General features: G+C 38.5%; 6 protein-coding genes, 1 long non-coding RNA gene and 3 pseudogenes across 15 annotated transcripts; 5 read left to right on the top strand and 5 right to left on the bottom strand.

Moving 5' to 3' along the window:
* Positions 1 to 18,539: 18,539 nt before the first annotated feature.
* On the bottom strand, positions 18,540 to 25,239 carry LOC145789131 (cytochrome P450 71D11-like). Of its 2 annotated transcripts, XM_082884490.1 has the most exons (3): positions 23,804 to 25,239; positions 21,914 to 22,740; positions 18,540 to 19,166 (listed from the first exon to the last, which is right to left on the bottom strand). In XM_082884490.1, exons 2-3 carry the CDS (start codon positions 22,595 to 22,597, stop codon positions 18,546 to 18,548), a joined length of 1,305 nt encoding a protein of 434 aa, XP_082740616.1. In that variant the 5' UTR covers positions 22,598 to 22,740; positions 23,804 to 25,239; the 3' UTR covers positions 18,540 to 18,545. The 2 variants fall into 2 exon arrangements, with proteins under 2 accessions (XP_082740616.1, XP_082740615.1); XM_082884489.1 differs by having other exon boundaries at positions 21,914 to 25,108.
* Positions 24,011 to 25,085, bottom strand: LOC114319009 (serine acetyltransferase 1, chloroplastic pseudogene; annotated as a pseudogene). Its single transcript, XR_014338930.1, has one exon. The product of XR_014338930.1 is annotated as a serine acetyltransferase 1, chloroplastic pseudogene (transcript).
* Positions 25,240 to 37,589: 12,350 nt separating the features above from the next.
* On the bottom strand, positions 37,590 to 39,405 carry LOC114305279 (small ribosomal subunit protein uS10c pseudogene; annotated as a pseudogene). The gene is made up of 3 exons (XR_014339246.1): positions 39,094 to 39,405; positions 38,951 to 39,010; positions 37,590 to 38,169 (listed from the first exon to the last, which is right to left on the bottom strand). The product of XR_014339246.1 is annotated as a small ribosomal subunit protein uS10c pseudogene (transcript).
* A 1,914-nt stretch (positions 39,406 to 41,319) lies between these two features.
* LOC114318977 (pectinesterase QRT1-like) lies at positions 41,320 to 53,169 on the top strand (annotated as a pseudogene).
* On the bottom strand, positions 42,372 to 44,062 carry LOC145796774 (uncharacterized). Its single transcript, XR_014337286.1, has 5 exons — positions 43,990 to 44,062; positions 43,607 to 43,888; positions 43,458 to 43,525; positions 43,285 to 43,365; positions 42,372 to 42,719 (listed from the first exon to the last, which is right to left on the bottom strand). It is a non-coding gene; the product is annotated as an uncharacterized LOC145796774 (long non-coding RNA).
* On the bottom strand, positions 44,748 to 46,297 carry LOC114259571 (NADPH--cytochrome P450 reductase 1-like). The gene is made up of 6 exons (XM_082881921.1): positions 46,220 to 46,297; positions 46,051 to 46,127; positions 45,895 to 45,952; positions 45,720 to 45,800; positions 45,569 to 45,605; positions 44,748 to 44,866 (listed from the first exon to the last, which is right to left on the bottom strand). Exons 1-6 carry the CDS (start codon positions 46,220 to 46,222, stop codon positions 44,790 to 44,792), a joined length of 333 nt encoding a protein of 110 aa, XP_082738047.1. The 5' UTR covers positions 46,223 to 46,297; the 3' UTR covers positions 44,748 to 44,789.
* An 821-nt stretch (positions 53,170 to 53,990) lies between the features above and the next one.
* On the top strand, positions 53,991 to 56,113 carry LOC114302663 (disease resistance protein RPV1-like). The gene is made up of 2 exons (XM_082884483.1): positions 53,991 to 54,606; positions 55,020 to 56,113. The coding sequence occupies exons 1-2, from the start codon at positions 54,113 to 54,115 to the stop codon at positions 55,633 to 55,635; spliced, it is 1,110 nt and encodes a 369-aa protein (XP_082740609.1). The 5' UTR covers positions 53,991 to 54,112; the 3' UTR covers positions 55,636 to 56,113.
* LOC114318976 (disease resistance protein RUN1-like) lies at positions 55,636 to 59,989 on the top strand. Its single transcript, XM_082884484.1, has 3 exons — positions 55,636 to 56,112; positions 59,445 to 59,752; positions 59,852 to 59,989. The coding sequence occupies exons 1-3, from the start codon at positions 55,636 to 55,638 to the stop codon at positions 59,859 to 59,861; spliced, it is 795 nt and encodes a 264-aa protein (XP_082740610.1). The 3' UTR covers positions 59,862 to 59,989.
* LOC145797404 (uncharacterized) lies at positions 56,284 to 59,327 on the top strand. The gene has a single exon (XM_082884481.1). It carries the CDS (start codon positions 57,002 to 57,004, stop codon positions 57,938 to 57,940), a length of 939 nt encoding a protein of 312 aa, XP_082740607.1. The 5' UTR covers positions 56,284 to 57,001; the 3' UTR covers positions 57,941 to 59,327.
* Positions 59,876 to 63,796, top strand: LOC114319004 (uncharacterized). Of its 6 annotated transcripts, none has more exons than XR_014338928.1 (5): positions 59,876 to 60,931; positions 61,032 to 61,830; positions 62,602 to 62,700; positions 62,837 to 62,917; positions 63,456 to 63,796. XR_014338928.1 is itself a non-coding variant. In XM_082884482.1 (3 exons), the coding sequence occupies exons 1-2, from the start codon at positions 59,876 to 59,878 to the stop codon at positions 61,809 to 61,811; spliced, it is 1,836 nt and encodes a 611-aa protein (XP_082740608.1). In that variant the 3' UTR covers positions 61,812 to 61,830; positions 62,602 to 63,790. The 6 variants fall into 6 exon arrangements, 1 of the variants encoding a protein (XP_082740608.1); XR_014338927.1 differs by having other exon boundaries at positions 63,142 to 63,790; XR_014338925.1 differs by having other exon boundaries at positions 62,602 to 62,917.
* Positions 63,797 to 70,693: the final 6,897 nt, after the last annotated feature.

Here is a 70,693-nt window from a genome sequence, read left to right as displayed (position 1 = left end):
AGCCCAAAACAATTATTTCTAAACAGAAAATAAATGCACAAATGGATATTCAATCAACATTTCATTCCGGTGAGTGATAGATAATCCAACTACACCCTTTAACCCTTTACATTCCCAATCTCAACAATTTCATTTCATTTCCTCATCTCTTACAATTAATTATCCCAATTAATCAATCAATGTAATTAGGTCATTTTCCATAATTAACATTACAACCCTTAGGTCCCATTTTCATCAATGATTCAACATTTATTCCATTTCTCTATGCCAAACATGCATAGGTTTATTATGAGTAAAACCCCAACTTTTGTAAAATAACACAAAAGCCCCAAATTTTCACCAAATTACCAAACCAACCCCAATATCTCAAAATACTAAAATTTAAAGACAAAATCCATAGAGAGGAGTAGGATATCCCTACCTCAAATCCGGAGCCCCAAAGAAGAAGATGACAAAACCCAACTTGCTTCAAAACCTGAAATTTTCAGATTAAAATGTAGCCCTCGACGATCAACAACTTTTTTGTAAAGGCCAAAGATAAGCAAATCACTCCTACTAGATCAAAACCTAGAGAGAAGGTTGAGTTCTAGAGTGAGAGGCTCAATAATGGTGTTTTTGGAAAAGTAAGAGAGAGAAGAGAAAGTGAAAAAGTGATTTGAAAGATCAAAACACGGAACTTAAACCCAGTCGACCCGCTCGAGCGTCAAACACCCCGCTCGAGCGTCACTCACAGACTCCCACTCGAGCGCCAACAATCCCGCTTGAGCGGCGGATACACACTCCCAGAACTTTTACAAAACTAGGTCTTCGCTCGAGCTTCCAACTCCCCGCTCGAGCGGAACTCACACAACCCTGCTCGAGCGGCCAATACCACGCTCGAGCGTCCAACACTGCACAGAAAATACTGGATGGGTGCAATTCCCGCTCGATCGCCAAAACCCCCGCTCGAGCGGACAGGTCAAAATCTGGGCAACTAGTTTTGGTTTCTAAACTCAACCAACCTGTAACAAACCTGCCCAACACATCCTATAACTCAAATACGAAGCAAAAAGGATGTAAACAAGATAATAATCAACTACCAACATCCACGGACACATGTCCGGATCACTACACAACAAGGGTAAATCCGGGATCACTATAATCCTAATCCCACTGGGAGTCCCAGATTAGTAGTAATCCTAAGTCCATTAGGGCCAAGCTCCTATTGGGACTAGGATTGTATTGGCTATAAAAGAGAGGCACTTACATGGGTCTAAGGTATGCTTTTGATACTCAAGCTTCTAAGTTTAGTACTTGATTTATCTTTGAGAGATATACTAACTTGATCGTCGGAGTGCCCCCGGGTGGTCGAAACCACCGCGGGATTCTTATATTTCTGTTGCAGGTCAGTCAGGTGCCATCTATTCTGCCAGTACTCTCCAGCTGGTTACTAAGCGGACAGTGTGGTCGGAAAATCACCCACACAGTTGTGTTGATCAAGATTTTGAGTACCATGAAAATGAAGAGCAGGAAGGCCAAGAAGAGAGATGGTGATGAAAACTGAAGCTCCATTATCAGAGGAATGTGAGGTTAGCGTCTTACTAGGAAACATGCATTTTATACTCAGAAAAACAGTGGCGTCACCAGTAATTTCATTTAGTTGAGTCATTCAATAAGGTATCATCATTATTAGACTTAGTTTTGCGAAATCTGTCACTGTAATATTATAATATATTTCCATTAACATCGACATAAATAATTCAAATTTATCAAATTACGTGTAAAAACAAACACATAAAAACATAGTATTATATAGGTTAAAACAGTCTGAGGTGTACACGCCAAACAATATCTTAAGCAGGCTCAATAAAAGCCAAGATTAGCCCATTGGGGGTTGGGTTTTTGGTTATTTTAAGCTGGAGTTAAAAAGTCTTGTTTGGGATAAATTTTTTGACTTTTTGGCTTTTGTGAGAGAAAAAATAAAATAATTATGGTTTGAACGTGATATTTTATCTTATTAGGCTGGAAAGCCTATTTTATCTTTTTATGGCTATTTTAGCCAAAAAGTCTCCGTTTAGCTTATGCCAAACGAGGATAATGTTGTCTACTAGCGCTCTAAAATATGCCGCATCACCTGGCCAATAGCGGCCGTGGCTTAGGACAAGCTAATCAAAATTGTACACGGCTAAGTCTATATATAAAAAGAATCGGGATGTTTAAGTTTCTTTAGGGTTAAATTGTCAAAAAAAATCATTAGAAACATGAAGTGGATACAAAATTAAGAGGCAGATGAATTAACCACTGGACTCATTTTGTAACTCTTTCAACAAAACTGTATAATTTTACTTTGGTAATTTTTATTTCTTCAAATTTTAGTGACACCACTCACATAAATGTAGCCTCATGCTTGAAACTACTCAATACACCCAGAATGATCACATTTGGAAATTTTAATATTTATCTGAATCTTTTTTCTCTATACCTTGGTTTTATCCTAGATTTAGTTTGTCACAAGATATCAGTGTAGCCGCCATTCATGACCTGTATGTATGATATGTGTGCGGGGGTGATTTCCGCACTATGAAGAAGGGTTGAACTTCGTGGATGAACAATGTGCTCTGGGAATTAAAGATCTGCACAGAGTAACAAACGGTGAGGCTGCCCGACCGAGGTTTGGTCGGAAACCCCTCCGATGGTAAAGTCAGGGACTCAGGGAGAGGAAGAAGAGAGAAGAGAGAATACAAAGAGTGTATATGTGTTAAGCGTGTGGATTTCGGATCCTTTCAGAGTGAATAGTATTCATCTTTTATAGGAGAAGGTTGTTTGTCGTTCAAGTCCTTCTCTCTCCGCCATCTGTCCAATGTGTCTTATTCGTGGTCATCTCCTATTGGAGGAGGACGACCACTCCGCCTAACACTCGGGTGCAGGTTTGTTTTGTTTGTCTCATTAGCGGATATCTCTCATTGGAGAAGGACGACCACTCGGCCTGCCATTCAGATGCAGGTCTGCCATATATGCACCTTGTCCCTCTGCACATCCATGTCTCCACGTTCTGTTCATACAGAGGGAGGGGAGCAGAGTTGTTTGTCTCTTGTAAGCCCAAGAAAGATCTTCAGTGAATTGGCCTTCTCTAAGTTGGTCTGCTCTAAAACGGTTGTCCAACCAGGAGGTCCAACATGTTTCTTAACCCACTTCAGAGTGGTTGGCTGTCCGTCCAAGAGGTTCAACAGGTTACTCAACCTACTTTGGAGTGGTTGGCTGTCCGTCCAGGAGGTTATGTTACAAAACCTACTTCGGAGTGGCTGGCTGTCCGTCCAGGAGGTCCACCGTGTTGCTCGGCCCACTTTGGAGTGACATTCGTACATTGGGCCGAGCTCCTATGATTGTCTTGCTTCGGAGCAAGTGTTGGCCATAGGGCCGAGGTCCAACCTAGCTCAATCTCGGAGTGAGCATCGCATTGCGCCTAGCACCAAGACTTGATTAATTTTTTCCCACTTCATTTGCCCCCTGGATTGCGCTTACGTTTGGTGAGGCGGAAGCCAATTCTGTCACAAACTTCGAGGTTTGGTTGATCACAACTTAATTTGAGCTTCGTGAGTTGGATTAAAAAATTATTGTTCGGTCAACGTTTGCGTCTGCCCAATGTTTCGTAGCTCAATTGTGCCCCCAAACTAAATGTGTGTCTTCACTAGCCTTGTAATTGTCTGGCCTGGTGCTCTTTCAGTCGGCTGAGTGTCGTTACTCGACTTGAAAAAAATACATATACACAAAAATTTATTTTATTTTATTACTATTTTTTATTATTTTTTTTTAAAAAAACATATATATACACAAATTTTGTTTTTTTTAATTATTTTTTAATTATTTATTTTTTTAAAAAATATATATATACACAAGAATTTTTTATTTTATTATTTTTTTTAATTTTTTTTTTGAAAATGTATATACATAAATTTATTTTTTATTCTTTGTTTTATATATATTATAGCACATTGCACATGACCATTAGCTTATATAAACAATTACCTTGAAAGTACAGTGGGCCCTTTGCTTTGCTTGACTTTTAGTGCATATTTTGGTGCATTGCTTAACTTCCATATGCATTATCTAAGCAGATTTATTGGTTGGCTGAACGTGCAATAGCTGTATACATTGCTCCGAGTATGGACGTAATTAGCAAAACTGTTCGGCAGACTTCTTCATGTGTTGGTCGGTCGTGTCCTTGATTGCTGCTCGGCTGAAATATTTTGGCTGGTTTGCTCGTGTTGTAGCTCGGTCGGACTGCGTCTTGTTCGGCCCAACGCAGCTTCTTCGATTCATTTCAGTTCATAGGTTCTGCTCACACCCAGCTTGGCTTACCTTATGCACGTTACAACTTGGTCGGTTATCGTCGATGCTTAGTCGACCCTTTTCCGACACTTGGTGGGCCGAACAACTCTTATTTATTTTACGCAAGACCTACCCAGCTCGGTCTTATTATTTCGATCTTCCAATTCTCATTTTGCGTCGTTCGGCCTCCTCTTTATCACTTGTAAATTGTTTTCCAATCTATGCAGAGTTGTTCAGTCGTCCATGTTCGGTCTTCTTGACTTGTCTTTGATGTTGTACTGGTGCTCGGTTGGCCGAACTAAATATTAAAAAGAAATTGATGCAACTCAGTCTTGTAGCTCGGCCCTGACCCCATTCGTATTATCTTTTGTCAATCAACATGTGGCCTTGTCGGACTGGCCTTTAGATTAGATGCTTTATATACTTTCCCTCACTAAAAATTTAAATTTCAGGAACCAACTCATTACTTAAAATATAAAAAAAATTCAGAGCTATCTTCTTGGCCTCCCATTTTCTCTCTCTAGAAACCCAGTTTGTTGGCACTTCAAGCATTGCCTACTGATTTTCCTTTACATCTTCTGTTAGTAGAGAAATGGGGACTTGCCGTCGCGAGTCTATTTGTGGCGTGTTCTTTGCTGGGTCTACTATAACTTATTGGCACATGCATGGACCAGCTTAGTGATCACTAGTTTGTGCTAAGTTTAATCTTTTCAGCGCAGCACTCGGTTAGCCACCATCTTGGTCTTACCGTTGAATTTCAGGCTCGGCATTGGCGGACGTACATACTCGACTGTCGAGCTGCTACGTGTTTATGTCTTGTTGGTGGATTGGGCTGTTGCTCGGCTATGGGTTTGTCGTTGCTCGGCCTTAGAGGAACAACCCACCAAATTCGCAGCTCGGTCGCTAGCTTGATTCGGTTGTCTTCGTTGTTGTTAGATCGGTCGGCGCATCTATGACTTAGTTTGCGTATCTTCTTCATACTAGAAAACTAGACTTCCTGAATTTGTTTGCTCGCTGATTTGGTAGTTGCTTAGTAAGGCTTCGGACACTCACTTTCCTTGCATGGCTCACCTGAAAAGTTTGGAGCTGGGCTGACTTCACACTCGGTTGTCACTGTTTTAAGTGTTCTTTAGCTCGGTCTAAAGTGCTTCAGTTGACTCGTCCGTGAGCATCGCAGCTCGGTTGTCTGTGATCTTGGCCTTGTCACCAAACCTTAAGCTCAACCCTGCCTAATGTACTCACTCCGACTGTCGAGCCATCACGCATCCTTATTTGATTAGTTTAGGAGCTGCCAACGTGACGTAAAAGCAAGCCCAATTCAAAGTTTTTCTTGAAAACAAGCAAACCCACCTTATTTCACACTTTCCCACTCTAGAAATTTGAATTTCCAGACCCATTTCTTCCATTCCTTGCTGCCTCACTTTTTGGCTCCAGGAACAATAGAGCCCATTTTTGGAAAAAAAAAGTCTGACTTTGGTTTTGTCCTTACGTTTTTCTTTTTCTTGGAACTCTACCGCAATTTTAAAATCTAATAATCTGATAACTTGACGTCCAATCCTTTTTCTATAAATTCCAAACTTCTCTTCAGAACATTGAGAGCTTGCACCAATGATGTGGTCTCCTCACTTTCTCACTCTAGAGAATTAAATTTTCAGAGTTCGGGAACAAACCTAATGTTCCCTTCTTCGATCTTCATCTTTCGGCGACCCATCGGCATTCGTTGTTTGTAGCAAAAAAAATTATCCTCGCCGTTCTGTTACTTACAACCTGTTTATTTTGCCTCTTGTTCATTGGCTTTGATCTTGTAAGTTTTTGGACTCTCTCCTTTTAATAGGCCTTTCTTATTGATTTTTGGTTGTTGACACTGTTTTGTACGTCCTCCACTGTGATTTATTTATCTATTTATTTATTCTTCTTTTTTTTTTTTGCTCTTTTTTTTTAAATTGAAATTTTTTTTATTATAATTATATTTTTTTTCTCTTTTTTTTTTTTTTTTTTTTGCAACTCACAATTTTTCTCTTGGTTGCCACAGTGGGATTGCTTCATCGGAGACGCTCGCCATCAAGTTTCTCTTGATTTTGACACCGTAAGTCATAGAATCCATGTATTTATTTTCCACCTTCACCATTACTTTTTTGGCTAAGTGTAACATTAAGAGTTGTCTAGCATACCATTGCTTGGTCGGCCATTGTACCTCCAACCTTGCAAGTCATCCTTAGTGTAGTTGTTTGGTGGAACGTCGCACCTCCCATGGGTAAGTTTCGGAACCTAGTGGACACCTCGGCAGGAATGGATGAGTTCCGCCGAAGATATAACATTCCCAATGATGTCACATTGACATTGGCAGCGGTAGATGCTGATCGGTCGTGTATGAGCACCACAATGCTCTTCTCAATTGCCTCCATCGTAGAGGGGGGTGTTAGGTTTCCGTTGAACCCTTTGTTGTGTCGATTCTTTTCTTATTTTGAACTTACACCAATGCAAATATCAATGAACACATTTAGAGTGGTAAACGGTGTCTCGGTCTTGAACAATCTCTTAGACTTGGACTTGGGTATTTGGGATATCCTTCATTACTACTCCTTGTGTCGTAACAAAGGCGGTAAAATCTATTATGTCAAAGTTCGGTCGTTGGACCTCCAACTCGTTACTGAACTTCCTGATAATGACAAGCATTGCTCTGATTTCCTTCAAGTCGGAGGTAATTGGGAGTTTGCGGCTGAGGAGGTGGGCCGATCGAAGCGGGTTCCACGAGAGAACGACCACCCAGGTCATTCTTTATTTTAGCTTCCTTTTATCCATTCGCTTATCGCCTGTGATTTTTTTTTAAAGTGTTATTGTTCGTACTTGCAGGTTCAAAGAAGCTAAAAAGGAGGCCAGAGAAAGAGTATCCAAAGGATATCAAAGTTGCACTAAGGTACGAAGATCGGTCGGCCTCACATTTGCTTAACTATGTGCGAACTTACAAACATGTCATCCAACGGAAACCCAAAGTAAACAACTTCGCGAGGGACTCACTTTAGATTGAAACCGAAAAACAAGTTGGCTATACCACCGGAGCTTCCTCTTCCGCTGTTGTTTGTTCATCAAGTGGATCACTCAGTAGAGGCTACTCTCCGTCGCCAGACTTAGCAAGCGAAATGGCTCGTCGCCAAAAGCTCAATCTTGATGCCTTAGTCTTTGGATCTGATGATGAGGACCTTCTAGCTGTTTCAACGGTCAACACACGAGTTTCTTCTCCACCGATTGAGAGGTCTAAGGGTGAAAAAAAGCATGTTGTTATTCCTCCTCCTCCCATTGCTACTCTTGCTCTTCCTGCTGATAGGGCCTCAAAGAGGAAGAGGTCCAAAGGTAAAGAAGTTGCTGGGGGTTCTAATGAGCAGGGCTCAGTTGAAGAATGGGTGCCTCCCTTAGAGCATAATGGCCGAGCAATCACTACATCGGACAGCACAATCTACTCAAGCGACTTGGCCTTTGACTTATCAAAGACATTGCTGTTACCTTTGGATATGGTGGAGCAAAACATTTCAAGCGACGTGTTGATCAAGGGTTCGGTGCAGATGTTAACCGCAGTAAGTCTTCTTTTATGTCTTTGTCATTTACTTAAATTTGGTTGTTGAGAATATGACATTTTGGTTTGGTGCAGTGCATTCAGAGGATGCACATCATGGATGAAAGGCGACATTGTGAGGAGCAAGAGAAGGTTAAGACGATCAACATGTTGGCTGATGCTGATATGTCCTTGAAGGCGGCCGGAAAGGATATAAAGGAGATGGAAGATGCAAAGAAGAAGGCCGAAGCACTAATGTTCATGGCCGAGCGGAGGGCTGCAGATGCCGATGCTGCTTTGATGTCTTTAAAGGCTAATTATCAAAGGATGGTAGATGAGGCCGAACAGAAGGGGCTATGACGAGGCCGAAAAGACCTATTCAGAGGAGATTTTGAAGCAGAGGGACAAGATCTTTACTAAGGGTTGGACTGGGGCTCTGCATGCTGCTAAGGTGGAAGAGGCTTCTCCTCTTTATGATATTGATGATATCCCAGTCCCTTCGAAGACCGCTGCAAGGGTTAGGATGAGAAGGCCTCGGGGGGATGGAGTTACGGATGTTGATCCTTCTGGCCTTTCGCCTTTCTTGCCGAGCTCTTCCTTAGTTAGGCAGACTGTCAATCCTATAGAGGAGGAGCACCGTGAGGATGGACACTACAAGGAGGAACAACGCGAGGAGTAAGTTGTTAGGTTGCCTTAAGTTTTTACTTTTACTTCTGCTTTAGTAGTTTTTTTGTAATGAAACTTGGAAGTTAATGAAGTATCTTCAACTTTTGCTTTAGTGCTCGGTTGGACAGGCTATGATATAAACCGAGCTCCCTTTTGTAATGAAGTATCTTCTAAATTTGCCAAGTGTTGAACTTGCAACTTGTACTTTTTTATTTGTCTTGAAGTTCGGTCGGCTGGACCTTTTTTTTTGTAAGGCCGAACTTTTTTTTTTTTGTAATTGAAGTTTCACTTCGATGCACTCGTTCTTATATTTTCGCAAGTGTTGAACTGCTTATCTTCAATTTTTGCTTGTATGTAATGTTTGCCCCTGGCCGAGCAGAGGCTCTGTGGCCTAGCAGCCCATCTGTTCGGTCTGATCAGGCTTTGAGCCTTAGAAAAAATTGAGTGAGTTTTTTATGCCCCCAGCCGAGCATGAGCTCTGTGGCTCAGAAGGTTGTCTGTTCGGTCAGACCATGCTTTGTGCCTTGGTAGAGAAAAAATTGTGAAAGTTTTTTATCATGTTGTTCGGCCGCCACCTGACTTGGTCAGGTTTTGGCGTGATTTAACCCCTCGTAGAGTGTAATTCTGCCCTTCTACGAGCGCGAATTGTGAATATGGACCGTGCGTTAAGTAACGATACTTGGCACAAATTCCACCAAGTTATACCACTTGACACCCCGCTCCAACCAAAGGGTTGAGCATCCGGGATTGGCTTAAGTTAAGACCCGTAGCCAATGTGCTCCATCGAGCATAAATGTACGACACAAGTAAATAAGAACAAACTGTAAAATAAATTTTCATTCATTGATACTTGTAGCTTTTGATTACATCAAGGCATGTTCTGAGAAATACATTACTGTAAGTACTTCATCTTAAGAATCACATCACTGGAAGTACTTCTTTAGGTTGGCGACATTCCATGGTCTAGGGATTGCCTTCCCTGATAAGTCAGCCAGGTGGTATGCGCCATTGCCAAGTGCTGAAGTAACCCTGTAGGGCCCCTCCCAGTTAGCACCAAGTTTTCCTTCTCTAGGAAATTTCTTGTGATCCATTACCTTCCTGAGTACCAAGTCACCTGGTAGGAATTGCCTTGGACGCACATGCTTGTTGAAGCTCTTAGTGAGTTGCTGCTGGTAAGCCGCCAATCAGATGAGGGCAGCTTCCGTACGTTCTTCGGCCATGTCCAGAGCTTGGGCGATGGCTTCATCATTGTCTATTGGCTTAAATATCTCAGAACGGATGGTAGGAAGGCCAACCTCCAAAGGGATGACTGCTTCCATCCCATAGATAAGAGAGTAAGGTGTCTCACCGGTTGACCGACAAGGAGTAGTTCGGTAAGCCCAGAGGACATTCAATATCTCTTCCACTCATTTGCCCTTGGCTTTTTCAAGACGCTTTTTTATCCTGTCAATGATCGTCTTATTGGACGCTTTAACTTGGCCATTGCCCTGTGGGTAGGCCGGAGTAGAGTTTCGGAACTCTATCTTCAAGTCAGCGCAAAATCTCCTGAAGATCTTGCCATCAAATTGTGTACCGTTGTCAGAGAGAAAGACTCTGGGAATGCCAAATCGAGTCATAACATTGCGCCAAACAAACCTCTTAGTGTCTGCTTCTTTGATATTGCACAAGGCCTCTACCTCCACCCACTTGGTGAAGTAGTCAGTTGCAGCGATGAAGAACCTTTTATTCCCAGTTCCTCTAGCTAATGGTCCAACAATGTCTAAGCCCCACTGGGCGAATGGCCAAGGACTGGTGAAGGGGGTTAGAGCTTTGGCTGGCTGGTGAATGAGAGGAGCAAACTTTTGGCACTTGTCGCACTTGCGGACATACTGTTGGGCCTCCTTCTGCATGCGCGGCCACCAATACCCGTGTGTTAGGGCTCGGTGTGCCAAGGACCGACCACCAGTGTGACTCCCACAGATTCCATCATGGATCTCATAAAGCACATCTTCCACCAGACTTGGATGAACACAGAGCAGATAAGGCCCCATGTAGGACTTCTTGTAAAGCTTGCCAGATGGGGAGACCCAAAACCGAGCAGCTCTATGCCTTGTCTTGTGCGCTTCTTTTTTGTCTTCAGGAGGGGTGCCATTCTTCAAGAAGGCCAAGAGTGGGTCCATCCAACTCGGGCCCAAGTCAGTGCAGAGGACCATTTCAGCTAGTTGAATACTTGGTTGGGGTACATATTCCACCCATATTTTGCGGCCGTCTCTGGAGTCGACCAAGGAACCCAGGCAAGCTAAAGCGTCAGCATGACCATTTCCTTCTCGGCCAATCTTCTCGACTCTGATGGCTTAGAACTTTCGGATCAAATTTTTGGCCTGTTCCGCATAAGTGGCCATCCGCTCATCGCGAGCCTCGTAAACTCCAGAGAGTTGGTTGACCGCTAATTGGGAATCACTAAAGACGAGTAGCTCATCCGCGTTGAAGTGTTCGACACTTCGCAGACGCTAGTAAAGCTTCATACTCTGCTTCATTGTTAGAAGCTTTCCAGCCCAATCGAATGGCTTGCTCCCACATGAATCCTTCAGGAGAAATAAGGACAACTCCTGCCCCTGACCCTTTTTGGTTAGAAGAACCGTCCACAAACAGCTTCCATACATCTCCAACAAAAAGTTTCCATGCTTCGGCTGGGGATTGCCCTTTATGCTGGGCAGTCATAGTGACCAAAGCTGAGCTCCCTTCGGAGGGGACAGCTGGTCCCAGGGTGAATTCTGCAACAAAGTCTGCCAGGACTTGAGCTTTGATTGTTGTTCGAAGTTGGAACTTGATATCAAACTCTCCAAGCTCCACCGCCCACTTTGCTGTTCGGCCTGAGAAATCTGCTCGACTATACACCGACTTGAGGGGGGATTCAGTGAGGACGTTGATGGTATGTCCTTGAAAGTAGTGAACAAGCTTCCTAGAGGCAATTAATAGGGCATATGCCAATTTCTCCAATGGCAAGTATCTAGTTTCGGCATCTAAGAGGGTCTTGCTAACATAATACACTGGTTTTTGCTCCTTTCCATCCTCTCTGACCAGCACTGCACTAACAGCATGATCAGAAATAGCCAAGTAAAGGAAAAGCTCTTCGTTGGCGACGGGTGTAGATAGAAGGGAAGGAGAGGACAAATACTTCTTCAAATCTTCTAGTGCTTCGGAGCACTGGCTTCCCCATTCAAAATTGGTTTTCTTTCTTAGAAGTTGGAAGAAGGGCTTCATCCGATCAGAGGACCGACTAATGAAACGGTTAAGTGCTGCAGCCATGCCAGCAAGTTTCTGGAGTTCCTTAGCCTTTGTAGGAGCTTTGAGGTCCTGGAGGGCTTTGATTTGGTCGGGGTTGGCTTCAATGCCCCGCCTAGTCACCATGTACCCCAAAAACTTCCCTGATCCTACTCCAAAGGCACATTTTGAGGCGTTCAGTCAAAGCTTGTGAGTCTTTAGAATTCTAAACACTTGCTCAAGGTCCCTTAGATGGTGTTCGGCCAACTTGCTTTTGACGACCATGTCATCAATGTATGCTTCCATGGTTTTACCGAGCTGGTCCTTGAACATTTTGGTGACCATTCGCTGGTAGGTCGCACCGGCGTTCTTCAAGCCGAAGGGCATCACTTTGTAGCAATAAGTGCCTCTAGGGCTGATGAAAGCCGTTTTCTCCTGGTCAGGACTGAACATGGGGATCTGGTGGTAGCCACTGTAGGCGTCTAGAAAGCTCATGCGCTCATGTCCAGCCGTTGCGTCAACAAGTTAATCTATTCGTAAAAGGGGGAAGCTATCCTTAGGGCAAGCTTTGTTAAGGCTAGTGAAATCAACGCAAACTCTCCATTTTCCATTCTTCTTCTTCACCACGACGGTGTTGGACAGCCACTTTGGGTACTGCACTTCTCAAATGACTCTAGCAGCTAAAAGTTTGTCAACCTCTTCGATCACTGCATCGGTATGTTGTGTGGATGGCCGTCTACTCTTCTGGACAACCGGCCGCGCTCCTCATTGGACGTTGAGTCGATGACAAGCATAATTGGGGTCCAACCCAGGAGTGTCATAGACCGGCCAGGCGAACACTTCGATATTTTTACGGAGGAGAGCCAGTAATTGCTCTTTCTCTCCAACAGTGAGGGAAGTGTGGAGCAGGAAGGACTTGTCTGGGTTTCCTTCTTTTACCAAGACCGTCTCTAGGTCTTCTACCATCTTCTCGGTCGGCACTCCGCCGACGTCTTCCAAAACTGGCTGGTCAGGTACTTCCACCATCTGCACTTGGTCGCAGACTTGTTTGGTTTTCATGGCGGCAATAAAGCAGTGTTTGGCAGCCACTTGGTCTCCGCGGATCTCCTCTACTCCATACTTGGTTGGAAAGCGAACGAGTTGGTGATAGGTGGAAGGGACTGCCTCCATCTGGTGAATCCAAGGTCGGCCAAGGATGGCATTGTACGGAGATGGGATGTTTACCACCAAGAAGTCAACAGAGACCACCTTGGACTTAGCTATGACAGGCAGAGTTATTCGGCCGAGCAGCCATTCTGTTTGCGAGTTAAAGCCAACTAAAGGGGAGGTGGCAGGTGTCAGGTGTTGCTCACTGAGGCCAAGTTTCTTGAAAAACTCATAATACATGATGTCTGCTGCACTTCCTTGGTCAATCAAGACTCGCTTCACATCGAACTTGTTCGCCACACCAATTGTAACGATAAGGGCATCGATGTGGGGGTGCTGGATTCTCTCTAGGTCCTTCTCAGTGAACACGACATTAAATCGAGAAGGTTTGGCTTCCGTCTCGGACTTTTTAGGAGGAGGTCCTACCGACATTACCTGTTGAATGTGGGTAGCTCGTTGGATTTCTCCTCGAATGGTATTTTCTCTTTCGGGGTCAGTCATTCCATGGATAACGTTGATGACCAACCTCGGGGCATGGTTCTCTTCAGGAGGGGCTTGGTCTAGTCCTTGCTTTTCCCTTGTCTTATCAACGTCTATCCATTGTTGGAGGTGTCCTGTCGTAACTAACTCCTCCAAGTGTTGTTTGAGAGCTCTGCAATTTTGCGTCTTGTGTCCCTTCTCTCGATGATAGGTGCAACGCAGTGTCTGATTGCGCCGAGCAGGGTCTCCAAGCATCTTAGTTGGCCAGACAAAGAAGGTTTCCCCTTTAAGTTTCTCGACGAGCCTGTATATTGGCTCTTTGAAGACGGTGGTGATGCCTTCATAAGACTTGGCCCTTTCCTCCTCGTTTTCTGCTGTGGAGCCGTTCCTTTGGCCATAGTTCTTGTGCTGCTCATCCCTCCTTGGCTGCTCAGTCTTAGGAGGTCGAGGCGGTCTGACTTCTTCTTCAGCAACCGCAACATGTACTGAAGCAGTGTCATCTTTCACACGAGCTTGTTGCTCTATACGAGCCCTCAAATCCTTCATTGTGGGGGCAGGTCGTTTCGTCAACGACTGTCTTAGCTTGTGTGAAGGGGGTAAGCCTTGCTTGAAGTATAGCACAGCCAATTGTTCACTGCAAACATTTTCCTCCAAGTCACCATACTCCTCCCAATACCGTCGCGCGTACTGGCGTAGGGTCTCTTTCCTGTCCTTTCGGATATTGAACAAAGTATCTAACTGCTTTGGGACTCTGTTGTTGGAGACAAATCGGGCTAAGAAAGCCTCAGAGAGCTGCGTCCAGTCATAAATCGATCCATTAGGGAGTTTGTCAAACCATCGGAGGCCAAGTTCTCCAAGGCTAGACGGGAAGACTTTGCACATGAGTGCGTCATTGCGGTTCCAGAGGGACATCATCTGGCGGTAATGGCTGATGTGGGTCAAAGGGTCCGTCTTGCTATCATAGAGAATGAATTTCGGCGGGCTATACTTCCATGGAGGTTCTACAGCTTCTATCTCTGGAGAGAAGGGGGTGGACACCAATCGGTCTAGAGCGCGACGCTCTTGTTGGTGTATGGACCGATCCAACTGGTCTCTTTCCCTATTGAGCCGGCGTTCCTCCTCCCTAGCTCGTCGATGTTCTTCTTCCCTGTATAGCCGTCGCGCCTCTTCTCTGTTATCATTCAGCCAACTTCTCAAATCGTGTGGTCGCTCGTCGCGACGATAATGAGAGGTTTTAGATAGGCGGCTAACGGTCTTTTGCCTTTTATGAGAATTCTCTCGTGGGTTGTTTTTTTGTAGGTTATTTGTCCTACTGCTAGCCCCTTCACTAAATACCGGAATCGGCCAGCTACGCTCTCTACCAGTTGGGCCACGGCTGCTGTGCTCTTTGCGAGGCGGAGGGGGAGAAGGGGTACGTCTCCTCTGCGATGGTCCACCAACAGATTTTCTTGGCTCCGCTGGGGCCGCCATGAACTTCATCAATTGGGTGCGATGCTCAGTGATCTCTAAACCCATTGAGTCGATGATGCGGTCATGGTGGTCTTTCTCAACAAAAAGACGTTGAGACGTCTCAACGGCAATGACACAGCGTCGCTCTGCCGCATTGGGTGTCTGATCGTCGTGGTCCATAAGGTCATCGTGTGCTGGAGGGAATGCCAGACCCTTATCTTTGGTTCTCTCCGTTATTGGAGTCCTCTCTGCTAGCCTAGAGTGGGGTGTATCTTCGATTCCCATCGCCGGAGTTCGTCACGAAGCAAACAGTGGTTTTCCCACAAACGGCGCCAATTGTGCGAGGGTGATTCCCGCACTATGAAGAAGGATTGAACTTCATGGATGAACAATGTGCTCTGGGAATTAAAGATCTGCACAGAGTAACAAACGGTGAGGCTGCCCGACTGGGGTTTGGTCGAAAACCCCTCTGATGGTAAAGTCAGGGACTCAGAGAGAGGAAGAAGAGAGAAGAGAGAATACAAAGAGTGTATATGTGTTAAGTGTGTGGATTTCGGATCCTTTCAGAGTGAATAGTATTCACCTTTTATAGGAGAAGGTTGTTTGTCGTTCAAGTCCTTCTCTCTCCGCCATCTGTCCAATGTGTCTTATTCGTTGTCGTCTCCTATTGGAGGAGGACGACCACTCCGCCTGACACTCATGTGCAGGTCTGTTTTGTTTGTCTCATTAGCGGATATCTCTCATTGGAGGAGGATGACCACTCCGCCTGCCATTCAGATGCAGGTCTGCCATATATGCACTTTGTCCCTCTGCACCTCCATGTCTCTGCGTTCTGTTCATACAGAGGGAGGGGAGCAGAGTTGTTTGTCTCTTGTGAGCCCAAGAAAGATCTTCAGTGAATTGGCCTTCTCTAAGTTGGTCTGCTCTAAAACGGTTGTCCAACCAAGAGGTCTAACATGTTGCTTAACCCACTTTAGAGTGGTTGGTTGTCCGTCCAAGAGGTTCAACATATTACTCAACCAACTTCGGAATGGTTGGCTGTCCGTCCAGGAGGTTATGTTACTCAACCTACTTCAGAGTGATTGGTTGTCCGTCCAGGAGGTCCACCGTGTTGCTCGGCCCACTTTGGAGTGACATTCGTACATTGGGTCGAGCTCCTATGATTATCTTGCTTCGGAGCAAATGTTGGCCATAGGGCCGAAGTCCAACCTAGCTCAACCTCGGAGTGAGTATCGCATTGGACCTAGCACCAAGACTTGATTAATTTTTTCCCACTTCAATATGAACAACTAGAAAAAGTTTCTCATAGCTATCAATTGATTTACAGACCATTTGTCTCCTCTACTGAGCATGCGTTGCATATTATGAAAAATTCTACATGTGCACATAAAGCTTTGCACATAGAATACATAAATGTGAAACAATATTAGCAATTATTGACGTAAATATTTAATTCTCAACTATAAATATGAACATTTTGGCCTTATTTGGTTTGTATTTGAGAAACATGTTTTGAGATAAAAAGTACGAAATTTGTTTGGTTTGGATTTTTTTCAAAAGATGTTTTGAAAATTTATTTTGAGAGAGAATTTTGAAAAAAGTGATTGATTTGATGTGTATGAGAGAGAGATTTGTTTGGAAATTTTGTAAACCAAACAAGTTTTGGAAAAAAATTTTGAAAAAATTTATTTGGTTTGATTACTTTTGAAAACTTATTTGTAGAAAAATTTTTCCAAAATTTTTTGAGAAACACAAATCAAAAAAGGCCTTTATCTCATATTTATGTTTGATTATGTGACAATTTTTCTATGTGAGTAGCACAACTGATATATTTATCTCCTGCTTTTCTCCAAAGTACTCAGGATATGACTAATTTGATTCTATAATGCTTATCTTATATATATATATATATATATATATATTTGTCTTGTTTGTTTGGTCTAAGTTGATGATGATAAGAAGCAATCCTTGTTTTTTAATATATTATTATTTAGTCTAATAAAGTGGCTACATAAAAGTCCAACTTTGAATTGAAATTCCTGTACGTTGTCCCAAAACATCTATTTGTCTCTCTCTTCCCAAAACATCTATATAGTGGGCGTGTTTCCAAAAATTAGTTTTTTTTTTCTAAAATTTATAAAAAGATAAAATAAATTAAAATAGTTAATAAAATAAAATGTCACATTGAACTCGTAATTATTTCACTTTCTTTCTCACAAATATCACATTCAACTATAAAAAAATTCAATCATCTTTCTAAATATAAATACTTTAACATACTAAAATAGTTAATTTTTCAATTGAGGCCAGTATTTTTCAAATTAAAAACAATTGTTGTCACATAGTGAGTGGGAGCTAAGGTTTCCATCATTGGGAAAATTATTAGATACTTTTGGAATATCATTTGGTATTGTCTATATAACTTTTTTTTAGCATGTCAGGTTTTTTGGTTATTTTAGCCACAAAAAGATAAAATAGACTTTTTAGCATAATAAGACAAAATATCACATCAAACTCATAATCATTTCATTTTTTCTCTCACAAAAGTCAAAAAAATCAAAAAAACTTATCCCAAACGAAACTTTTTAACCCTAGGTTAAAAAAGTTAAAAAGTTAATCCACATCCCAAACGAATAGTAATCTCGATCAATGAGAAATTATAACACAAACTAAGTGAATCATCACCAAACTTAGGGAGAAATAAACATCACAAATGAACCAAACTAGAAAGAAATAACACCACAAATGATATCAAACTACTTTTTGTAAGAGTTAAACCCTCAATTTAACACTACAAAATGATACTATACAACCACTAGGCCAAAGGCCTTGGAAACAACATAGATACTAGATAGTGATATCAAATATCGGTAATAATGTAAGTATCATTGTTACATTTAATTTTTTTCTTTTTAAGAAGATGAATATACTCCCTCTGTCCTATAGTAATAGTCTCTCTTGGAGATCTAATAATAGTTCCTTTTGGGGATTCTAACTTTTTAGTGAGACATGTACTTATTGCTTTTAAGTCAAATCAAAATATATTAATTTACAACATTGCCCCTTTTATACTGATTATTAAATATATTTATAATTATTTTTAAAGGGTAGTTTTGGAATTTTCTAAGAATTTTATGTTTTGACTTTTCAAAATAGACAAATATTTTGGGACATCGAGAAAAGGAAAGATAGACAAATAATGTGGGATGGAAAGAGTAATTAATTTCATTTATCTTCTCTTTTCTTGTCGTTAATGCCTCTCTGAGTTTATTAGAACAATTACCCTTGCATTTGAGATGATACGAGTCTTGTATACCAATTAATAGAAAAAAGTGAAAAAGATAAAAATGAAAAGAGAACCTTAATTGCTAATCACACTAAACAATATTAAACTTGATAATTAAAAGCAAAATAAATTCTCAATATACATATATATATATTCACTTTGATTTTTTTGTTTTCATGCACTATATAATCACACTATATATATCCTTCACGAAAAAAAGGATAATTAGAGTTCTGAAATTGACTGAAACATAAATAAATTAAGAAGTAGGTACCAAGTACATCTATTCTTCAACATGCAGAAACTGGTCACAAAATACTCAAGAAAATGAATCCCACAAATGTCTGAACTCCACGATAGGACCCATCACTTTAGTGTCCAGTGACGGATTTATGTGCAATCTTTTTCCTCCATGTTTCAATTTGGTATTGGTTTATAAGGGACAGCAATTAAGTTGAGGTCTTCCTTTCTTCTAACTGTCACAGCAAAGGCTTCAGTCATGTGTAGTTCCTCTTGGTTCATTCCACTAGGGAGCTTCCAATCAAAATGATACAAAAACTGTGCAAGTGGCATTTCAACACTGGCCAGCCCAAATGCCATCCCTGGGCATATCCTTCTTCCAGCACCAAATGGTATAAATTCGAAGTTATTCCCTTTGAAATCAATTGAACTATCAAAAAATCTCTCTGGCCTAAAGCACTCAGGATCACTCCAGTAGTTTGGATCTCTTCCAATTGCCCACGCATTGATGATGACTTTGGTTTTCACCGGAATTTCATACCCGTTGATCTCACATCTCTCTCCACATTCTCTTGGAAGTAGCAAAGGAAGTGCAGGGTGTAATCGAAGCGTCTCTTTGATCACCAACTTCAAGTAGTTCAATTCTTGAATGCCCGTTTCATCAACCTTTCCTTTGCCATTGAAAACCTGTCTCACCTCGGCTTGTGCCTTTCTCATGATTCTTGGGTTTTTCATCATTTCTGACATGGCCCAATCTACAGTAGTTGCTGATGTCTCACTCCCAGCACTGAAAATGTCCTAATAATATAGAATTGACAAACTTCAGTTAACAATTAAAATCCTGTTTTCTTGTCTTTACAGTCGACAAAATAAATTTAATCAAGAAAAAAAATCAGATTCTTCTCCAATAATAACAACTAAAATCCTGAGTTTTTAATTTCTTCACTTTAAACTCTGGTCTTATAAAATGATTCCAATCCCAACCATTCATCCATTAAAGTCTAAATGTACTAATGGAAAGGGGAAGGGGAAGGCGAAGTGGAAGGGGAAGGAGAAGGGGAAGGTGAGTGTGGCGGGTGACGCTAGAGGAAGGGGAGGACACTATGTGGTTAGGTCAATCGTAGAAATGAGATGGTGGTAAAGGGTGATTGTGATTTGGTGTAGTTAAAGTGAAGTTGGCATTGATGTTTGAAAGAACGAATGAGAAGATGTCATGTGTTGCACAATTTTTGCTCCCTTTAAATGGAGATGGATGGATAGTTGAGATTGAGAAAGCTTTAAAAGACTCGTATTTAAATTGAAGAAGTTAAAAATCCGAGGTTTTAGTTATTTCTGCTCTCTTTTGTGTAATTTTCCCTTTAAATGAAAATAATAATCCTACATAAAGGACATCGGCCTTTTCAAAGGCTTAGTTTTGGCAGATGAAACCTCCTAGATGCAAACAATTTCTCGAGGCCAGTCCATATGGGGCTATATCCCGACTTTAATTTGGACCCTTGAAAGTGGACGGTGAGATTGATCCTTGGTTTAGTCGGTCTAATGGACCGGATACCGAGTTATCAAAAAGAAAAAAATAGCTTGGGGACTTCGTCAGTTACAAAGGTCTAACACTAAGTCCTGGTTTGGCATGTCTTGAAAAAGACAAAAAATCAAAAAGTTACTTAAAAAGTTAAAAAGTTATCACTATTTACAAAAAAAATACAAAAAAAAAATAAATTTACACATAAAAAAATACAACTCAACTTTTTGCTAAAGTGATGGGTAGTCCGCGTAATTGGTCTACTGTACTGGTCTAAAAATGATTGCCTCCTTCACGGGTAACCATTTAGACTATGTTGTTTGGCCTGTGGGGGCCACCACGGGTCACATTTTGATAATCTGAACCGTTTAATATGTAGAACTCGTTGAGTACTATATGCTTCTAAAAATTACGTTAATCAGATATCGTTAATTATATGATCAAATCAGTTTTGTATTAAAAAAAAGGATGGTGTTATAGTTAACTGGTGAACAAAAACTAATCCGATCAATGTGATTTTGATATTCGATCAATGTGATTATTTACATATATATAGTACATGACAAGTTCTACATATTGAACGGTTCAGATTATCAAAATGGGACTCGTGGTGGGCTCCACGGGCCGAACAACACAGTCCAAATGGTTATCCGCAAAGGAGACAATCATGTCCTTATCTCCTACACTCTGCCCAGAAAAAAGTGTCGTACAGCCTATTACACTTACTTCTCCTATACACTTATTTATATAATTTTTTATTACACATTTTTTCGTAAAAAGACAAAATTAACCCAAACATCTATATTTTTTTCCTCAACTTTTTAGTCCAAAAAGTGCACTTATTTAGGACACCCCAAACAACCCCTAAACTTCAATATGGTAATGGACTTTAGTGATTTATTTGAGGTGCAAAGGTTTTGAAAAGCAGTTGCGGTCGTGATAACGGTGACAGTGGTGCGGTTGCGGGGTGTAAAGACCGTAGTATAACGGTTGCGGTAACCGGAACCGTGAATTTTTTTATTTTTCGTACAATTTGAAAAAAAATTAGCGATACGCATATTTTTTTTTCCCATAATCATATTTATTAGGTTTTAAAATAAATATTGATCAATGTTTGTAAATTTTTAAGTATGATCGAAATCAACAAATCAATAATATGTTCTTCATCTTCCCTTTTCCCTCTCTCTATCTCTTACCCCTCCATCTTCCCCAAGGTTTTAAAAAACAGCCGTAAACATTACGTAACGCCGTTACGTAACGGTTGTGGTAGTTACCGCCATACGCTACGGCTACTTTGTAGTGTGATTGTCGGCCGTAGCGGTCGTAATGGCCTGTTACGCACCGTTACGTAATGGTTCCAAATTGCTTCTTTAAAAAAAATGAAAAAAAAGGGCTAAAAATGAGAGAAAAGAGATAGAGAGAGAAGAGAAAAGATGAAGAGGAAAGATGGAGGAGTAAGAGATAAAGAGAGAGAGAGAGAGAGAGAGAGAGAGAAGAGGGAAGATGAAGAACATGTTATTGATTTGTTGATTTTGATCATACTTAAAAATTTACAAACATTGATCAATATTTATTTTAAAACCCAATAAACATGATTATGGACAAAAAAAATATGCGTATCGGTAAATTTTTTTCAAATTGTACGAAAAATAAAAAAAATTACGGTTTCGATTACCGCAACCATTATACTATGGATTTTACACCCCGCAACCTCAACCGTGCCACCGCCACCGTTACGGAGACTGTAACTGTTTTTCAGAACCTTGATCTTTCCTCTTCATTTTCCCTCTTCTCTCTCCATCCCTCTTCTCCCATTTTTATTTATTTATTTATTTATTTTTCGAAAGAAGCAGTTTGGAACCGTTACATAACGGTGCATAACAGGCCGCTACGGCCGACACACCTGTGAAACTCAATCACACCGCAAAAGCGGCCGTAGCAGGTGGCGGTAACCACTACAACTGTTATGTAACGGCGTTACGTAACAGTTGCGGCCGCTTTTTAAAACTTTGGGTGCAACTCTAACCTGGATAATCGCTTTGATGTTGTCAATAGTCAAGGAAAATTCATTTGTCCCGAGGTCATGATATTTTAAAAGAGCATCAACCAGATCTTCATTTGCTCTATCCTTGCCAGTCTCTGTCGCCTTGCCCGCTATATGTTCATTGATGATGTTTCCGAGTATCCTATCTGCCTCTTTTTGCAGCTTCTCAATTTTGGACTTTATTCCGCTGATCAAATGAAGCCACTCAGCAGAAGGATAAAAATCAGCAATGTTGAACCCTGATGCAGCCTTTACAGTTTCCTCCATAATCAATATGTACGATTCTTGGTCCTTAGTTTTATTACCAAAAGCAGCCCTCGAAGTGATGGCGTATGCTGATGAGTAAATTTTCTGAGTCAGATTGATGGGTGATCCTGCCTTCAAAGCGATCCATCTGATGAAATTTGATGACTCTTCTTCTCTGATTGATCGGGATGATTGAACACGCTTTGCGCTCAGAAGCTCCAATGTGCAAATTTTCCTTATTTGTCTCCAATATTCACCATATGGAGCAAAGGCAATGTTAGTAAAACCATAGGTCATGATCTTTGTAGCAAGAATCTGAGGCCTTGTTGCAAAGATGAGGTCGTGTGTTTTCATCAATTCCTTTGCGATTTCTAGCGAAGAAATTATTACAGTGGGGACTTCACCGAATTGTAGGCTCATCAGGGGTCCGTGTTTGTTGGCCAAGTCCCGTAGGGCATGGTGAGGTAAAGAGCCGGCAAGCTGGTGCAAGTTTCCTATGAGGGGTAGCTTCCGTGGTCCCGGGGGGAGATTTGAAGCCAAGTTATTGGTTTTGGATCTCTTACCTGTTTTCAGAACAATGAATACAAAAAGGAATAAGGTACAAAGGATTGAGACGGAGGGAAATTGAAACTCCATAGGAAAAAAGAAACAAGTTTTTTAGAAGGGCGTTGTGGGATGATTGATGAAATTGCATTGATTCCAGTTTTATGCATTGTGGAGCCTTGGATTTTTGCAGATGTATGATTCCCTTTTCAACTAAGGGTTTTGTTTTCTAGTTTTTGGGAATCTTAGTTGAGAAAAATATATGCTCTTTGAGTTGATTCTTTCTTTTTTACATATGAGATATTTGGCTTCATCTTGTCTATTAAACATTTCAAACAAAAAAGCAAAAACAAAAAACAAACATGAACGTCAAAGCAATAATGCATCAGAATTTAGTTTATTGTTGTTATTTTTTTGTTTAGTCATCCAAAAATTTAAAAAAAATAAAAAATAAAAAATAAAAAAAGGAAGAAAGAAGAAGAAGACGAAGGAAACAAAAATCACAACATAACAGGGGAACGAACAAATTTTTTTTAAAAATAAATAAAGGAGGGAAAAACACCCTTTTCCTCTCAATTTTGAGTGTTCCATAATAAAACAACTCCATCTCTATATTGGATGAAACCTACTAATTTGCTAAATCTTATTTGTGACGTTCAAATTTTGGCTACCACAAAGTTCGACATCTGGCATTGAAAATTGGAAATAGATGTACCATAGATTAGTTAAAGCTTGAAACTATCTCTTTAATAGACTTCTCATTTCCAATAGCATTATATGACAATTTCCATTCAACAATAGCAAATCTAATATATTCTAGCAGAGATTTCATGATTGCCAAAGCATACCTTACTAAAAAGACAATGGAATTTCTCACAAATCATGGTTGATATTGATTATGAGTGGCTTACCTGTCAAAAAGACTTGGCAGAAGAAAACATTCTTTGGAATATGCAAAGAACAAAAAATGTAAAGGGGATGCCATAATTTCCATTTCATACTCATAGCACAATGTGGTCTTGGAACATAAGAGAGAACAATGTAAAAAACAATTATATGACAAGAAACATGTTTACTTGATACCTAATAATAATACATGGTCATCTTGGCAACATTTTCCCACTATTTTAATGGCAAAAGCAACATATATGTTATCAGCAGCTCAAAAGCATTTCTGTTTGCTAACAAGAGAACTTCAGCTCTCACTTATCGGCTAGGATTCCACAACCGCACCATATGGTAGGAATCTCAAAATATGGAATTTTCGAGGTATGATGATCATACGACTAGGAGAGTGAAATGAGCCTCTAAATAACATAATCAGACCATATATGTGAAGTATGGTCCATGGTGAAACTAGGAATCTTGTCAAGCCTAATTGGATTTTCCTTCCCTCCAATCAACCTAGCTGGATTCCCAACAGCAGTAGTCCTAGGAGACACTTCCTTCAACACCACTGACCCAGCCCCAATCTTAGCACCATCCCCAATCCTAACATTGCCCAAAACACAAGTACCTGCACGAATCAACACCCCATCACAATTTTTGGATGCCTATCCCCACAAGCCTTGCCAGTGCCTCCCAATGTCACATTATGCAAAATTGACACATTATTTCCAATCACTGCCGTCTCTCCAACAACCACTCCGGTCGCATGATCGAGCAATATCCCCCGTCCGATCTTTACCCCGGGATGGATGTCCACTGCAAACATTTCAGATACTCTGTTTTGTATCAAAAGGGCTAAAATTTTCCTCCCCTGTGTCCATAGCTTTTGTGCAACCCTATGAGCTTGGATTGCAAGAAAGCCTTTGAAATTCAAGAAACAGTGCACATAACTAATACAAGCTGGGTCTCTCTCTTTCACTGTCCTCAAATCATCTTTAACAGCATTCATGATTTCTTGATCCTCTGCGAGCATCCCCAGGAAAAGATCATAGAGGGTACCACTGGGAAGACTCGAATCGCTCACCTTCAACGAGAGATGATTGCCTAGAGCAGTTCCTAGGGAATCATGAGACAAGATTGAGGTAAAATAGTAGCTTGATAATATGGGTTCTTGATCAACGTCTGATCGAGCTTCGTCTTTCATTCTCAGCCACAGATCATCATCATCAACTGTTGTGCGCGAATGTATGGTTTTCGGCTTATTTGGGGCAATGGGTTCGCAGAAAACATGATCGGGATAATTGGGTCTGCAGAATTTTGCGAAATTGAAGAGATGATCATCGACTTGGGACCTGTTTGGATCGCAGGAAAGTCGGTTTGTTTGAGCGGAATGGATGCAAGCGGCCATATTTTGTTGTTTGGGAGGAGGGAAAATTGGTTCGTGTAGGAGTGGGGATCTGAAAATAAAAATGGACATACAGAATAGTGAGGCGTGAGATGATGTAGGGGTGGACGAGTGATAAGCAGTTTATATAGAGGAAGAGAGGTGGCCACGGATAGGGCTAAGAACAGATCTTTGACGGAAAGTGAGAATTTTCTTGGAAAATAGGGTTTATTTTTGCGAATGTTCTATTTTGCGAATGCTGACTCTCCAATTTCTACAACGCGGTGGACCCCAGGTCCAAAAAAAATTCTTTTCTTTAATTTATTTTTTTTCTAATTTTTTAATGTTGCAATTTTTTATTTTTTATTTTTTTCCTTCCTCAAGTGGATGTGGAGCATCTCATCACAACTAATCTAGGGTGGGTTTGATTGTGCGGATTGGATAAGGAGCTATTAGAATTCATCGGTCTTAAATCTTAGACTGTGAATCTCTCAAATTATTTGATTGGATTGTATATGTATTCTGTATTTGTTTTTTTTATAGGATTAGCTGTTTAGAAATAATTATTTTTAGTGAATCAAATGTTTAGTTAGACGGACTGGATAGGATAAATGAACAAAAGACTATTTTACCTTTTTTTCAATTGTTTACTAAGTAATAACAATATTAAACATATCTTTAATATTTTAATTATTTTTAGCTAGATTAAATAAAAATTTGTTTTATTTTATTTTTTACACAATTAAATAAATTTATTTTTTAAAAATAAAATAAATAAAATATCAATAAAAATATATTTTATTTTTTTAATTAAAATTTTAGATAAATTTGTTTTTAAAAATAATAATAATTAAACAATGAAATTAAATAAATCATCTATTAAATTTAAATAATGAAATTAAACAAAATATAAACAAAATTTTAAATAAAACATCAATAAAATATTTATAAAAAATTATTTTAAAAAATTAAATAAATAAAACATCAATAAAAAGTTAAATAAAATTATTTTATTTTTAAATTGAGACATTTAAATTTCATTGAATTTTATTAAATATAATCCATAATTAAATAGTAGATGATCAAAATAATCATTTTACCACCTAATCCTAACAGTGGATAGTCTCTCAAAAATTGTCTTATACCCCCTTAGGATACAATAGTCCCCCCATATGGAGGATAAGGAGTCCGGCCAGACATTATTGGACGGACTAAAAAAAAACAAACAACGGATTGGATGCTTCCCTCGGATTACAATCTGCACAGTAAATAGTCCCCTCTTTATCCCCAATCAAACACAGACGGACTGGATGAGGAGGGATTAGAATCCATCGGACTTGAGTCCTGGGACTATGAATCCCCCAGACTATTTGGTTGGATTGGATATGTATCATGTGTTTGTTTTTTCATGGGATTAGATGTATGGAAATGATTATTTTTAGTGAATCCAACGTTTGGTTAGACGGACTGGATAGGATAAATGAACAAAAGATTATTTTATCTTTTTCTAATTATTTACTAAGTAATAGTAATATTAAACATATCTTTAATATTTTAATTATTTTTAGCTAGATTAAATAAAAATTTATTTTATTTTATTTTTTACACAATTAAATAAATTTATTTATTTTTAAATTAAATAAATAAAATATCAATAAAAAATATGTTATTTTTTTAATTAAAATGTTAAATAAATTGGTTTTTAAAAATAATAATAATTAAACAATGAAATTAAATAAAACATCTATTAACATTTAAATAATGAAATTAAATAAAATATAAACAAAATTTTAAAATAAAATATCTATAAAAAATTATTTAAAAAAATTAAATAAATAAAACATTAATAAAAAGTTAAGTAAAATTATTTTATTTTTAAATTGAGACATTTAAATTTTATTGAATTTTACTAAATATAATACATTATTAAATAGTAGAGGGTCAAAATGGTCATTTTACCACCTAATCCCAACAGTAAATTATCTCCCCAAAACTATCCCACACCCCCTGGGATTGTATAATCCCCCACATGGGAAATAAAGAGTTCAGCCGGATTCCATATCCGATGGACAAAAAAAAAAACAAACGATGGACTACTCACTCCTTCGGATAAGCAATCTGAATAGTGAATAGCCCTCCCCTAATCCCTCCAATCAAACACACCTTAAGTATATACATTTTATCTCACCTATGTCGAATCAAATTTGTGAGTTATTTTAAAAGAGAATGAGAATTAAAATATAACTCTTATTATGTATAATATTTTGTTTGATCATCACAAAAAGTCACAACAATTTATATATATTTTCCAAATATTTTTCCATCGCTAGCAATTATTTATAAGTGCTAAAACAAAATAAATAATCCACCAATTACTACACGCTATGCAGACTCTATCTTTCACTCAAGATCTCAATTTCTAGTAACGGAGAAAAAAATAACATTATAAATGAAACTTTTTTTTGAGTATAATTCTGATATACACAGAGAGTTATATTAAGGAGTTGTTTGGGGTGTCCTAAATAAGTATACTTTTTATTTTTTTAGACTAAAAAATTGAGGAAAAAAATATGGATGTTTGGGTTAATTTTTTGACTTTTTATGAAAAAATATGTATTAAAAAATTGTATAAATTAGTGTGTAGGAGAAAATTAGGATCGAGAGTTGTGCAGTCGTAATTTTTGACTTTTGGTAAATAGTGATAACTTTTTAACTTTTTGAGTAACTTTTTGATAACTTGCCAAACTTAACCTAAGTATAAGAATAAATTTGTATCATGCACAAAGGATGGTTGTGCCATCATAAAAATATATTATTTTTTTTCCACAGCTCTACTTAAATGTAATTTTTCCTACTATAAATGTCTAAATGAAAAAAAAAAAATTGGTCAATTTTGTCAAAGAATATTGAACAACAAAAATTGTGGATGGAGAAATATATTTAAAAAAATCTAATTATATTTTTTTGTTTTTTTAAACTTCATTAACAAATCTCTCACAATAATTGAAGGTACAAATAAGATTTTATTTTATTTTATTTTATTTTATTTCCCTTCTTTAATCTTCTTGGTTGGTGCAATGATTCTTCACTAGGAGGTTTTAAATTATTATTTTCATCAAGGAGGAAACAACTTAATGACAAAATTGACATTGGAACGGTCATTAAGAAGAGAATCCTTATTAAACTTTTAGGCTCTCTAGTCTGATGTGTTAGCATGTGTCACTCGTGTATATAATGCAGCATTCAAAAATAACCCCGGTACAGAGCTCGAATATAGGGGCTCAAATTTGGCTTGAAATTAGGGGAAAGAACAAGAAGAAGGAGGAGGAGGAGAAGAAGGAGAAGAAGAACTGGACTGGAGGGGCCAACAAAATAGGACGGAGGTGGAGGCAGAGGCGGGCGTAGGTAGAGGCAGAGGCGGAGGCGGAGGCGGAGGCGGAGGCGGGGCTGCGATGCCGACGAGCGATAAGCGACGAGCTGCGACGACGACTCTGTTTCTCTCTCTCGTCTCTGCTCTTCTCCTGTGTTCAACGAAGAAGAAGAAAAGAAAGAAAGAAAAGGAAGAGAAAGAAAAGGAAGAAAAAAAAAATTGTCGTTTCGGGTTTCGAGCCAAATTCGAGCCCTTAATTTCGGACCCTCAAACATTATTCTTTCGAAAAACAGTTGTGATAAGGACCTCCAGCACCCAAACACCCGTCGCCGCCTTGTGAAAGAGAGGGAGAGAGATTAAAGGGTTGTTTGAGGTGTTCTAAATAAATGTACTTTTTGTCTTTTTAAAATAAAAAAATTGAGAAAAAAATATGGATGTTTGATTTAATTTTTTGACTTTTTTAAAAAAAATGTGTATTAAAAAATTACATAAAGAAGTGTGTAATAGTGTAGTATGCTATACGGATTAGCAATGCAGGCGGCTTGGTGAATACATGGGAAAAGATTGCCTCCTTTTCGGGCTTTGATTGGCTGTGTTGTTCGGCCTGTAAGGGCCCACCACAGGTCCCTTTTTCTAATCAGAACCGTTCAATGTGTAGAACTCGTCGATTACTATATGTTTGTAAAAAATTCACGTTGATTAGATATCGATAACTATCTGATCGTATTAGTTTTTTTTGTCAACTATTAACTATAACACCATTCAATTTTTTTTACAAAACTGATTTGATCATGTAGTTAGGGATATCCGATAGACGTGATTTTTTATAAGCATATAGTACTAGACGAGTTCTACATCTTCAACGGTTTGGATTATCAAAACGGGACCCATGGTGGGCCCCCACGGGCCCAACTTTACCATCCAACTTAGCGAATGTACACATGAAATTTTTTTTTTCCCTTTCACTGAAGCTGCCCTGACGTCAGTACATTGATGGGCCAAAAAGTTGATTTATATTTAATATTTGTATATTAATTTTTTTTTTTTTATGAATAGTGATAACTTTTTAACTTTTTTGATAATTTTTTAACTTTTTAATTTTTTTTTCACTTGCCAGACCAACCCTAAAACAAAAAAATAATAAATAAATAATAAAGGATCATAAATTAATTAAAAATCGTTAGAATCAAAAATTTTAGACGTCTCAAATATTATTCTCACAAATCAACCGTCGTAGGACCCTCCCAGTTTGTGTCACTTTTGGCTTAAGAGTTGTTTGGGATGACCTAAATAAGTGCACTTCTTGTCTTTTTACGAATAGATGTATAGAAAAGTAGAGAGATAATGTGATAGAAGAAAGATAAAAAGATAAAAAATGCGTACTTATTTTGAGTAGCCAAACTTGACCTTAGTGGTTGTGGTAGCTCTTCTTTTTTTGATTCAAGCTTGTGGTGGCTCTTCAAAATGCAAAACAGCAGACTCCTATTAGCTTACTGGAACAAGAATAAAATTAAATGAATATTTTATTACAATATTCATTGTTATATTTATTTATTTTATAAAAAGACGTGTTAAAAATATTTTTTTTTAAAAATTACTTTTTACATTAATTATTTTATTATTTAATTAAAACATCAATCAAAAAAATCTGTGTCAACTGCTTTATTTCTTCTCCAATATCTTTCAATGACCATTGAAACTTTATTTAATTGACTGAATCATTATTTCACAATCACTCACTCCTTACTAGATTCATTGCATTTAAATCCTAATAAAAGTTTACACAATGACTGCACCATGTGGTCAGGATACTTTATCCTTAAATTTATTATTTATTTATTTTTTTTTAGTTCATTATTAACGGTATGTTACCATAAATTTTTTGAGATGTGATTATACCTAAATCTCAATGCACTTATTATCAATACCATATAACAAAAATTTTGAAACATAAGAAACTTAGGACATTATTCATATAAAAGTGTGTGGAATTTTTTTATTATAATAATTTAGAATATCTCTCGTTCAGTCTAATCCTATTAAGCTTGAATTATCTTGCATCTAAACCGCCGATAACTAAATTTAGCAACAGAGTAGCGACATTTAATCAATATTGGCCCTGTGTGGAAAACCATGAAATCGACCAATTCAATATTCTAAAAGATATGCACTGAACTAGCAAATTTGTTTCCTGGTGTGGTTTTCAAAACAAAGCATACATTGACTTCAATTACCAAAGGGACTGTACTTGGTTGAGCATTCTTTTAAGAAATCAATTGTCTAGGTTTTTCCTAGATAAGAAATCATAAGCTTACCTTCAAGGCACAAAACCACAACATCATCCCTTCACCACCAGCCCCGCAATTGCTCTCCCTGAGCAATTTCTCAACCTACATGTAATCTTTTGCACCTAAAGAAATAAAATTGGTTATTAAAGCCTGAATTTTATGGAATCGGCCAGAGTTTTAAAAGGCTTTCTTAAGACTCTCCTCGATGCTCGCCTCGCCTCGCCTCGAGGCTAAGGTAAAACGTATCAAGATTTTGATTTTTAGGCATTGCTCCCCAAAGGCTTGCACATCACAGTTTGAGACATGCACTTTAAGTGCGATTTGTACGCTTTTTGCGCATAAGCATGTGAGAAGTACGCACATGCAGAAATTGCCTTGGGCTTTTGTTAAACTTTGTCTATTAGATTGTTTAAGCATAAAAAAATAAAAAGAAACCATTTTTGCAACTATATTCTACAGGAAAAAATAAGTAAATGATCAATAAAAAAAAACACACAGTTAATGATCAAGTGAGAAGCTCAATCACTAAAGTCAAGAATATCAATTTCACTTTCAATAAATGAAAACTTCCTTTTTTATGTAGTAGAATGTCCAAAACCTTAAGGAGAAAAGTATTTACACATTTATATTTAATTGTTTTTATTTTTTCTACTATTTTAAAATATTTAATTTATTCACTAAATATTAAAATGTGAAATTTGAAATGCTTACGCCTTAACGCCCTAAGGCTTACGCCTCACCTCATGAAGGGTAAAACGCCTTAAGGTACGCATACGCCTTTAAAAACTTTGACTCGGCTATCAAAAGTTTCAAAAAGTGAATAAAAATGTCATATATACCAATTAGGGTGTGTAATCAGGAAATTTTATTTTGAGGAAATTGCAAATTAGTGTTAAAAAAGTGAAATTAATTGCAAAAATATAGTGCAAGTGGAGTATGTGCTCTAGTGCAAATAAGGCCACAGTTTTCACTTGCACCGAAGCACAAGAATGTTGAATATTGGATTTGTTGAATATTGGCTACAGATTCTTGCCGAACCATGGAAAGTGGCAGCCAGCTACATGGTGCGGAAGCCATGAGGCCATGTGAGTTGGCCATAAGGCCATGAGAAGCCATGTGAAGCTTCAATCTGTAAAGCCACCGAAAGCACAACAATGGGCTGGCAGCCAGCTCATTTCAAAGGGTTCCTCTTGCATTTGTAATCTCTATATATAGAGAAGCTAAGGAGAGTTGAGATACTGCTGAGATAACAGAGAGCAAAGAGAGAGAGAGAATTACAGAGAGTGTTGTAATTCTTACCATTTTGTTCAATATAGTGAATCAGCTGCCCGTGGACGTAGGGGACTTGCCGAACCACGTTAAATCTTGTGTGTTATTGCTTGTTTGAGTTCCCTGGTGTGCCCCCGATCCGCAACAATTGGTATCACAGCTCAGGTTGCGAAAAATCGAATTTTTCCCGAAAGTGCCCAGATTTCGAAGTGCTCAAAATCCACTTTTGACCATACCAGGAGGAAGAACTCCCCGAGAAGAGTCCAGAACAGCAAAAACAGAGCCCAGAGGAGCTTTGACGCGCCCTCACGCGCCCCTGGAAGTTGGAGCCTGAGTCCCAGTCGCGGCACGCGCCCACACGCACCGTGTAGTCCCCGGCGCGTGATCCCAATCGCACCCACGCGCCACACGCGCGTCTCCAGGAAGAAGACGAGCCACGTGGCACCACGTCAGCGCCACGCCAGCACCGCGTCAGCGCCACGTCATCCCGCCACGTCAGCGCCCCGTGTCCGGCTAACAGGCCACGTGTCAGACACGTGTCAGCCACGTGTCAGCCCAGTCAGCCTGAGCTGCTGACCAAGCCGCGTTGACCAGCTGTCAGCCGCGTTGACCGCGCCGCCGATCCTCCGTTGACCGCGCAGCCTGCGCCGTTGACCGAGTCGTTGACCAGCCGTTGACCGGAGAAATTATCCGGTGCATCTCAACGCACCAGATTCTGCAGATCTGACCCGTCCAAAGTGTTTTTGCCAGATCGGAGCCATTCGAAGTCCGTTTTTGACAATCCAATAGTGCTTCCCAACTATTTGGAGTATTCCGGACACATCTGTACGGTCAGTTTTTTGAATTGAAGTTTCTAAAAAAAAAAAATGGCAGAATCTAGATCAACCGAGTCCGTAAGTAATTCAGCCAGTCCAAGCACTTCTAGGCATTGGACCCCGGTGTCCCATGCCAAGTTCGAGGTAGAGAAGTTCGATGGAAGCAGCAACTTCGGCATGTGGAGATGCGAAGTTAAGGATATGCTTGTCCAAATGAACCTGCACTTCACTCTGGGAGACAAACCAGATGACCTGGATGAGATAGAATGGGAGAGGGTGAATCTCCTGGCCTGCAGTTCCATCCGACTTTGCCTTGCAAAAGAGGAGAAGTATGCCTTTATAGAATATGATATTGCGAAGAAGCTTTGGAAGGCGCTGGAAGATAAGTTCATGACAAAGAGCATTGAGAACCGGCTCTACTTGAGGAAGAGATTGTTTCGTTTCGACTACATTAAAGGTATTTCGATGAACGAACACCTAAATAACTTCAACAAAATTATTACGGATTTGAAGAATTTGGATGATCAAGTTGGTGATGAAGACAAAGCACTGTTATTGTTAAATTCCTTGCCTGACTCGTATGATCATCTCACTACTACTTTACTGTACGGTAAAAAGAAGATCAAGTATATTGATGTTGCAAACGCCTTGGTGAACAATGAGTTCAGAAGGAAAGATAAGTCTGCAAACAGGGACTCAACATCCGAGGCATTAACAGTCAGAGGCAGAACAAATAACAGAAGAAATACAGGGCGAGGAAAGTCTCGCTCAAAATCCAGGGGGAAACCTTCAGACAAAAGGCGTCTTGCAAAAGACGAGTGTGCAGCTTGTCGCGAGAAGGGACATTGGGCAAAAGATTGTCCAAATAAAGACAAGACAGAAGAGAAGGTAAATATTGCACGAGATGGAGATAATGATGAAAGAGGAGCCTTCACAGTTTCATCATATGGCCAGTCGGATGAATGGATAATAGATTCCGGATGTTCATTCCATATGTGTCCTAACAAGCAGTGGTTCTCGAGCTTACGAGAGTTCGATGGAGGAGTTGTGCTGATGGGCAACGACCAAGCTTGCCAGACAAAGGGGATTGGAACAATTAAACTGAAGATCCATGATGGAACAATCAGAATTCTTGAAGATGCACGGTATGTACCAGATCTAACCAAGAATCTCATCTCAGTAGGAGTTTTAGACTCCAAAGGTTACAGAGTAACCATGGAAGGTGGAGTCCTTAAAGTTGTTCGAGAAGCATTGGTTGCAATGAAGGGTACTCGACAAGGAAATTTATATTTCCTAGATGGCTCTACAGTCACAGGGAGAGTGGCTGTCTCCACCAGTTCCAGCTCAGAAGATGATGCATCAGACACTTCTAAACTTTGGCACATGCGCCTAGGGCATGTCGGTGAGAAGGCTTTACAAGGGTTGGTAAAGCAAGGCCTGTTGAAAGGCGCCAAGACGGGGAAGCTTGAGTTCTGTGAGCATTGTGTATTGGGCAAGCAAACAAGAATCAAGTTTGGTACTGCAATTCACCGTACCAAAGGGATTCTAGCCTACGTCCACACCGACGTATGGGGTCCTTCCAAGACTGCTTCGTTGGGAGGTAAACACTACTTTGTGTCGTTCATTGATGATTTCTCTAGAAGAGTTTGGATTTATACAATGAAACACAAAGATGAAGTCCTAGACATCTTTCTTACGTGGAAGAAGATAATTGAGACCCAGACAGGCAGACGGATCAAGAAGCTTAGATCTGACAATGGTGGAGAATATACATCAGATACCTTCTTTAAGGTTTGCCAGAATGCAGGGATAGTAAGACATTTCACAGTTCCTGGAACACCGCAGCAGAATGGAGTTGCAGAACGCATGAACCGCACTTTGGTGGAGAAAGTCCAGTGTATGCTGTCACAGTCTGGATTGAGCAAGGCATTTTGGGGCGAGGCATTGAACTATGCTCGTCATCTTGTTAACAGACTACCTACTGCAACATTAGATGGGAAGACTCCCATGGAGGTATGGTCAGGAGTCCCAGTTACTGATTACGATCAGTTACGTATCTTTGGATGTCCAGCATATTTTCATGTTACAGAATCTAAGTTGGATCCAAGAGCCAAGAAAGCCATCTTCTTGGGCTTCGGTGACGGTGTCAAGGGATACAGACTGTGGTGCCCTGAATCAAAGAACGTTCTCATCAGAAGAGACGTTACCTTTGATGAGTCTGTAATGCTGAAGCAACCAGATCGTCAACAGAATGAGGAAGCATTGAAGAAGTCAGTGCAGGTGGAGTTTGAGACTCCAGCAAAGACTAGTCAGCCAATCAACCATCCTGAAGAAGTCTCAGAGGATAGCTCTGAAGAGAGTTCAGATGAAAATGAAGATCCAGAGGCTCCGCAACAATCAGAACCCATTGCAATCAGGAAAGGAAAAAAGGTTACTAAGCAACCTAGTTGGATGACCGATATGGTAGCCTATGCACTTCCAATCATTGAAGACAATGTTCCTTGCGCTTTCAAAGAAGCCGTGCATAATGCAGAAAGTGTCAAATGGAAGGAGGCTATGGATGAAGAGATCGGGTCACTTCACAAGAACCAGACTTGGGAGTTGGTGCAACTTCCAAAAGGCAAGAAAGCAATTGGGTGTAAGTGGGTTTACACCAAGAAGGAAGGCATTCCAGGCAGAGACAACATCAGATTCAAAGCTAGATTGGTAGCTAAAGGCTATGCTCAGAAGGAAGGAATAGACTACAATGAGGTATTCTCACCTGTTGTGAAGCACACGTCTATTCGCATCTTGTTAGCTTTGGTTGCACAGTTTGATCTCGAGCTCGCCCAACTCGACGTCAAAACTGCCTTCTTACATGGAGATCTTGAAGAGGAGATATACATGTCCCAGCCAGATGGTTTCAAAATTGCTAGAAAAGAGAATTGGGCCTGTAAGCTGAACAAATCGTTGTACGGATTGAAGCAATCCCCGAGACAGTGGTACAAGCGATTTGATCGGTTCATGATGGAGACAGAATACACAAGAAGTCCATTTGATCATTGTGTATATTTTCGTAAGCTTCCCGACGGTTCCTTCATCTATTTGCTCTTATATGTAGATGATATGCTGATTGCATCTACGAGCAAGGTGGAGATTGACAAACTCAAGGCACAGTTAGCAAGGGAGTTTGAAATGAAGGATTTGGGAGAAGCAAAGAAAGTTCTTGGCATGGAGATCAAGAGAGACAGGAAGAAGGGCACGGTTTGTCTGACACAAACCCAGTATCTGAAAAAAGTGTTAGACAGATTTGGCATCAATGGAAAAACCAAAGCTGTAAGTACACCATTGGCCCCTCATTTCAAGCTTAGTGCTTCGTTGTCTCCACGCACAGAAGAAGAACAGAAGCATATGGCACAGGTTCCATATACAAATGCAGTTGGTGCATTAATGTATGCTATGGTTTGTACACGGCCTGACATCTCGCATGCTGTGAGTATGGTAAGCAGGTATATGCATGATCCAGGAAAAGATCACTGACAGGCAGTGAAATGGATCCTAAGGTACATACATGGCACGGTCAATCTGGGATTGAAGTTCGAGAGAGATAACCGACTCGGGCAGAATTTGGAAGGATATGTGGACTCAGATTATGCTGGTGACTTAGACAAACGCCGGTCAACAACAGGGTATTTATTTACGCTTGCTAAAGGGCCGGTAAGTTGGAGGTCAACGCTTCAGTCAACGGTGGCTTTGTCTACTACAAAGGCAGAGTACATGGCAGTGACGGAAGCCTTTAAGGAAGCTATTTGGCTACATGGGTTGATTGAAGACTTGAGAATTGTTCAGAAGCACGTTGAGGTGTTTTGTGACAGTCAGAGTGCCATTTGTTTGGCAAAGAACCAGGTTCATCATGCCCGCACCAAGCACATTGATGTCCGTTTCCATTTTATCCGAGAAATTGTGAATGAAGGGGATATTCTGCTTCAAAAGATTGGTACTGCAGATAATCCGGCTGATATGCTCACAAAGGTAGTTTCTGGGATCAAGTTCCAACATTGTTTGGACTTGGTCAACATCTCTCGGAACTGAGCACCTTCGGGTGCATGGCAGTGTTGATCGATCACTATGTTGGATAAGAGAATCCTCGCCAAGGTGGAGATTTGTTGAATATTGGTTACAGATTATTGCCGAACCATGGAAAGTGCCAGCCAGCTACATGGTGGGGAAGCCATGAGGCCATGTGAGTTGGCCATGAGGCCATGAGAAGCCATGTGAAGCTTCAATCTGTAAATCCACCGAAAGCACAACAATGGGCTGGCAGCCAGCTCATTTCAAAGGGTTCCTCTTGCATTTGTAATCTCTATATATAGAGAAGCTAAGGAGAGTTGAGATACTGCTGAGATAACAGAGAGCAAAGAGAGAGAGAGAATTACAGAGAGTGTTGTAATTCTTACCATTTTGTTCAATATAGTGAATCCGCTGCCCGTGGACGTAGGCGACTTGCCGAACCACGTTAAATCTTGTGTGTTATTGCTTGTTTGAGTTCCCTGGTGTGCCCCCGATCCGTAACAAAGAACACTTGCATCTCCATACTCACTGATTTACAAATCTCCCAAATTTTCTTCCATAGCAATTGTCCTTCAAAACTGCTCATATGGACATGGGCAACATCTTTAAAAACAAAAAAGAACTCAACATTTGCAACCAATATTTTAGTTATTCATTCAACAATATTCTCAAGCAACTCTTGTACAAGCATGACATGATACTACCACCAAATTAGAGGTTGTGCTTGCTTTTAAATTTGAAGAGAGCTTCAAATGCCGGTAGGAAAATATAGTGCTCTTATTTAGCTATGATCAAGATCAAGATAGAGACAACTGAACCAACTTGATAATTTGGCATTATTGCCACAAAGAAGAGCTTTCACAATTTTCTTACACCATAGAAAAGATTGAATCAAAGATTAAGAAGTTTCAAACTTTCTATTACATATCTATCGGAACTAGTATTTGAGTGTTTTTCTGCTTGGGCTGTATGAGGTGGAATTCTCATATACAGTTCTAAGAGGGGGTGTCTAACCTATCTCAAATTAAGAAGTGTGAACATACAGTGCTCATTGAAGCTGAAGCAATGCTTTCTCAGAGCTTGACTTCCACATCAACCCCGGCAGGAAGGTCAAGCTGCATCAAGGAATCAATTGTTTGGGCAGTCGGGTATAGAATAGCAATGAGGCGCTGATGAGTTCTGATCTCAAAATGGAACCTGGCATCTTTGTGGACATGTGGAGATTTAAGTACACAATAAATTCGCTTCTTGCTTGGTAACGGCACAGGACCCATGGTCTTTGCATTGGTAGTCCTTGCAGCATCCACTATATGCTTGCATGTATCCTCTATCAGTCGCACCCAATATGACCTAAGTTTAATCCTAATTTTCTGCTTCGGTGCCATCTGAGAATGGACAAAAAACATAATAAGATGACCGGAATGTCACTAAAACTACTGAATATTAAGAAAAAAATCTAAGAGATATATCTAATCGAAAATTCAGTTTCATTTAGTCATGAACGATTTACATGGACTTCCAAGATATTTGACTAAACAGATCGCCATCAAAAGCTTAAAAACAATTGACACTTATCCAATGCAAGACTATTTAATGACTAGTTATTCTTTTTCAAAAGGTTATCATATTGGGTTTGTGGAGCCTAATTAGTATTGTACACCTCACCATGAAGTTGCGAATCCAACTTGGCAGTTAGTTGGCACAGAGGTTGCAGGCGGCAGCCAGCCCGAAGGTGGGAGTTTGGGGGCTGTGAACCCTAACATATACATTGTTGTTTAAACAAGCAACCAATTTGTACTCTTTTCTTTTCTTTTTTCAATATAGTGAAGCTAGTGTGACTAATCTTGCCGAACCACGTATCTATAGACGTAATGCTTCTTTTATTTGTAATTGATTCTTCTTGCTACTGTGTATTTGGTTAATTCCTCAACACATCACCATTCTTCTATTCTTATCAAATGTAAAAAAATATGTAATCTATTTTTCATAAAATTTGAGAGACAAATGTCATTTAGAGCAAGAATCACAATCCCAGTGCAAATGGTTGTGGAGCTTATACCACCCAAATGGTTGTTTTGGGATCTATTCCTACATAAAAACATAATGTCATTTCTTCCTTTCAACTTTTCTCAGCAACCAAACAGAGCATAAAGGGAAAAAGATTACCTTCTCAGCATCGGCCCCAATACTGAGCGGCGACGAACCAGAATCCACCAATCCTCCAACCTGAACATCCCAAATTAACATTAATCTCCTCAAATTCAGAGAAACAGAGTATTTCATGACACTAAATTAGAAGAATTACAAACCTCAGGCGTAGAAGAGTCAGGACCATCTAGGATTTCTAGGGAATCCAAGACTTCAGGTGCAGCAAAAACCCTAATCGTAGATGATCGAGAGGGTTTTAGGGCTTTTAGCGGTGAAGCAGTAGAGGGCAAAGAGAGAAGAGAAAGCTCAGGCTTGACAACAATGGCGGAGAAATTGGATGATGAGGGTGATGGGAATGGCGGACGAATTGTAGCAGAAAGTGATGAAACAGCTATTGATTCTCTCTCTGGTATGCAACAGTTTCGCAGTGTTATCCAGATGTAAATTTCTTTTTCCCCTATTTCAATAATTTTTATAAAACAATTTATTTGGACCAAAAATAATATTTAGATAAATTATAAAATTTAAAAAAAACATATGAAGTCACATAAATTTGACATAATACATTAATTTTTTTTAATTTAAATTTAAATAGTAATACTATGTCCTATTTTTATTAGTAATTTATTAATCGTGTATATGAAATTAATGTTGTTATCTAATTTATGTTGAAATTTATATTTTTACTTTTATGTTTACCCAGGCTATGCATTATTTCCGTTACTTTTAATCTTATTAAAATGGAGGTTGTGTAATAATGTCAAATTTATGGTATTTATTATATATATATATATATATATATTTTTAAATTTAAGAGTGGTTAATGTAATTTATTAAAACTAAATTGAATATTATATGTTTTGTTAGGTCTAGTGAAAAAAATTTAAAACAAAAATGCTATAAATACTAATTTTTTTATCAAATACTTACGTGGATGTAGTAGGTCTCACACTTATGTAACTGTTTGATAAGAAAATTTATATTTCTAATACTGCTTCTTTTTTTTTTTTAAATGGCGGTGATTAGCTTGTCATGTCTCACAAAATATTTTCTAGTCAAAATAAGCATTTTTTTTCACATTTGATTTTTGTCATATATGGAAAAAATATTTAAAAATATGTTTTTTTGCTTAAATAAATAAAATGTATCTAAAATTCAAGAAGAAAAATCTCACGAGATTCAATGCAGCACTAAAATTTTAAACATGTATAATTTGGACAAATTTCATCTACAGTTTCTATAATTTGTTTATTATGTTGGTTTAATTTTTAAAATTTGTATAACTTTAATTTTATTTTTAAAATTTTCATGATATGTTAGTTTAGTCTAATTGAGAAATTATGTTTAGAAATTGAAGAGACAACATATTTCATTCACTCTTTTCAAAACTATTAAGAGCGTGACATACAATTTAAAATTACTCATTCTCTTTTAGATGCATCATTTTACTCTTAGTTTCTGTCTATGTTTTAGCAAGATATTATTACCGTCTAAATTTATAAATTGTAAAAAATTAAAAGTAAAATTGGTACAAATTACAAGAATGATGGATATAATTTGCCCAAAAATATAGTGAACATTGAAACTTAACAAATAAGACACAAAATCAATCTCGTGTTCCTGTGGGGAGAGATTCAAGAGAGTAAAAGTAAATTCATACAAATATGAATGTAATTACAAAACATTTTGAGAGTACTGCATGTTTCATGCTTTTGAGGAGGACCCTGCTACTAATTGTGCTCACCCCTGCATGCTTTATCACATAACAGAGTGACTTTTCACCTCCCCACAAAACACAACTGAAGTTAAAAAACCATAACCGTTATATAAATATGTATATACATAATATACAAGAATGTATATCTATCTATACTATTATGAAACAATAATTACGGTGGTATAGACAAAGCTGACGCTGTAACTGTTTAAACTATGACAAATCAAGATTCAAACTTTGGGAGATAAATACACATATAATTCCTAATTTTTTGAAGTTATTTTATTATTACTAATATAATATAAATAGGTGCAACCGCACCTCTATCCAGATGCTTGGAGTAATTTTTAACCTTATTTAACTTCTTTAAATTGTAATTATAAATCTAATTATTTCACTTTTGCACACCGTATAATGTGTGCCAACACTACTAGTATACAATAAAAATGTCTCTTGGAGTTCCATAACTACTCCTCAACAAACCATCTTTTTACACCACCACCGTCCTATATTTATTGCCTCCACTTCTTCCTCACCACCTTTGCACCTTAGTCCAACTCCATCAACTTTCAAATTCAAAGATACCCACAAAGAGAACATCAAAGGTTTGAGGAAATCAAGTTATGGGTTCACTTGTTGCAGGATTTTTGGTACTGTTTTTGGGAAGCATTGAAGTGGGCTCTGGAAAGAGCCAAGCCTACACCATGAATTACATTACTTGGGAGGATATGAAGGTGGATTTGCAGAAAGAGAGGTTGGATTTGACCGAGGAACAGAATCGAAGCCGAGTAATCGTTGTTGATCAGAATGGTAAGGGAGATTCAGTTACAATACAAGGTGCAGTTGATATTGTTCCTCTGCTCAATTCACAGAGAGTGAAAATTTACATTCATCCTGGAATCTACAGGTTTGTATGTATTTATGTCTATAAATGTGATTGTCATTGAGAATAAACTCCACAGTTAGCAATTTTTCTCTCTTTCCACTACAAGAATTAACACTTTTGGCAACAAAAAAATTGGTCGCTAAAAGTCTATTTTTGGTCGGCAAAAGTTATCCGCGACCAATTTTTTTTGTCGCTAGTTTGGTCGCCAATTGAGGGTCGGCAAAAGTAATTCGCGACCAAAATTTTCGTTGGTCGGGAAAAGTTACATTTGCCGACTAAATTTTTGGTCGCTAAATATTTATTTACTGCGACTAATCCATTTTGTCGCTAAAACATTTTGGTCGCAAAAAGTTGCCTTTTGCCGACCAAATTTTTTAGTCGCCAATTGTCACATTCCACGACCAAAATTAGTTTGGTCGCCAATTGTGACATTTCGCGACCAAAAATTTTGGTCTCCAATTGTGACATTTTGCGACCAAAATTAATTTGGTCGCCAATTGTGGCATTTCGCGACCAAAAATTTTGGTCGCCAATTATGACATTTCACGACCAAAATTAGTTTGGTCGCCAATTGTCACATTCCGCGACTAAAAATTTTGGTCGCCAATTGTCACATTTGGTCGCCAACATCCAACAAAATAAACCTGTAATTTATAATAATTCATCCAATTTATTCAATATAATTTGTAATTTGCAAAAATCATTCAAACCAACAAATAAATTGAATCATGAACATTCAACAAAATACATAGATCAACCATTTCTGAACCTGTTTAATTAAAATCAGCAACTATTATAAGTTTTCATCCATAAATAATTCCAAATTACATATTTCATCTAACATAAAAATTTAAGGCATAACAAATACTTGTTATTATGTTTAAAATTTTTATCCATGTACATCAACCGAAAAATATAACTAGTAGTCTACTAAATATTTTCTATACACACCCTTCCAAAAATATAACTACTAGTGTATCCAAAAATATAAGTACTAGTCTACCCTTTTTCTACCCATATCGAATCTCTAATCTCTTGGACTGATAGTCAGTGCAGTTTGAACAGGAAACAAGTTCTCTGTAAGTGCTGGATGCAGGAAACCATCCTTCCAAATCATACTTCTTTGCAGCTGCATCATTCAAAGCACCGGAAACAATAGCCACAATTTGATAGGATAGTTTTAGCTGCAATAGAGAGAATTATGTCATACTTGTAGGAAAGAAAAATGCATAATTAAATAGAGAAAAATCAATTCGTCATCAGCAGGAGCCCATATATAGGACCCTCGAAATATAGATATGGCGTCAAGTGGCAGACTTTTTAGCATTAACCAAACAAAACAACCAATTCCAAAATCACTCATCTTACATGACATTACAAAACCTGGCAAGATAATCTATATGAGTACTATAAGAAACATTATCAACTATCTCCAGATTAAAAAAAAATGAATATAACGAAGAAATAAAGCTGGTTTAAAGCTTGTAGTTTATGTTGCTCATATTGATTTCTTCTGCCTTCCTTCCTTAGCTGCTTGAGAAAAACGTCATCAACAATACATTCAATGATATCCGTGCATACCATAAATAACATGTTCAACTTGTTTGCCTCTTTCTTTTTCTTTTTTTTTCCTTTTTGATTAATTAAATCCGAAGCATGCATAAGTTAAAACTTTTATAAGTGAAGCATGTTTGCTTTTTAAAAATGAAGAATCCCAGGTTACATGGATAACTGAGAAACGTCAAGTACCTGAAGCAATTCCTTCTCATGAGAGGCCTTCCATTGTCGAAATTGCTCTGCCTCTTGTTTTATCTTATGCTGCAATTGAACCTACAAATGAAAGGGAAAATTAGTATGACGGATCCTAAAGTCATATCATAAATAACAGCTTCAGTGACAAAAATGGGGAACTCATTTCATACCAGTCGGAGAATTTGATGAGATCTGGAACTCGTTTCATTCAGAGAGGTCTCCCCTATTTGTCTTTGAGCTGCACGAACGCAATGCACTGAATAGACTTACAATATCATCCAAGAAAACAGGACTACTATGACCAATTGACGACACTTACCTTCACAAAAAGAGAGGAGCTCCTTTAGATGGTCCCAGTCCCTCAAAATCTCCTTTGTAAGTTTCTCGACAATGGCTCCTCTCTGCAGAAGAGAGAAGAGACCAGCTAAAGATGTTTGTGAAAATTCAGATTAATGTCATTTGTATTCACATCAAGTACAATATTCACCTCTGGATCATCAAGTAGCCTAAGTGGGCCACTATCTGGGCTTAGGAGGTCTTTGACAGCTTCATTGTAAATCTCAATTGCAGAGAATTTCAATACAAATTCTCTATCATTATGCTAGATGTTGAAAAACATACAGCAACATTGAGTAGGAATTCGTACAAGTGTAATTGATTTCAGAAAACAATATTGGGAAAAGAATGGCATTTTTAAAGTACCATATGTATGTAGTCAAATAAATCAGCTACAACATGTTCAGTAATGCCAGACATTGTGTATGTCTTTCCACTGTTCATATCTGTGGACAAAGGAAGTGAAGAAAGATAAATGAACAAAGTTGATTCATCATTAAATGCATGCCTTTTCTAATCCAATTTGTTTTAAATTTAAAGAGCAGGCATTTTCCATTTAAAGCTAAAGCAAAATCCAGTTGACAATTTGCTTACCAAAAATAAATAATAGTAGTAAGTCGACAGAATTTGTCATCACCTTATTCCAAATATACATCCATAATTAAGTGAATTAGAATTGCAACTTACACAAGTCCAGTTCCAGCAATGTCAAATTCTAGATGGGTGCAAGATCGATCAGAGGCAGCAGTATGAAGCTCCTTTTTCACAGCCACATTAGACCTTAATTCCAAGAAAAAATATTTGTTAGGTTACAGAAGCAAAAGCCTATAATTAACTGGCAACAGAAAAATTCAGGATTTAAAACATTCTTTTGGTACGTGCATGGATGTTGTGCATCATGAACAACATGACCATTTGACATACTCATGCTCTTGTCCAATATTGATGCATCTGTGCCGTCATGATATACCACACGATATTCCAACACAGCAGTGGTGTAAGGAGTTGCAACAGTTGAACTGTCATCATCCTTAAGCAACTGATCTAACTCTCGCCAAAGTAATTCCCGCCTACATTAGCAGCAGTAACTAAGCTTTTATTTCTATATATCTTAAAGAAGTTGCAAAAATATATATGCTATGAGTTCCAGGTAATGATTCATGTTCTTAATACCATGCAGCAAAGTCATCTTCCATGCATTGATCATCATCTCCAAGACCCACTGGAACAAGACGCTTTCCACCTGTAAATGATAAACATAATCATGAGCAAAACAGAAATAAACACTAATTCAAGGTAACAAGAGCACGATTGGAAGAGACAATGACACTTTACCCATCACCTAAAGGAATATAATTTCTCCATTAATATTTCAATAAGTCATCTTTTCACTCTTTGTTTATTTGCAAATGTAAAGCCCACTTCAATAGAGTTATATGGCATGGTACTCAATTCTCTTGGCAATCACAACAATGGGATGGATGTAAATTGGAGTATGTCCTAGAGTGAAGTCACTTACACAAACCTCCACACAACCAAACAAGACCTACATTTTTTTGACTAGCAACAAATTGTTTATTTCTGTACTATCTTAGCTATGAAAATAGTACAGTAAACATGTATATTTGCCTATGATAACAGAAATTACAAGAAACTGGGACTAAAATATTATTACAACGCATGTTTCAAACAGAAGGCAATAGCATGCATGGTTAGGACTAAATACAATGGTAACATTCAACAATTTATAGAGATGCAAGACACCACAATTTATCCAAAAAATTTAACGGTAATCAACAGAAGCAAATAAGTACTGCTATAACTTTTCCCATGTCCAATCCACAGTTTAGCATTCACTCCTCAAGTATAGTAACTTTTGTTCAAATTCCAACAAATTGACGCAAAAGGTCACTAGAGGAGAACAAAACAGGGATTCAAAACATACCCTCCTCATCAAGGACCTCATCCACGATCTTTGCTATCTATTTCCCAATAACACAACCACAAATACAAAATTTTAGTTAAGAATTACACTGCATACACACATAATATATACGTGAAATTGACCAAAACATGAAATGAAATGAAATCCAGACCTTGTTGAAATGCTCATATTGCCTGTTGCCAAGGCCAAACACTCCGTACGAAAGATTAAGCCATTTCTCTCTCCCTTTACCCTATAGGCAGTCATATAACACGCCATGAAACCCAAATCTCACTTGGTAGAAGAACCATAGTAACAATAAAAATTAGAAATTAATCAAAATTTACCTCTGAAAACCATTTATAGAACCTTGTAGAATTGTCAGTTGGCTCACCATCTCCATATCTATACCATAACAAACAAATAAATTAAATACAATGTTATATACCAACAATACACGAGTATGTATATATGTATGTATGTGATGTGAAGTAAAAACTCACGTAGCTAAAAAGAAAAATGCCACAGTTTCTTTCTTCAATTTCTCCTCATATTCTTCATCAGTGGCGGCATAATCATCCTATCAACCATTCATTCAATCAATAATCAACCCTAAAATTAAATTTTAAACAATTACATCAAAAAAAAAGGAGCAAAAAAAGTCAAACTCACCATATCAATTACTTTAAAGCTTGCCTTTTCGTATCTCGCTTTACCTTCCTCAGCAAGTGCCTGAAAAGTTGAAAAAAACAGCAATCGAATCAGTCAAAGTAATTCAATGAATCCCAACCTGTTTGAGGAAGTGGTGGTGGTGGTGAATATGAATTCATATATAAATATGATGATGATTCAGGTCCTGCCTAATGAGAAATCCTTGGATCACAACTTACAAACTGAATGAGAGGCGAAGATCTCTTCATATAATACATTTGAGTATTTGAATTCACTCCATATGAATCCCAAGCAGTTTGTGGAGGTGAGTTCAACCCATACGAACCCCAAGTTGTTTGAGGAGGTGAGTTGAGTATTTGAATTCACTCCAAATGAATCCCAAGCAGTTTGTGGAGGTGAGTTCAACCCATACGAACCCCAAGTTGTTTGAGGAGGTGAGCATACTCCATATGGTCCTTCACCCCAACCCATCTGAGGAGATGGGTTCACCCCACATGGCCCCCAACCTGTTTAAGGAAGTGGTGGTGGTGGTGAATACGAAGGTTCTTCTTTAATTTCTGGACTACGATGTATATGAATATGACCCCGTGAAGAACCCAGTTCAGAATCAAACCCAGAAGACAAATCCAATGGGGACTAAACTGGGTGTACCATTTTTTTAAAATAGAAAAAACAACGGGATCAAAAGGCTTATCACTTTTATTAGTTTCAGTGTCACCCCTGATTTGATTAAAATACACACGAAAATTATTGAGGCAAGAAACTTACAGTGCACTGCCCTGAAATGATTTTAGACACGTGACTTAGTTTGAGGTGTTTCTCCTCTTTCCCTGTGAACCATATTAGTACAGATTCATCCTGAAAGCAATAACACCACAGGTTCTAATTCTAAATAATTTTAGCAGTCAAACTCTACTTTCAGTGAATTGCAAATGAATGAAGTTATTGTTTGACAATAACACAACTAATGGCAGGTAATTGAGTATTAAAGTAAGCATATACATAAGACAATTATATATAGGAGGAAATATGTGTATCCTGTATTACATACAGTCAAAATGAAAATAAAACAACACAATTCATCAAGCATTCGCATTCAATTTTCTGACAAGCCAGTTTAGGGGGAGTGATTCAACAACCTATTTTGCAATTAGGCAAGGAAATAAGGTGTTAAATTGTGGGAGTGAAAGCACAACAAGTTCACATGACTTGTGAGCATAAATATTATTTGGCACGATAGAATGTGATTACCTATAGGTGCACCTATGTCATATATTTCCTGTAGTGATAGTTTTCCCCTGCATGCTGAGCACAGAAGTAAGGCAAAAATAAGCAATTAAAAAAATATCATAAAGTTCATACCCATTGCTAACAGAAGGGTCTAGGAGAGGTAATAAGAAAGCAACCATCTCCCCATTTAAATTATAAAATAAGAAAATCCATTCACAATAGATAGTTGTTATAGTCCATCGAAACAACCCACTTTAATGTAATGAAAAATCCAGTCCTTTGGACAGTGTAATTATTTTCTCAATACGAGTAAACAAAAAAAGCACCATTTTCCTTTAACTTGTCCCCAAAAAAAAAAAAAAAACATTTCCCTGTTTCCATCTCCTACACCACCATGCAAATCCGAAACCTAATTTATTGGCATGACAAGCTGATAGCCCATGCAAATGGAAAAGTAAATCTAAATATCCTTGGCTGAACTGCAATAAAGCAAGAGATGATCCACAAGTTCTTAATAAAAAAAAATTTGATCAAAAAAGAAAAGTTTGGTCAAGTTCCACCAATTCTTAATTACACTAACAAATAAAACATTTATTCAAAATCATCCAAATCATCTAGACATTTATCCACAACTCACTCAGCCCACATGGTACTCTCGGTAGCCAAACATCTAAATCAAGCCACCATCTAAACAGTGTAATCCACATTAGAAAAGAACCACGCATTTATATGAAAAAGACCAGAATCAAACCTATAAAATGATAATATAAAGAAGTGATGTAGAAATAAAACTCTCCAAAAGCCAAACATCATTAATTTGCCCAAGAATGTTATCAAAACAAATTGCATGACCATCTCTCACTTTGCCATTAGATTACCTGCAATATGAGGTTCCAGTACATATCCCACCCTCCTGACCACACAACACACTGACAACTCAGTTGTTATTATTAATTGCAATGGATTATATCTAGAAACTGATTGATGAACTTTTCACCCTCCACTCTCCTATAAAAGAATGTTGCAGAAAATGCCCATAGACTACCACCTAAAGTCACGGTCTACAAGTATAACAAGAATTTGAATAAAGAACATAAAGAAACACTAGCCGATAATGATACAACTTACAAGTTCACAAATCAAATCTAGTGGAGCTATTCATAGTGGAAAACCAGCACCATTTGTTTTCTTTTTTTCACAACAACTTAGAAAAGTGCCATCGCGGAGGTTGAAAAAGCTAGGTACTTCCTAAAATTCATATCCACTGCTATTTCTGTTTTTTAACATTGCGATCTCAAATTTCTCATGCAATATAACATAATTGTAATCCCAAATTTTCGACATTGCACACAGTTAAAAAAAAATTAAAAAAAAAAACTAAAAATCAATTACTATCCCAATCCTTTCTGAATCACAAACATTTCAAGACTGCATTCCCATTAAAGACATGTATTACAGGACAATGATAATGCAATTCAGATCTGTAATATACAACGTTGAATTCATCACAAACGAAGATCGAAATACATAAGAAATGGCATACATAACCAGATTTGCCATCAATTATCACCGATCGATACATATCCAATGAATTTGCAGAAAATGAATTCACGCGAATTCGTGCATTGATATAAATAACACGATAGTGTACACACACACAGAGAGAGAGAGAGAGAGAGAGAGAGAGAGAGAGAGAGAGAGAGAGAGCAGTGGAGGTGATTGAAGTTACCGGGTTCAGATCCCTGAGAAAGGAAGAAGAATTTACAGAAACCAAACGCAGCTACTCTCTTTGTTATGTTATGCGCCTCTCACAGGCTAATTTGGCACCAAATATAACAGGGACCTGTTTCAATGTCGTTGGGTACCCAAAATCATCGTATTTACTAAAGCTGATGATGATGATGGTGGCTGTGGTGGTGGAAACCCTAGACTTCGGTGACCCAATCGAAGCACAGTGTCGCGATTCACAATCGGAAACCCTACCTTGCGAGTGGGAGGATTGCGACTTGAAGACACTGAGAGAGAATGGGGGAGAGGCAGAAATCGAGGCCAGCGTCGGGAGCGAGCGCAAGAGGGAGGGTAGGAAAGAAGAACAGAGAGGGAGAGAGAGACAGAGAGGGAATGGGAGGAGACGAGTTAAACAATGCATCAACAGTGTGTGAAGTAGAAAATTACCCCAATCTGGAATTATTTTTCTGAAATTCAATTCCTGCCCCGTTTTAAATTTCCCCCCAAACTTTTGGCGACCAAACTCTCAAATTAGTCGCAAAAATAGGTTCTTTTGCCGACAAATTTTTTTAGTCGCCAAATCTCAATCAACGGCGACTAAAATATTAGTCGCTAAAAATACTAATTTGGCGACTAATTTTTTTTGGTTGCTGAAAATAAGTTTTTCGCGACCAAATTTTTGGTCGCCAAAAAATATGTGACCTTCCGCGACCAAATTTGTAGTTGGTCGGCAAAAGTATACCACTTTCTGCAACCAACATATTTTTTGGTCGCCAAAATATAACCTTCTGCGACCAATAAAATTTGGTCGCCAAAATTAATGATCATTCGCGACTAATTAATATTTGGTCGCCAAACGTCATTTTTTTGCGACCAAAATTTTTTTGGTCGGTAAAAGTGGTCGCAAAATGTGTAAATTCTTGTAGTGTTCTATGGTGATTTCTCTTCTATTTCTATTCTTTCTTTGGTTGATAAATGTGGGGTTGTATTGGGAAGATGGGGACTCGAAAAGTGGGGACGTGGGTATTGGAAGTTATGGAATATCCATTCTAATTTCTATATATTGATTTTGAACCTACCTTCAATATTTAATTTTTTTTGTAATTATTATCTTCGCATAAGAGTGTTTGTAAGTTATTTAAGAATTTTAAACAAGGGAAAATGTATTTCACCATTTTATATTTTAATTTTTTTTGTCACTCATATTTATGAAATAAATAACATCTATAAGATTGATCATATATATAAAAAATTAAAAAAAAAAAAGAAAAAATAGAACCCATTATATGACATGGAGACACAAAAAAGGCTAATAGTTCGAGTGAATTGTTTGGATTATATATAGGATCTTGTTTTTGTTCAAATTGAAAGAAGTCTAATTTGGTTATGTTGGGTTTGTGAGGCCTAAGGCGGGTCTCATGTTCTTATTATTTTGTAAATTTCTGTGTAGGACATTTATTTAAAAATCACATTTATTCAATAATTGAAATTATATAATTTCAGCATATTTGTTTTTAAAAAATAATGAATGGTCTATTGTAAATTAATTATTTTTTTTTTTTCAGTCATATGTGATGACTACCTTTTGTGATCCTTTCATTTAAACTAAAACATGACAAATGATTTCAAAAATACCACTATCTTTTTCTTTTCTTTTCTTTTTTTTTAATTTTGTAATGTTATGCTGATGATTTTATTTTATTTTTTAAAATTATATTTGTGTACCATTTTCCATCATCATAGCTTCTTGTGTTTCTACATATATACATATAAAGATCTCAAAATACTTGAATTAAATTACAATGGAGAGAAAAGGTGTTTGTTCCAAACTCCAAGCCTTACATTTCATTCATTGGAGATGAAAATCAAACTTCTGAAACCATTATCACTTGGAATGATAAAGCTTCTGATAAAGACAATAATGGATGTCAATTAGGGACCTCTAGATCAGCTTCTGTCACTATATAATCTGATTTCTTTTGCGCAACCGGTATCACCTTTGAGGTACAAACTTATTGTTGGAACAATCTTCTATGTAAATAAAATAACTTGAAATAAATTCAAACAAAATAAATAAATAACATACCAGATTTATTTTGTCGAATCAAATAAAAATTACAAGACCAAGTCGAGTGTGTGACACTCTGTCCTTAAGACAGATTCGCCCCGCTACGGTACTTACGGTTGAGTGGCGTCTATCTCCCAAGATACAATGATCTTCACAAATTGTAGTAGTACTCCAAACAATTTGTTCGGCGAACTAGAACCTTGTGTTCTTACTCTCTGAATTTTATTCTAAAACTAAAATGAAGAAAAATGCACACAATAAAATCTGGACAGCAATAAGACCGTTTCAGACTGAATTCTCCGAGGGTCTAGACTGCAGAAAACATGGCAGTATATATAGGCAAAATTACACAGCCCGAATAGGCGCTACAAGGCTGAACAGGTGCAATAAGTGTAACGGATACTATTTTGAAAATTTCAAACAGATTCATAGTAGTTTATAAAAACCGAATCTGTCCGTTAGCAACTTTTGGAATCAGCTTTACCACACGAATTTGGAAAAACAACCATTGGTTTGACCAAGTCAAATAAACTTAACCAAAACAAAGAAACAAAAGGCACTTATTATGTAAACTATTTGAAATATATATAAAAATATATAAATCAAATTAAATAGTTTAATAAATAAATAAAAAGAGGTACAAATTTTAGGAAACCACTTAGGAACCTAAAAAATTAAATTTAGAATTTAAATTAAATTCCCACAATTACAAACTTTAAGAAACCACTCAGGAATCTAAAATTTGAATTTAGATTTAAATTAAATTTCCACACTAATTTTTATTGAAAAAATTCAAAAGAATTTTATGTAGAAAATTAATGTTAGACCTGAAAACAACGTCATCTTCCCATTCACTCATAAATGGTTTTGACGTTCCGTCTTCACCGTGTGACTTACCACGCGGCAAGAAACACTTCACCTCTTCGGACCCACCCTAAAAGGTGTTTGGGGTCCAACCAAAATGGGCTCAAAATTAGCCAACAAAAAAACCTATATAAAACCATTTTTCCAACACTCATATCTATTTTTGTTTTTATATTTTTTAAAACAAAAACCCCAAAACACAACAATTCTCATCAATGATGTGGTATGCTAGAACTCAGTGGTTGCGGTCCCTAGAGCCTATGGAATGCAAGCTGTAGCATTAAGGTTAGCCGCCGATAAAGCCATGTTGTACAAAGTTAGGGTCTTGGGGACACAAGACACACTTCTAGACGATTACGGATCACATTATTTTTTTCAGTGCTACATTCAAGGTTCTGTTGATTTCATATTTGGTAGATCTCGATCACTCTATCAGGTATCATTCAAATCCTCACTACCTGTATATGATAATCATATGTCCAATATGTTTCTTGATAATGATTTGTAGAATTGGATTTCTTGAACTAGGACTGTGTTCTTCACTCAACAGCTGAAAGATTTAGAGCAATTGCAGCTCATCATAGAGATTCACAATATGATGATACAGGGTTCTCTTTTGTAAATTGCACAATTAATGGATCAGGAATTGTCTACCTGGGAAGAGCTTGGGAAAATTACTCGCGAGTAATATACTCATACTGTGATATCGACAATATAATAACTCCATTCGGGTGGAGCGATTGGAATCAACCATCTAGGCAAAAGTATGAATCTTTTCTTATTAAAGAAAACAGAAAATGAAAAACGGAAATGTTTTAAACTATTTAAAACTTTGAAATATAATTCGAGTTTGCAATTACAGGACTGTAATGTTTGGAGAATACCATTGTAGAGGGAGAGGAGCAGATAGAAGAAACAGAGTGCCATGGTCAATGTCTCTGAATTATGAGGAAGTAAAACCATATTTGAATGTGGCATTTGTAGCTGGAGAGCAATGGTTGAGACTATAGTAGTACTATTTTCATATATTTATACAATCATGTATATTGAGGTTCGGTTATTTTGGGCATTTTTATTTATTTATGCTTATATTAAATGACAAAATAGTCCTTAGCACAAAAAATTTGATCACTTCGTGTTTTGAATTTGTGTATTGTTTGAATGTGATTGTATGTATGAGAGTGAATTGTTGTATTGTTTATAGGGTGTTTTTGGTGACCATTTGTGAAGTTGCAAAGGTGGCCATACTGTGACCCTGTTTTGGTGGTGCCATGTTGTGCACTTGAGAGTGGAAGTAATAAAAAGTGTTTCATTATAGATATTAGATATTGGATATTGGGATAAGAGTAAATATGACATTTTAACAAAACTAAATGTTGTAAATTTTGTTAGATGACTCAACAGTGAGTGTTTTTTGATAATTCCATTAGGGGAATATGGTGTGTATACATATATATAATGCACAAAATAGTGTGTCCACAATAGTTAAATTGCAATATAAATCACACCTTAAATACATATTTTCATAATACTTGTTAAATTTTTTTAAAAAATTTACATAACAAAAGAATTTGTAAAAATTAATTACAGAAATATAAATAATTTATAATTTTACTTTTCAATATTTGTAATGTTTATTATTTATTTAAAAAAAAAAATTCAACTTTCAATTGAAGTGTAATTTCTCAATTATATTTTTTAATATAGACCTTATGACAAACATTAAAAAAAAGACCCACAACAACTGTAATTTCTAGGAAGGAGAAGGTTGATGTAATTATTATTATTATTATTATTATTATTATTATTATTATTACAATACTTGCTTTTTTCGAAGGAAGAAATTTCATGGAAATTAACTTTCAGACTTTGACATAGACGTTAACTTCTGTACAAAGGCCAAGTAGCTCGCAAGTAACGCAAATGTGCAGAGTATAGAAACGAGAGATACTAGTAATTTCTGTTCTCTCATCAATCAAAATCTTCCAACCAAACAGTTAACAATGGCTTCCTCTGTTGTTCCATCTTCATCGCGATCTCGATGGACATACGATGTGTTCTTGAGCTTTAGAGGCGAAGACACTCGCGATAACTTCGTCAGCCATCTATACACAGCGTTGGCTCATAAGGGAATTCACACCTTCAAAGACGATGAAAAGCTCGAAAGAGGAAAATCTATTTCTCCGGAACTCCGGAAAGCGATTCAAGAATCAAGGTTTTCAATTGTGCTTTTGTCCAATAACTATGCTTCTTCCAGATGGTGTTTTGATGAGGTTGTGGAGATACTTGAATGCAGCAACCCAACTGTTTATCCGATTTTCTATCACGTGAATCCATCGGAAGTGCGAAGCCAAACAGGGAGTTTTGGGGGTGGATTTGCGGAATTGGTGTCCAAACAGGGAGTATTGGGGATGGAGAAGGTACAAAGGTGGAGGAATGCCTTGGAGCAAGTTGCCAATTTATCTGGATGGCCTTACCCTAGTGATACAATTGTTAGGTATTTAATTAAAATATTCTCCTTTTGCTCTCTTTTTATTTATATGATTTAGATTGAAGATTCAATTCTGTTTGGTTTCAAAAACACTTTTTTTGTCTTTCATATTTTAGTCAATTTTTTATTTTTATTTTTTAGATGCATTTAATCTATAATATAAATGTACTTAACAAGTAAAATACAAAAATAAAAAACAAAAAAAGTTACAAAGATGTATTTAATTTTTATATATATATTTTTTGTATTTAGTAAATTAAATAAAAAAAAACAATTTTTGTACTTTTAAATATAACTAGATTAAAGATAATCTAAAAAAACAGACAGAGTTACGTTTTGAAATCATGTTTCTTAAATTTTAGTTGAATTGTTTATGTTTGTCTCTTTTTATTTGTTTTACTATTCCCCTAAATCTACAGGTCTGAATCAATGTTTATCCAAGAACTTGTTGGGATACTTTTTAGAAAATTAAACCATACATACTCGAGTGTCTCTGAAGACTTAGTTGGGATGGATTCTCCCATGGAGAAAGTGATTGAATCGTTGGGATTAGGGATGGATGATGCTCGTGCTGTGGGGATATGGGGAATGGGTGGAATGGGTGAGACAACTATTGCAAGAGCTATTTATGACCATATCTCTTCCCAATTTCAAGGTTCCAGTTTCATTGAAAATGTTAGAGAAGTTTCAGCAAAAAGTGGTCTGATAACCCTGCAAGAACAACTCATTTCCGAAATCTTAATGGAAAAAGATTTGAAAATAGGAAGTGTTGGTGCTGGAGTAAGTATGATAAGGAACATGGTATGCCGTAAAAAGGTTCTTATTGTTCTCGATGATGTGGATGAATCAACAGAACTTGAAAAATTGGTAGGAGAGCATCATTGGTTCGGTTTTGGAAGTAGAATCATTATAACAACTCGAAATCAACATGCATTAACTAGATATGGCATAGCACATATTTATGAGGCTGAGGAATTAAGAGAATATGAAGCTACAGAACTCTTTAAATCAAAAGCCTTCGGGAAACACCAGTAAATGAAAGACTATGGAGAATTGGTACATCGTGCAGTAAAGTATGCTAAAGGAGTTCCTTTAGCTCTCAAAGTTTTGGGTTCTTTTCTTTGTGGTCGAAACAAATATGAGTGGGAAAGTTCATTAAACAGGCTGAAAGAAAGCCCTCTGAATGAAGTTCAACAAGTACTCAGAATAAGTTACGATGCGTTACAATTGGTAGACAAGGAAATATTCTTAGATATTGCTTGTTTTTTCAGAGGGAAAAACAAAAATGATGTAACAAAAATTCTTGATAGTTGTGGCTTCCACCCAATTATTGGAATAGATGTCCTTGTTAAGAAGTCTCTCGTAACTCTCTCAGACAATAAGCTGATGATGCATGATTTGATACAAGAACTAGGGTGGTATATTGTTCGCCAGAAATCACCTAAAGAGCCTGGGCAGTGTAGTAGGTTGTGGCTTCAAGAAGATTTGACACGTGTGCTGATGGAGAATACGGTCAGCTTTATCAATCCCTTTGTTTCAACCTCAAATAGGTTTCTATCTTCACACCTATTTGAGTTTGAGGGGGGGTTATACACAGTATCATGTATAAGTCGCTCATGGCGCACTGTGCACCACCACAACCTCTGCTACATCGGTTAGTGTCTCCTATCCTGTTTTATTTTATGTATTAGTCTATTTTCTTGTTTTGTTACTCTCTCCAAACTCAAGTTGGTTAGTTCCTATCCCCCTTGAGTTTGCGGGGGGCTGTTAAAATGTACCAAAACCTACCACTACACCTACTCCACCCACTTCACCTACACCTACCACTACACCTACTCCACCCACTTCATCTACTCCACCTACTACATACCTACCTCCTCTAATCTTCTATATATAGGACTCATTGTAAACACAACAAATATCAATCAATAAAAACAATTCTCTTTATACATTGAATTTTAACATGGTATCAGAGCCATAAGATTTAAGCCTGTATTTCTTTGTCACCGGCGGGCAGCCGGCCGGCAACTTTGCCTTTGCTGCCCGCTGGAATTTTCTATCTGAGCTAAAGCCTTCCTCACTCTCTCAACTTCACCAAAACAGCTCTCTTTTCATCCACGGAAGAAGATCACCCAAGAAGCACCAATCTATTGTCCCTGTTGCAAGGTTGTTTGGGCCCGCAATTTTTGAAGCTTCAAAGCTGCAGGTTCTGTTCCTAGGAGTTGATGAAAAGAAGCATCCAGGGAAGCTTCCAAGAACTTATACACTCACACATAGTGATATAACCTCTAAGCTCACTCTGGCCATCTCTCAATCAATAAACAACTCTCAGTTACAGGGGTGGTACAATAAGTTTCAGAGAGATGAAGTTGTAGCAGAGTGGAAGAAAGTCCAGGAGAAAATGTCTCTCCATGTTCACTGTCACGTAAGTGGTGGCCACTTTCTATTAGATCTCTGTGCTAGGCTTAGATTCTTCATCTTCTCCAAGGAACTCCCTGTGGTTTTGAAGGCCTTTGTACATGGAGATGGGAATTTGTTCAACAACTATCCAGAATTAGAGGAAGCTCTGGTTTGGGTATATTTTCACTCCAACATTCCAGAATACAACAAGGTGGAGTGTTGGGGGCCACTCAAGGATGCTGCAGCACCTTCTAAGGTTAGTAGTTGTGGGTCCTACAAAGACAAAGGAGATGAAACCCCATCAATAAGCAGCTGGAACACGCCGAGCCTTCCATCATCTCTGCCACATTCAACACGATCCCCGAAGACATCATGTTGTTCCCACTTTCTTTATTATATATATATATATATATATCTCTTTTTATTATATTATATTAAAAAAAAAATCATCTCTCCTCCGTTTGATTTCGAGCTCTATTATTTTTATTTATTTTCTCCAAACCACTTTCCTTATTTCCCCCATCTTTCATTTTTGATTTCAAATATATTTTTATTATCTCTTTCTTTATTTTTCTTTCACATTATTTTTAATCTTTTTCCAATTCCATTCATACCATATAGCTTTGCACACCAAACCATATTTTATTCATCTCAGGGATCAACCCCGATCACAATTTTACACACACAAAAAAAAAAAAAAAAAAAAAAACAACAACAACAACAACAAACCACCACACACCACCAAAAGCTTTGTTTTCTTTTCTGCAGCCGGCCACCAACCGACCTCACTTCTTCGCCTATTCCGCCGATCTTTTCTTCTTGCCTCCGTCTTGGACGGCCCTTGACGGTGTTGCCTCCGTGTTTCCCACTACACTGGGCACGATCACTACTCCCTGCTCCTCCACTGCAGCATATGGCGGCCCTCCAAATCGAAACATAACGGTGGCCTTCCGCTTCAGCTCCTTGTTTTTTGCCCTTAGCACGCTTATCTCTGCTCGCGCATCCTTATACATGATTTGGAGCAGAGCCAGCTGGGAGTTTAACTGCTGCACCTCATTTGCCCTACTCTGTAGCCGGTTCGACAAGTTTGTCACCGCAGTCATGGTTTCCACACATGACTTCAAAGTATACTGATTGGCCTCAATATCAGTTTGCACCGCCATTTTTTGCTCCACAGACCGCATCGGAAAGTTCAACGGAGCAAAACCAGAGGTGTTTGGTTGAGGTTCACTGGCCACCGCACCAGTTATTTCTCTTGTGGACTCGTTCAGGTCTGGAAAGAGTGTGAGCAGACCACGGGAAGAGGAGGCCATGTTCTGGGTAGCTGGACGGGAAGAAGAGGCCATGTTTTTTGGGTTACTGAGTGTTTCAGCGACGCAGCGATTTCCGACTGGTACTTTAAGAGAAGGATTGGTTACAGAGTGTTTACAGAGTATTTCAGAATGCAAATGTTCGGCGGTTTCAGACTGGTTTGCACAGCCTCCGTCTCAACCTTGGTTAAATAGCCAAGGCAGACACGCGCATCGCGCGCCACTTGACGCCAGACGACAAAACGGGCGCGCAATCCAATGTGGTGACGCGCCTCGCCATCATGTCCGGCACATCTTTTTATGACTTGGGCTCGCCTTTTGATGGCACGCCTTTTGATGGCACGCCTTTTGAAAGATTGGGCACACCTTTTGAGGGTGCGACTTTTTAAGAGTCCGACAAGACTCTGTAAACTGTCCCGACATTGATTCCGGTTAGCTCCTTTATGGGTCCGACAAGACTCTGTAAACTGTCCCGACATTGATTCCGGTTAGTTTCTACAAGGGTCCAACAAGACTCTGTAAACTGTCACAACAACTGTCACAACATTGTCTGCTACAACGGTCCGACATGACCCCATAAACTGTCTTCTACATCGGTCTGACACCGCCATACAGTGTCCTCTACAACGTTATGACACCACCATACAGTGTCCTCTACAACGTTATGACACAACCATCCAGTGCCTTCACCAACGGTCTGACACGACCATACAGTGTCTCCTATCCTGTTTTATTTTATGTATTAGTCTATTTTCTTGTTTTGTTACTCTCTCCAAACTCAAGTTGGTTAGTTCCTATCCCCCTTGAGTTTGCGGGGGGCTGTTAAAATGTACCAAAACCTACCACTACACCTACTCCACCCACTTCACCTAAACCTACCACTACACCTACTCCACCCACTTCATCTACTCCACCTACTACATACCTACCTCCTCTAATCTTCTATATATAGGACTCATTGTAAACACAACAAATATCAATCAATAAAAACAATTCTCTTTATACATTGAATTTTAACAGAGATCTTATAGAAAAGCATGACCACTCTGAACTTATTTATTTAACAAAGCTAATTCTGCATAATTTTGTCAGCCTTTTAACATTGTGTTGCTGTTATTTGCTTGTGCTTATTAGGGAACAAAAAAAGTGGAAGACATAGCTGTGGATTTTCCTGACCTAGGACATCAAGATCCCAAGGACATTGGCCTGAAAGAATTGAAGTTGAGGCCTAAAGCTTTTGCAAAGATGTTGAACTTGAGAATTCTCAAAATGTGTTGTATGCACCTCACAGAAGACCTCAAATATCTTTCTAACAGGTTAAGATATCTTGATTGGTGCGGATACCCTATGAAATGCATGCCTTCAACATTTCAACCAGATCATCTTGTTGAACTTCACTTAACTTATAGCAGAGCATTGAACAACTTTGGGAGGGAACAATGGTATGAATGTGCATTGTGTTTAATTATTCTAAATAAGATGCAAAGTCCTTGACACAGTATATTTTTCGTAATTTCTTTTTATTTTTTGTTTTTCTTCAGCCACATCTAGGCATTTTGAGGATCATGAATCTTAGTCACTCAACATATCTAACCAAGAGCCCAAACTTCACAAAGGTCCCAAATCTTGAAATATTGATTCTTGAAGGTTGTACAAGTTTGGTTTATCTTCATCCATCCATTGGAATTCTTAGAACGCTTATTTGCCTCAACATGAAGGACTGCAAAAATCTCAAGAGTCTTCCAAGTGACATTCAATTGGAATCTCTTGAAGTTCTTAATGTCTCTGGGTGCTCAAAGCTTGAAAACGTTTCAGTCAACTTTGGATATATGAAATGTTTATCAGAGCTTTATTTAGATGGGATTGGTGTAAGTGAACTTCCACCTTCAGTTGGACATCTTACCAGTCTTGGTTCATTGAATCTAAGCAATTGTAAAAATTTGAAAAGTATTCCAGACAGCATTTGCCAGTTGAAAGCTCTTACAAGTCTAGACCTCTCTGGGTGCTCCAAAGTTGGCAAACCTCCACAAGATGTGGGTTTCCTGGACTGTTTAAAGGAGCTTCGTGCAGATTGCACTGCAATTAGACAAGTCCCCTCCTCCATTGGACTTATAAAGAAACTAAAAATATTATCCTTTGGGGGGTGTAAAGGACTAACATCTAATTCATGGAGTTCTTTTTTCTTGCCTTCAACTTTGCTTAGATGGAGAGAGAATTCCATGACTTTGGAACTAGCAGCTTTGTCAAGGTTAGAGTCTTTACAAGAACTAGATCTCAGTTACTGTAATTTAAAATCTATCCCCACATCCATTTGCCACATCTACTCGTTGCAACAATTAAATCTCAGTGGAAACACCATTGAAAGTTTACCTGCAAGCATGAATCAACTTTCGAAGCTGTCAGGCTTGCATTTGGAAGGTTGCAAGAGGCTTAAAGAACTGCCAGAGCTTTCATCATCAGTACATAGAATACTAGCCGATGATTGCACATCATTAAGAACAATATTGAGTCCATCCACATTCAAAAATGTTGACCTCTTTTCCTTCATGAATTGCTTCAAACTGGTTGAGAACAAGCAGAACAACATCCTGACAGAAAAATTTCTTTCAAATCTATTTCAGGTTCTGTCTCTGTCTCTGTCTCTGTCTCTGTCTGTGTGTGTGTGTGTGCGCGCGCGCGCGTGCACGTGTGCAAGCATTGTGACCAATCTCTATTGTGCAGAGGAATTCTAGTGGACAACAATCTGTTTCTTTTATTGTTTTGCCCGGGAGTGAGATTCCAAAGTGGTTCAGTCATCAGAGTAAGGGTTCTTCAATATCTTTTGAGTTGCCTCCACATTGGTATAACAGCAGGTTCTTGGGAATTATTTTAGCTGCTGTTGTAATCAAGGATAAATCCAAGTTCCACGAGTGCTTTTCTTTTAAGATGACGTTTAAGCGCCTTGGTACTCAGACGATCATCGGAAAATGCTGTACACCGCTACTACATTTTCGATTAGCGAATTCTGGAAACGTGCGAGTTATTTATTTCCCATGCACTGATTTTCTGGAACTAATGAAAGATCTTATGGAGCAATTGAATGAGGGTGGAATTGAATTTCAAGTTTGTTTAGTTCAAGTCAGTCATGGATGCTCAGTTGGAGGACTTGAAAGGGATTTTGTACTTTATGATAGTGGGAAAGCAACATGCTGTGCAGGTGAACTTGAACGGGTACATGTTGTTGACGTGGAAAAGTTCGGTGTCCATTTACTATACGAGAAAGCTGATGAAGCAGCATTTATTATATACAGACCTGAAGATAACATGGGTGTGGGTGTGTTCCATGGAGACTTGGATAGATCAGTAGAAGTTGCTAATGCTAGTGCTAGTGCTGCTACATCAAAGAGAAAACGGGATGACAACAATGACTATGATGCAGCAGTAGTAGGACCCAGTGGAAGTGGCGGATTTGATCAAGAGGAGAAGGACCACCTCAATAGCAAAAGGCTTAGGACCAAGTGAAATTGGCAGCTTTGACTAGGTATGTACCTTGAACTCAGTAACTTAGCACCAACTAAAAATGTCTTCAACTCACACACTCCACTGCAAATGTCTTCAATTACAAGCAAGGAAAATAATAATAACAATACTGAAAAGGACCACCAGAAAATAAACTTAGAATAAATGTAACTATTATATTTGCTAGGATAAATTTCAAAGGAGTCAAATGGATCTAATTTAAAATGTACTTTTAAAGAATGATAATAAAATATAGTTATGGTACCTAAAGTATGCATTTCGTATAACTTTTTTCGTATATTTTATAATTATTAGGTTAATTTAAACAGCCATTTGAAATTAAAACAATTTGACTCAAATTGAAAACTTTAGAGATGAAATTGATAAAATTTTGATTAGAAGGACTAAAGTAGTATAGTGCACATACTTTGAACACTATAGATGTATTTTTATCTTATTTATTTGTCTCAATGTTGTTGAGAATTTCTGAGTTCTCAATCAACAATTTTTCCTTGATGCTGGATTTTAGACTATGTTTGGATGACTTTAATCAAAGAAAAATGGAACAGAATCTCATTAGCAGGAAACACATTACAACGAATAAAAATCACGTGTCAATATATTCAAATGTTTGATTTGGAATCGATCCTACTTTTATGAAAACGAAAACAATTTACCAAACAAGTTTTTGTGTTCAATTTCCCAAACAAAAAAGAAAAAAGAAGAAAAGAAGATAACCAAAATGTTAAAACTATTCAAAACATTGAAATGTAACTCAAGTTTGCATTTACAGGACTGCAATATTTGGGAATAGAGTGCCATGGTCGAGATCTTTCAGATATGCGGAAGCAAGACCTTTTCTGAATGTGACATTCATAGTAGGAGAGCAATGGTTGACACTATTCTAGTATTTTCATGTGTTTCATTTCTTTTAGATGATGTGGGAATTGCTTTACATTAATGGCAAAAAATAGTCCATTTCTGGTACAAAAAATTTGAGCATTTGTCTACTTTCTTCATTTTTGAAGTGGAAATGATTGTAGAAATAGACAAATTGAAAGATTGCTTGTTCAAACTCCAGCACACTGGCCTCTATATGAACAACAAAGGTAAATATTACTTCTTTATATTTTTCTTACCAATGTGCAGAACAGTATAATGTAATAGCTTAATCATAGAACCCAAGGGGTCCAGCCGTGTGACAAGATGAGAAGAATTATTACCATTTGATAATTTCAGAGTTTCTGGACAATATCTAAGCAGAAAAACAGAGAAAACAAAGTTTGACGGAATAATTCTAGCATTATGAGTAAATTTAATATTGTTGGTACAGGTACAAGGTACAAGCACAACAGACACACTAGAAGTTACAAAGGGTAACTGGACAAGATCCAACTCATCAGTGAGCTTCTAATTGAATGGATCTTTGTTGTCTATTTCTAAAATAGATAAGTTCAGAATTGAACTCATCAAAGATTTCTAACCTCATTGTTGTACACCTAGAACCACCCAATTTGGATCATTAGGGAGACAAAGCTAATTGCCCTAAATCCTTTTCTGTTATTACCATTTCTCTTTGGATTGCTGATGGCCTCGTACACAGGATCATTATTGATAGCTCATGGATGAAGGATACTTTGCTTGTAGGAGGAGCTTGGGTAGCTTTGGATGAATTTGATAGACAGACTACAGTGCACACTGCAGCCTTCTTTGCACTATCGGCATCTACGGTAGAAGCCAAGGCGTGTCTTGATGCAGCTTGAAGTTCTGTAGATCACAATGTCAAGACTGTTAACAGATACATATCAGCTGAAGCTTGGATCGGCGGTCTATTGTTAAGGATATTAAGATGTTCTCTAATACGGTTGAGTATATTCGTATTACAAAAGTCCCTAGGATTGTTGTTGGTGTAAGCCCATAGAAAGGCAAAAGCTGCTTTTAGATGATACAGCAAATTTTTTGTTGTACTTTTGTATATCTATATATATGTTGGCTTTTTGGCTTTTCGAAGGGTATTTTTGTGAATGTGAGCGTGCCAGTAAGGATCAATCAGTCCTTACAGAAATTGTGATTGCCAACCAATTATCAGACGATTGTGTTTTAGTTCTTTTCAGCCTTAATGAAGAGGACTTTTACTGGTGGATTGACTTAGGAGAAATTAATAGAAATAACAGTAATATGAAGAACAATTGAAGTATTTCATAAAAATGAACACTTACAATGGTCCGAACTCAGCCTCGAAAAGGTTTACAACAGCAATCTACTTGAATCTACTTGAATCTACTTGAAGCTACTCCTATGAATCGAGGTGCAGTGCAGGCATTTAAAGTGCAGGTATTTAAAGAACAGGTATTTAAAGAACAAGTATTTAAAGACTGGAAATGTAAAAGATTGGAAAAGAAAATATATGAAGTAAATGACTGATTTGTATGATCTGAGTCCCTCCTTTTTTCTGGGGGCTCTCCTGCTATTTATACTTGTCAGTGATGACCTTCGAACTGCACTTCGAACCGTCGAACTGCTCCTCCATGATCGCTGATCATGCTTCCTTACAAGTAGTTCCATTACGCCATTACTGGCAGTTAAGCTTCCCTCTTGTACTTGAATTTGAATATGAGTAACCGTTGAAGATATGTCATCTTGCACCCCGTTATTGATCTAGTGTTACTCAGATCATGTGAGGATCAATATTTATTGCCACGTGTACGATCGGGATTAAAGGCTTGAATAACCTTCCTTTATTACCCTTACTCTGCCACGTGTCGAACTGTAACTGGCTTTTACAAAATATGTAGCCAACATTACCCCCCGCACTAATATACCCAATACTTGGTGATATTAGTGAATTACAATTTTCCCGCGCCTCTAGATCGTGTATGGAGTCCAAATTCTAGAAGTACAACCGTCATCCATTTGGTGATCATTTGCATTAACTCGTTGAACATCCCAATACCTTAGTATTCGAACAGGCTATGGCTGCATCAACTTCCCTTACTACTGATCAAGCATATGAAGAGTCTTTGAGTGATGTTATTCCTCCTCGAAAGAATCTCCACGCATTCATTAGCCATCTTTACCCGCCCTTCTCTATTCAGGTAATGGAGGCTTTTGCAGATTATAAACCTTTGGACTACGAACACATGGCCTTTAATCCCTTGGTTTACAATCTTACAGACACAAAGAGTTCTTCCCCTAAGCTCCCTTTGTATTTTGACCGAACTACTCTCAAGCCTTTGCTTCGACAAGTTGCAAATATGGACTTAGGAAACTCTTCTTCACAGACCTCTGCATGGGATGAAACTGTAAACTCTTCACCCTCTGGGGCTTCTGGCTGGACAAGCTGGTCAACTCCTGAGACTTACGATTTAAGGGAGCGAATCAATCACCATTTTGTTGAGTTCACTGACCCCTTGGAGTTTTCCTCCTACGCTCGAAGCTCAGTGGTCTACCCTTACGTGCCCATTGACCTTCGACGTAACTTGGAAGAGACTCTACTTGTGGCTTGGTATACTTCTTCCATGCCTACAAAGATAATGCACCCTGCCCGGCGTCCAGAAGAAGCACAAGGGTATACCCCTTCATTCTTAGCCAAGAAGGCGAAGATTTGTTCTTCTGATTGGCTTGATTACATTAATGCCTTTGTTCCTTCTGCCCCCGTGCCATCTCCCATAATAGAGGCATCCACACCCTCTTCTGCATCTTCTGAGATAGAAACATCTACTCCCTTCCCTTTGTCTTCTGAAGCAGAGCCATCTACTCTCTTCCCATCTTCCGAAGCAGGATCATCTTCTCCTTCTCCTTCTCCCATTCTTTCTTGGACAGAGAAACTAAGACTTGCCCTTCCGATGGACAAAGTTTTTCCACCTTACCAACCTCCGTCACCCCCTTCTCCAGCCGAGCGAAAGCAAGCTCAACTTTTGCTTGCGGCTTTCTCCCACCTGCCCTTCAATGTTCTTGAGGATGACATTCCTCTTAAGAACTTTCAATGGGCTTGTGATGTTCTGACTAGGGGTCATGTCCTCAACCCTATTGCCCAAGCAGAGCTTCATTTGTTTTTAGACCAACTCCCAGTGCTCCTCTACTGGCATCAAAATTCTAAGATCATCATCCAAAATCTGGATCAACTTTTATCTCTCCGAATTCATGCTCAGTATGAAGCAGAGAATTTTATTGAAGAGTTCGATGACTTCAGGAATAAAGACTCTGCGTACTGGGATGATTTGGTCATAGATGAATTGGAACAAAAATCGAGGGAAGAGGCTTTCGAAGCAAAGGCTGAAGAACTCTATTATGAAGTGAGAGCTCATCAGCTTATGCAACTAACTTTGGAAGAGATAGAAGAAATAATAAAGAAAGAACAGAAATTTATTGACCATTGCTGGACAAAATTTCATGACCTTGTTATTTATTCTATTCCTTATTTTTATGAGCTTGAATTTGTACCCAGATAGGGTTACTTAATGTAATCATCTTGGCTTTAATGTAAACAAAGTCTTTCTGTATTTAACACTGTTTGACTTTGTTTCCTTTTATCTTTATTTTTAACAGCTAACTCGTAACTTCGAATTTGAACAATCTCATCCTTCGAATCAATTGTTTAATGAAGTACTAAAAGAACCAATCATGTCCTTTTCCAATTCATGGTGTAAAATTGGCAATTCTGGCAGATATTATTTTAGTACTTCGAATGACTTTACTCTTCAACACTAATTGTAACCAATATATGGTCATGGTTGATAAAGCCAATTAATTTTAAACTGATCTCTTTTGGCTTCGAAGGGCAACCTATGGCAATTCCTTCTTGCTCATATAGAAACCAATGATTGGTCTTGGATGTTTCGAACAGTGCCCTTCTTCCTTAAAGAGTCCTAGGGTTTGCTTCGAATGTTGTCATTTTGACTGATAACCTTCAAACAGGTCTTTAGATTTTTTAAAGTAGACCAATACTTTGAGCATTCAAGCATTTTTAAGCATGTAGTATGCTCCGAACAGCGTTTCTCATACTTAGAGAATACTAGGTTTTGCTCCGAAGGTCGTTACTTTGGTTTATAGCCCCTAAACAGACTCATAACCAAGCAATTTAGTACCTGCATATACTAGGCTTCGAAGCCGACTTATGTATTTCGAAGCCGTTGTTATTTGATTTTTTGACGTCAAGATCTTGTTTTCGAAGCCAAATATTTCATTTCGAAGCTGGCCCCAATCCCCGGAATAAGCTTTTCCCTCCAAAATTATCAATATTGGAAGAAATTCCTCGCATTCGTACTTTTAGTACTTAACGACTTATGGGGTATAATTTCGGACACAAAGGTTTTAAAACCCTCTCGTTTCGTGTTCCGAAATCTCTTGCCTTTTACAAACCCTTCTCTCTACTGGTTCTTCTGATCTTCTTTGCTCTTCTTTTGCTTACTACCAATGGATCCCTCCTCTCTAAAAGTACTTGCTGGCGACCAAATCAGTCCTACCATGGCTTTGAAACGTTGTATCGATGAAGAAATCAGCAAGCTGACATCTGGTGAGTCAAGTAACATCGATGGTCGTCTTTTCGTTCCTCGCCACAGCAACAAACAGGAGTACGTCCTAGGTCCTATCTTCCGGGAGGTTCCTGCTCAACTCCCAGCTCTGTACCCTCGTTTGGAGGACCATTTCCTTCTTTACGAAGGAAGGCTTGATTGGGGAACTTGGAGGGTAAACCGTCCTCATCGTTGCTGGCCGACATTGAGGACTGAATGGGAGGAATGGTATGACAGAGTGGTGCCTGCGAGAGAGGATGACCTACAAGAGCTTTATATCCTCGATGCCCTTCGACTTTCCAGGTTCATTATTCCTGAAGACCCCTTTTTGATTCCTGCTGCCTTATGTTTTTGGAATATGGCTTTCAATTTCTTCCAGTTTCGGTGTGGTATGATGGCCCCCACCGTTCTTGATATTTGCCATCTCCTAGGGCTTTCACCCCATGGTTCTCCTTTTACTCCCAACTATCCAGACCTTCCTGTCAAATTTTCTCTCCCAGCCATAAACTCTTCTTATAGTGACTTTGTAAAGGCTGAAAATAAGAGAGAAGGTCCTGTGCGGGACAGAGAATTCTTCTCCTTTATATTATACTGGTTATGCAAATTCCTCTTTTGCACCTCATCTCAGAGGATTATGCCTGAGTTTGCTCCACTTGCGAAGGCACTCGTCTTGAAGAAACATATCGCTCTTGCTCCTTATCTTCTAGGTTATGTCTACAGAACCTGCTCCCAATTTTGCGAAAAACCCCTCGATGCTAACCAAGGAGGTCCCCTCTGGGTGCTCCAACTCTGGCTCTTTGCTTATTTCACTGACCTACATCCCAAGTGTTTAGGATTCCTTGTTCAGGATCCTAGTACTTACGGGGAAAAATATGCTAGGATTGCCCTTTACCCTGCTTCCTTTGCTTATTACTTCACCTTCTTTTATCAACTTCCTATCTCTCCATCTGCTTCCTTCTTTTGTCCTTTCGAAGCCAATAGAGGGCCAACCTGGCTACAATCTTTTCTGGCTGATAAGGAATGTTCCACTTCTCCCCATAAAGATATGTGGGCCTCTATATTATTACCAAGGGAGCTGTTCATTGGCACTCTGAACCCTCGAGCCTATAAATGCATATCTGAGGTATACTGCCCTTCTCAATTTGCAAGGCAATTTGGGCTCTCTCAAGGGATACCTGTTCCTCTTTGCAGTCTTTCAAATGTCCATCTCACTGCCAGAGATTTGAGAATACCCAAATCCAAACCAGAGGCAGCAGTACTCAGACTGCTGAAGGAATTGAGTGAATTCCAATTTATCCCCTTTCGCCCTTTTGGCTCAGTCTTAAAAAGGTTTAAGAACTGGTGGACAGCCAATATGGAAGTGCGCCTCTCTGCACATCCTCATGACTTATTGGTGGGGTTGGGATTGCCTTCGAAGGATAAGTCAACAACAGCCCAGAGCACTTCTCCCCCTCCTGAAGTTGTCACCACTACTCCTGCCACTTTACCCCTTCCAGCCAGGGTTACTAGAGCTGCTTCGAAGAAGGGTGAGTATCTTCAAGTTCTTCTCCTCCCCTTTTATTTCTGAATCTTTTGTTGGTTTTCTTATACTCATGCTTTTAGTGTAGGGTCTCCACAAGAAGAGTCTCCCAAGAGAGCCGAGACTTTAGCTATTCTCAAGAAGAAACAACAACAAAAAACAAAAAGGAGACTAGTCCTTCCTCCTGAAGTACCTGAATCTCTTGAAGAAGAAAGAGAAGTTGAGTCAGAGAAGGAAGTGCCCTTACAAAGAGCAAAGAGACAAAAGGTAGCTGTGTCTTCATCTGATGCCATTGAAAATCCTGTTAGCGAGGCAATCGTCATAATAGCGGAGAAAGAACTTATCTCTGGAGAGTCTGAACCCCGATCCGAAGAAGGGGAGGTTGGAAAAGAATTGGTTGTATCTTTGCCGAGGGAGAAGAGAAAGAGAATGACTGTTCCTGTCATTGACCATGTTGAGGATTCTACTCATAAGGCAGTCGAACAAGAACATTCCAAGGCAATCGTTGTATTTGAGAGGGCCAAGAAAAGATGGCAAGAACAAAGAGAGGAAGCTGCTGCTGCCGATGCAGCACAAGAGGAAATGGTAAGAAGGCAGCAGACTGCTGGACATTACTCTCGCCGCAGTTCTCCCATCAGTACTAGCGCCTCTGGAACAAGTAATTTCTTTCATACCTCTGCTGTTTTTTACTTTGTCAGCTTGTGGTATTGAAGTTTAACATTGTTCTGCATTTCTTCCTTTTGCAGCGACAACTACTGCACTCACCTTTCCAATGAGACCTTCCTCAATTTCAGTTGAGGTTGACCAAATGCAGAATGTCAGGGTTGTTCGAGTCGTGCTTCCACTTCAAAAGCCTATATTTGTCATATCTTCTTTAGACTCCAGTATTCCTGCATCTCCTTTTCTTGGATTAAGGCCATACCTCCCTTTTTTGGCTCGTAACCTACCTCAATTTATTTTTCCTTCGAGCCTTGCTCTTTCTCCATCCTTTGTAGAAACTCCAACTGCTACTCCATTCCCAATGGCAGTTGATTCTTCCACAAAAGACACTGGTAGCCCTTCAATTCATGGTTCATCACCAATGCCCACTTCCAGTCCCTCTTCTCTTGATTTGCTGGTGGCCAAGACCATAGAGGCTGCCAAAGATGCTCCATCCGTTTCTCCCATCCCTATGCAGCCCTTTGCGTCTTCCACCACAACACTCTCTATGCCCTTAATGTCAAGGGATGAGGTAGACATTTTTGAAGGAAGACTAGCTAGTCTCTTTGACATACCTTCTACCTCTCCCACCTCTACTGCTGAAGCTGAGCCATTAGCCTTGGCTAACTCCTTATTGGAAATCTTCGAGAGTTCTCCTTCCTCCAGTAACAAGCCTTTTGTACCTTCAGTAGACTTGGACACATGCTTGCAACTGTTGACTTCCTTTTCAAGGATCCCCTTCGAGGCTCTACAAAGGCCTATCATCAGGAATGGGTTCCTTCAATGCTGTAACATTGCTGAGCAGCCTGCCATGAGTGTCTCAAGTCATCTATCTCAGGCTGCAGCTACTATTGATTTTTATCTCAACATTTGCCATGCTGCTAAGGCTGCGGATGATAAGCTGGCTAAGGACCAGAGTTTTGTTTCTCAAGTGCATACCGAGGTATCAACTTTGAAAGAACAACACTCTTCTGCCTCCCACTTTCGAGTCCAACTTCTGGAGAAGAAAGCTCGGCTCGAAGAGGAGTTAGCCGCAGTAAACCAAGCCTTGGTTCGAACTGATAAGAAACTGCACATCACCAATCAAGGGCTGGCCAATCGAAAAGAAGACATGGCTGTGGCTATCCAATTATTTCCTTCTCTTAGCAATAGGA

The sequence above is a fragment of the Camellia sinensis genome, chromosome 8 (assembly GCF_055761805.1).
Source record: "Camellia sinensis isolate YWXY chromosome 8, ASM5576180v1, whole genome shotgun sequence".
NCBI classification, from domain to species: domain Eukaryota; kingdom Viridiplantae; phylum Streptophyta; class Magnoliopsida; order Ericales; family Theaceae; genus Camellia; species Camellia sinensis.
The sequence above is the reverse complement of the archived record's forward strand: the minus strand, read 5'-3'. Positions and strand labels throughout refer to the sequence as shown.

Bases quoted from the DNA above. Each gene is read 5' to 3' on its own strand.
- LOC145789131 (XM_082884489.1), bottom strand. From the start codon at position 22,813: ATGGAGTTTCAATTTCCCTCCGTCTCAATCCTTTGTACCTTATTCCTT. The intron at 19,167-21,913 runs GTTAGAGTTGCA...CTATATTATTAG, and splicing joins ACATCAAAGCGATTATCCAG to GACATTTTCAGTGCTGGGAG.
- LOC114259571 (XM_082881921.1), bottom strand. The intron at 45,606-45,719 runs GTCTGGATTTCA...ATTGGGAAATAG, and splicing joins AATATGAGCATTTCAACAAG to ATAGCAAAGATCGTGGATGA. The intron at 44,867-45,568 runs GTATGTTTTGAA...TATCATTTACAG, and splicing joins TGAGGTCCTTGATGAGGAGG to GTGGAAAGCGTCTTGTTCCA.
- LOC114302663 (XM_082884483.1), top strand. From the start codon at position 54,113: ATGGCTTCCTCTGTTGTTCCATCTTCATCGCGATCTCGATGGACATAC. The intron at 54,607-55,019 runs GTATTTAATTAA...CTAAATCTACAG, and splicing joins CCTAGTGATACAATTGTTAG to GTCTGAATCAATGTTTATCC.
- LOC114318976 (XM_082884484.1), top strand. From the start codon at position 55,636: ATGAAAGACTATGGAGAATTGGTACATCGTGCAGTAAAGTATGCTAAA. The intron at 56,113-59,444 runs GTCAGCTTTATC...TGTGCTTATTAG, and splicing joins GTGTGCTGATGGAGAATACG to GGAACAAAAAAAGTGGAAGA.
- LOC145797404 (XM_082884481.1), top strand. From the start codon at position 57,002: ATGTCTCTCCATGTTCACTGTCACGTAAGTGGTGGCCACTTTCTATTA.
- LOC114319004 (XM_082884482.1), top strand. From the start codon at position 59,876: ATGAATCTTAGTCACTCAACATATCTAACCAAGAGCCCAAACTTCACA. The intron at 60,932-61,031 runs GTTCTGTCTCTG...TCTATTGTGCAG, and splicing joins TTCTTTCAAATCTATTTCAG to AGGAATTCTAGTGGACAACA.